Here is a 72,089-nt window from a genome sequence, read left to right on the forward strand (position 1 = left end):
TGTAGCCCAAGCGCGTGCCTCCCCGCGAAGCAGGTTTATTACATAAGCTACTTTGCTAGCGTCAGTCGCGTACATCACGGGACGCTGTGCGAAGACGAGCGAACACTGCATCAAAAAATCCGCGCACGTCTCCACACAGCCTCCGTACGGTTCTGGAGGGCTTATGTAAGCTTCTGGGGACGGAGGAAGGGACCGTTGAACGACCAGTGGAACGTCGCTATCACGCGCAGGGTCCTTGGGAGGGAGAGCCGCAGCGGCGCCCGGAGGGCGCGCTTCCACTTGTGCGGCGAGAGCCTCCACCCTGCGGTTTAGGAGAACGTGCTGCTCGGTCATTAAATCGATCCGAGTGGTGAAAGTGGTGAGGATCCGCTGCAACTCACCGATTACCCCTCCCGAAGACGCCGACGCGCCCTGTTCTTCCATTGGCCGTTCAACAGCCGGTTGACGCCCCTCGGGATCCATGACGCTGGCCGAGATATCCTGTTGTGAAAGTGTAGGTACACGGACCCACAACAGGGGGCGTAATGAACGGACAATGGAGAAAGGTGAATAACAAGTTCTACTGTTGTGAAACGAGCACAACTAATACAACAATCAATAATTTGGGGTTTAGGTCGAAATCCGCTGGTGTCGTGTGGGCAGGCTCGAAGGTAGGAGACGTCCGTCCCAGTCGAACCGGAACCACCCAGATCTCCTCTGCCACCGAACCCTGGGAGTACTGGAACCGCCAAGTCCCGAATTCCCAGGTGGCCACTGCCTCCGCTCGTCGGATCCGGTACTGCTGGCGGGAGAGAGCAACAAACACACAGGTGTGGATGCGACAGCACCCAGTAAACGGAGAGGGGAGAAGCCGCCTCCACCTCTTGTCACTATACAGCAGGAAGGTGAGTACTTATCCAAGTAATTAGCTTACAGTAGTCAGCTGTCCTGAAAAGGTTTAACAAGTTTTATCTGGTTATGCAGAATATGTGTGCAGAGAACGTTACCTCAATCTTAAGGCGATATCCCGTCCTGATGATATACCTCCGTGCTGAGTGGAGTCAGCTGTGTCCAGTAATGGGTGACAGCTGTCGTAAGGCGGCAGCGCCCTCTGGTGCCTGGAGCCCGCACTCCAGGCAGGGCGCCCTCTGGTGGTGGTGGGCCAGCAGTACCTCCTCTTCAGCGGCCCACACAACACCTCTCCTGTGGAACCAGCTCCCAATTCAGATCAGGGAGACAGACACCCTCTCTACTTTTAAGATTAGGCTTAAAACTTTCCTTTTTGCTAAAGCTTATAGTTAGGGCTGGATCAGGTGACCCTGAACCATCCCTTAGTTATGCTGCTATAGACGTAGACTGCTGGGGGGTTTCCATGATGCACTGTTTCTTTCTCTTTTTGCTCTGTATGCACCACTCTGCATTTAATCATTAGTGATTGATCTCTGCTCCCCTCCACAGCATGTCTTTTTCCTGGTTCTCTCCCTCAGCCCCAACCAGTCCCAGCAGAAGACTGCCCCTCCCTGAGCCTGGTTCTGCTGGAGGTTTCTTCCTGTTAAAAGGGAGTTTTTCCTTCCCACTGTAGCCAAGTGCTTGCTCACAGGGGGTCGTTTTGACCGTTGGGGTATTACATAATTATTGTATGGCCTTGCCTTACAATATAAAGCGCCTTGGGGCAACTGTTTGTTGTGATTTGGCGCTATATAAAAAAAATTGATTGATTGATATGTCACATGTCATAGAATTCAGTGGATGTCAACATTATTTGACCTTTACTTTAGAGACCAAGCATTCAACACAGTCAAAACTATTCCATTTATTAATCCAAGTAGCTCAATCAACAATTTGCACCATTTTTTACTAAAATTGGAACAACTTAACTTTTGACCCCTGTACAAACTGAAATTGACCTTTGTCATCATTCTTAAGGTTTTTACCCCATAACTCCAAAACATTCAGTCATAGATAGTCCAAACTATACCTTCTTGGAATCTTTATGATCAGACAAATAATGTGGTGTAGTTTTCAATATGATTGGAGCATTTCTATATTTTAACCCCTGTGTGATTCTTCAATTGACCCCTATGTGGCCATCTATTGAAAATTCAAGTGGCCCATCGTTTTTTTTTTTTTCAAAAGAGCAATGTCTAAGGAGAATTTGGCTGGATTTGGTGCTTGTATCACCATGTGAAGTATTGTTTCAGTTATTTGCTGCACTAAGAGGAGATACCACGATGGAGCTATTCTATTCTATTCTATTCTATTCTATTCTATTCTATGTTTTCTTTAATGGCACTGATTTCCAGTACTGTTAGTCTGAATTCCTGAATGGACTCTAAAATACAGTATTTAACAATTAAAGGTTGACACAATGTGACAGTCACTAACATGCCAATTAGCAGAGAAGTTGATATTTTCTGATTCATGCTTCAGAAAACATCACAGAGACACCTGGAGTTCATCTGTGAGCAGGAAAACTTGCAAAGCTGTAGATGGATTCATATATGTTTTGGGACTGGATACTACTGTAGTTACTACACAGCAAAATCATCAGTGTTAACACTGACAGTACATATGGTCCCACTCAGCGTCAGAATAGGACCATATGTACACTGTCAGTGTTCATTTAACACTGGTCATTTTTACTGTGTAGTTTAAAATTAATTTGCTAACAAATGAGTGATAGCTACCCTTTCACATTTTAACTCAGCACAAATCTGTGTTCACAAGGAAAATACAAGTGTTCTATGACTAAATAGGCAAACCTTTCGTGACTCAGACTGCATGTATACACAAAATACATTGACAATGACATGAGATTGTAATATTTCTGTGTCTATGGCATAAAAATGGCCTATAAGGTATGTCATCAATCTGTTATTACACAGTATCACAACCAAGGGATTTTACTTGATTGTTAGACAATGGGAGAGCTGATACCCCACAAATAAAAAAATCGCTCTTCAGTATCTGTGTTTATGCTGCCTGTGAGCTTGCTGACGTCCATGTACCAACATCTAGAACTCCAGGCTCAATAAGAAGACATGTTGGAAAAAATAATGTAAGACAAATATGTAATATGTAAGACAATCAACTATATCTAAAGTCTGAGTCTTTTAGTGAAGCTTAGGGCTAGCGGCTGGTGATTACCTTATTATTTTTTCTTCTGTTTTTATTCTTGCTAAATGCTGAATGCTTGCTAAATGTATTTGTTGTCCTTCTGCCACCTGATTCTGTTTTTTTCTCTCTGTTTAAGGTGTGGCTCCATCCAGAGAAGGGTGTGGTGTCTTCTTCTGCAGGCCTACTGTCCTGTGCACCGGCATGGACTCCCAAAATTTCCTGTATAATTTCCTGTATTGTCTATTGTGTCGGTAGTATGGCCCAAGCAGAGAGTCACCCCTTTGAGTCTGGTCTGCTTGAGGTTTCTTCCTCAAATCATCAGAGGGAGTTTTTCCTTACCATTGTCACCTGTGTGCTTGCTCTAGGGGTTGGTAAGGTTCGACCTTACGTGTGTGAATCGCCTTGAGGCAACTTTGTTGTGATTTGGCGCTGTATAAATGAAAATAAATTGAAACAAAAGAAAAAACAAATAGTATGTAAGATGCAAGTACCAGTATATTTTTAACATTTCCCCTTCATGCATTTTACTTTTTGTTGAAATAGAAACAAAAATCACACGTTGTAACAATTTTGCTAATTTTAGATATGCAGACATCCGGGTATTTTGATTGCTTCCTGCCCCATTTGGTAATGGCAGACGTCTCCCCATGTTGACGCATGGCGGAGATCCGAGTCAGCACTGGAGTAGTTCTATATATCTAATTTTGTGGTTAAGACATAACACGTACAGCATCCAGAATATCATCAAAATTCAATCAGTTCTTACTTGTATAACAGCCAACATTTCTAACCATTTTTACAGCTTTTCAATTAATCTTGCTAACAATCAAGTTGAGGCAAAAACAGCTTTAGGAATTCTTTGAATCTGAATTAAAAGAGATTATTTTTTTCTTTTCACAGTCTTTGCTTGGCAAGCACCAACCACCACCATCTAAGATCTATGAGTGCACCATCTTCCCTCGTCAGGACTTGGCAGCGATCCCTCAGTTTGAAAACAAATATGGCTTGCTCAATGAGGCCAAACACAAAATTAGAGCCCCTATCATCTTATGCATGACCGTTACTTGAGCACTTGCTCTTCTCTCTTCTGTCTCTCGCCTGGGATCGAGTGTGCAGACATGGTCAGTGCTCGTGGTCTTTTGGTTCTTTTCTGCTAGAAATCAGCAAGGCATTTTACCCGCCCATGTCTTCTGCAAATATGCTTGTCTATGTTTCATGTCTATTTTTTCGATGTGTAGATGAGGCACTCTGGAAAATTATCTTATGGAGGAGGCCATATGGCATATGGAGTACTTTTGAATTATTTTGAAATTGGCATTCCATCATCTGGAGCTTAATCTGTCACATTTCTGGGGTGAATATTAGACCTGAAGATCTCGGTCTATGGAGCCTACAGGCTGAGCAAACAGGCCATTTTACTAGCTTTTAATGTACTGGAACCCTTTAGCTGTCAGAAAGTGTTTTCCCAGTTCAATTCTGAGGCAAATGTCACAAACATTACACCAACGCAGTAAGTATATTCCCCGTAGGACTGTAGTGATACAAGCAGCAGAGGCCTTGGTAGAGAGACCTTTAAAACTGTCAAACAATCTATGTTACTTTACCTGCACCTGCTCTGAATTTTCATCATGCATGTGATAAGATTATTCCCTCTGAGAATTCCAAACATGTCCAGCACGTGGCAGTGTTCAGCATGTTGCAGAGTGGTCAAGTGCATATTATTTAAGCATTACAAATGAACTTTTTGGATTGAGCTGGTGTATCAAGGTTAACCTGTGTCTAATAAGTTTAACCTTATTATATGCTGTTTAAATTTTGTGAGTTACAAGATGACAGCATTGATTGTTTTTGAGTTACTGTGTTAACAGACTGTTGAGGATGACTTATTTGTGAATTTCCATGCTGCAGGACTATTAAAGTATCATCGTATCTTACCTTCATTCACTCAGTGCATTTTATAGGGAACACAAGGCCTAGGAATAAAACAAAACACCCGTTGTTCAGACCTTAACAAAAAAGCTGTATTTAAACATGAATACAGACATTTTCATTTTTAGCTGAGGCCATCAAATATGGCCATCGAGTATTGCGAAGACTTTGCATCCGTCCACCCATCAGTCAGTCTGTCTGTGCTCAGCATAAGTCCAGTCCTGTCACTGCCAGTCTTCAAATTCACAGGGAACATTCTTGGAACACAGACCTTGGATAAGTTTAAAGATGGCTAACCTTGACCTATTTTAAGAGGTTAAAAAGTCACGTTCTGTTTCATTCTGTTCCATTTTTTGTGGGGGCGGGGTGGGGGGGTGACAGCCAATCAAGAGTAGAGCGGCACTGTGACATCAGTGGCTGGTCTATAGCTACAAACTCTGTTTGTGTGTAAATATAGCCTCTTTGTCATGTAACAGCTAGCGAGAAATAAAGGCTTCTAAAACTGAAAATGCTGTTTTTGGAACCTATTAACACCTCTGAAGTGATTTACAAGACATTTTGCAGAAGTTAGCATCGTGATGTCACAGGCTGGTCTAGCGAGCTGCAAAACTGTTTCATTTGTGTGTAAATATAACCTTTTTGTCATATATTATGTAAAAACTAGCGAGAAGTAAACACTTCTAAAACTGAAAACGCTGTTTTTGTAACCTGATAACACCTCTCAAATGATTTACAAGACATTTCGTGGATGTCAGCATGCACGCTAACTTTTGCTAACTCAAAGCTAACTTCCACTCTTGTCAAAAGCTCATGTACACGCACGCCCTCCTGCAGACAATGTTAAAACGTAAATATTGTTTATGATTGATTGATAGAAGGCCTTTATTGAACATGTACAAACTGTACATAAAACAGTAGGGTCTTAATAATTAATTTAACAACTACAAATTATAAAGAAAACTATGCTCATACGGCGAGGGTATTTTAGGATTGTGTTATATTTTAAATGTGAAGAACATATTATTGTAATAAACAGCAGCTTACTTTGCAAAGTCGTTACAGTTGTTAAGAATGCTATACAGTTATAAAATAGTTTCGAGTTCGTACCATTTAAATAATGAAAAACAGCAGCACATATAATTAAGAGAAATACATCATACAGAGTTTATTAAACATTCATTCCTTCATTTTCTGCCGCTTATCTGGGTTCAAGTCATGGTCTCAGTAGACCAAGCAGCTCTACCCACGCCTCCCTATCCTCAGCCGAATTCTCTAACTCTAGCTGGGGGATCCCAAGCTGTTCCCAAGCCAGCTGGTTTAAATATATTTCACCTAAAGATAAGTAATGATATAAAGCATTATGGAATAAATCTGCCCAATTACAGAAAGTTATTTAAAGCTATGATATGTAGGATTCATGTGCGTTTATGAGCAAAAATGGAGAATAGCATTCATAAACATCTGTTCATTGGTGTACAACCCCAGTGGACTGTAGATGATGGAATCCCTTAAATCCTTGCAATTGAACATTGAGAAACATTGTTGGACTATTTTTTCATGCAGTTGTTCACAAAGTGGTGATCCTCACGCCATCTTTACTTGGGGATTCTCCTTTTACCCAATCATGTCACTCACCTGTTTCCAATTACCCTGTTCACCTGTGGAATGTTCCAGACAGGTGTTTTATGAGCATTCATCAACCTTCCCAGTCTTTTGTTGCCACTGTCCCAGCTTTTTTGAAACATGTTGCAAGCATCCATTTCAAAATGAGCAAATATTTGCACAAAAACAATAAAGTTTATCAGTTTGAACATTAAATATCTTGTCTTTGTGGTGTATTCAACTGAATATAGGTTGTATGGGGTTGTATAATTACCTGCAACAACAAAGCATTATGCTTTTATAAGCTTCAAAATATAACACAATTCGGTACTTTAACATTTCCTATAATCCCCCTGGCGGCCCTCTGCCCTTCCCTGTAGAGGTGGGTAATACCAGGAATTTTGGTATTGATCCGATACCAAGAAAATACAGGCCCAGTATCGCCGATATTGATACCGATACCAATACTTTTTCATATTTAAGCTTCATAGATCCAAAGGATCCAAAAGACCTAGGATAGAATTTCGCTAAACATTGTACGTGACAACAAAATACTTTATTTATCACAATAAACATTTTTGTTTAAAAAATATCACTCAACACAACTGAAAACAAAATCTCCTGAGGTAGAGGGCTGACTTGAGGAGAGTGCTGAGTGGGCAGGCCAGGCTGAGTCTACCTGCATGGCTGTTGGCAGGCACCGCTGAGCCACGTGATGGTGCAACAACAAAAGACCAGAGGGGGGAGGGTGCGCTGCTCCGTGTTGTGTGACACAGCACAGTGCTGCTCTTACAGACAGAGAGTAGACTTTGATGAATCTGCGTGCGCAGCAGTCAGTGTGTGCGGGAGAGGAAAAAAAGCTTGAGTATTGATGTTTTTACACGAAGATCATTCAATATCAATACCAGCATTGGTATCGATATTATCGATATTAGGATTGATCCGCCCACCTCTAGAATAGAGTATTTAATGGGCCACTACTGGACGAGTGGACGTTTCCACGCGCATGACGTGTGAGTGAGGCCTTCTTTTTGCTGTGGACCTTTTTTTTTTTTTGGATATCTTTACACTGGGGTAAGTGGAATGTTATTTTTTTCTTCAACTTTTGCTTTGTGTTTTCAGTGATACGGAGCCCTGTAAGTGTCATCACAAAATGTTTTGCATGTGGAGAGAATGTGCACACGTTTTATTATTGTTGCATGGAGATCAACATTGGCTTTGGTTTAGTTGTGTTTTAGTTTTTCAATTTTCAGTTTATTTTTATTTATACAGCGCCAAATCACAACAAAGTTGCCTCATGGTGTTTTACACAAATTAAGGTTTAATCTTACTAATCTAAACCTGGACTGATTTGATTGTCAAATCAGAATCAAATTTATTGCCAAGTAAGTTCTCACATACAAGTAATTTGGTCTGGTGTCATTGGTGCATAATGAAAAAAAAAATACTTCTGTAAGAAGTAAATCTGCTCTTTTAAAGATGAAAGCCTGGATGAAAAACTTTCTGAATCAGTTTTTCATACTTTACTGTTTCTGTCTCTCCCTCAGAGTAGAGGTGGGCAGATTGATCATAATATCGATACCAACGCTGGTATTGATATCGAACAATCCTCATGTAAAAAGATTGATGCTCAAGCATTTTTTTTTCTCTCCCACACGCACTGAGTGCTGTGCACGCAGATTCATCAAAGTCTACTCTCTGTCTGTAAGAGCAGCACTGCGCTGTGTCACACAACACGGAGCAGCGCACCCTTGTATTGTGGTTTGTCAGCCCTCTACCTCAGGAGATTTTGTTTTAAGTTGTGTTTAGTGATATTTATTTAAACAAAAATGTTGATTGTGATAATAAAGTATTTTGTTGTCACTTACAATGTTTGGCGAAATTCTATCCTAGGTCTTTTGGATCCTTTGGCTCTATGAAGCTTAAATATGAAAAGTATCGGTATTGATATTGGCGATACTGGGCCTGTATTTACTTGGCATCGGATCAATACCAAAATTCCCGGTATCGCCCACCTCTACCTCAGAGAGAGAGAGAGAGAGAGAGGAGGAGTCTCTGTCAGTGAACGAGAGACTCCTTATTGAGTCTCATACTATCTTTCCGGCTTATTTGAGCAAATTTGGGAAACATGAAGGCTTTCATCTGTAAAATAAAGCCTTAATGTGTCACTAGCTACGCACGAAGAAGGAGCTTTTTTTATTGGAAGACTTTGACAGAGTTTTTGTTCTTTCATTGAGAGATGCTGTGCTCTGCTCGGCTCGGCTGCAGGCAGCACAAACAGCCTAGCTGGATGTTTACTGGGATACCAAACCAAAAGGGGCACAGCTCAATCTTGGGGGTTTAAACCCCCTAACCCCCTCCCTAGATCCACCAGTGATACTTCATGACGTTTGTTTACATTGTGCCCTGAACTGGAAATCTGCTGAAACTGACCTCTCACGTGAGTCATGAACTGTGAGACAGCGCAAGATTCACAACTGCAAAACACTGAATGCTAAAATACCCTTGACCATTTGGGCTTGTAATCAAAGAAAGAGTGTGTGGAAAGAATGTGACCTTTTGACCCCTTAGATAGCCATCTTTGCACTTGTCCAAGGTCTGTGTTCCAAGAATGCTGCATATGAATTTGAAGACCCTGGCAATACCGGTAATAGGACTGGACGTATGCTGAGCACAAACAGATGGACGGATGGTTGCAAAGTCTTTGCAATACCCGATGCCCATATTTTGGCCTCGGGTAAATATAACGCAATGCAATACCCTCGGCCGTATGAGCATAAATATACGAAACATAATGTGACCTTTTGACCTCTTTAAATAGGTCAAGGTTAGCCATCTTTGATCTTCTCCAAGGTCTGTGTCCCCGGAATGCTCCCTGTTAATTTCAAGACCCTGGCAGCAACAGAACTGGACTTACGCTCAGCACAGATGGATGCAAAGCCTTTGTAATACCCAATGGCCATGTTTTGGCATGGGGTTAATGAGCAGTCCTATCTACATGGGTGCAGGCCCCCTCATGGAGGTCACTATGTTGCGCTGCCATGTTGACACAGTAGCCCAAAAGGGACATACTCCTGTGACACTCACATTTTGCAGCATGTCAAGAAGACTCAAGAAATGAGTGGTTGCACCTCTATACGCTGTAGACCAGTTGGTTAATTCATTATCAGTAGAATCAGCTCTTCTGAATAAATTGAAGGCAAAAATAATTTTAATATATGTAACAATCATATAAGTGTGGTAATACTCCAAACTTTTTTTCAGTGTGGTAAATCAAATAGTAAGTTAATTAGTTTAAAAAGATATCTGACAGATGATAGATGGTAGATAGATCTGCTTCATGTGCAAACCGGGGTGCCACCAGGGATTTTGGGCCCCATGAAAGGAAATCTTACTCTTCACCCATATTATTTTGTCAGTATTATAATTGTATTAGGGGCCTCTCTGGGCCCTTGTCACTCATGGGCCCCTAGAATCCTTCTCCTTATTCTCCCCTTTTTGGCACCCCTGTGTGCAAATGTGATATGTGGAACAGTTTGCTATTGTATAATCATAAGAATTATCTGTGCAGGTTTTGCACTGAAAATGTACATTCACTTGTGCTAAATTGTAATAATTGTGTATTCGCTGTCCATTCTAGTCTCACCGCAAATTCCACGCACCGCGCCATGGACACATGGGGTTCCTGCCCCGAAAACGTAGCAAGAAGCATCGAGGGAAAGTGCGCACGTGGCCAAAAGATGACCCGACCCAACCTGTCCATCTCACTGCCTTCTTGGGCTACAAAGCCGGCATGACCCACACCCTGCGAGAGGTGCACCGCACTGGCCTCAGTATGTTGTGTTGGATAAAGCGCTACTGCTACGCAGCAGAGTAACGCTTATACTGTATGATTTCACTATGCTCCAATTGTCATGTTTTTGTAGTTTTTTTCTGCACTGTGTAAGGTATAATATCTGATATGATTACTGTTAAAATGCTTCACAGGAATCTAGCTTTACTAAACATTGATAAATGTCAAAGTTCCATGTTTCCTCTACAGAGCAATCAAAGCGAGAGGAGGTGGAGGCGGTCACCATCATAGAAACCCCTCCAGTCATCGTGATGGGCATTGTGGGATACATTAACACAGTCCGCGGCCTGCGTCCCTTCAAGTCCATCTTCGCCGAACATCTCAGCGATGAGTGCCGGCGCAGATTTTACAAAAACTGGTCTGGGACTGTGATTATTCATTTTGTCCTTGTTTGTCCACGTGTCATGCCATTTCACCCTGCTGTCTTACTGACAGAGTGACTTTGCCCTCCTGCTATTTCCAGGCACAAGAGTAAGAAGAAAGCCTTCACCAAGTACAGTAAGAAGTGGCAGGATGATGCAGGAAAGAAGCAGCTGGATAAAGATTTTTCCCAGATGAAGAAATATTGTTCGGTTATTAGAGTTATTGTTCACTCGCAGGTAGGCCAACACAAAAATATTGTCTTATAACCTTTGAACTTACTCTGTAACTTGCAAATCTACATTCTACAGGAGCCAAAAGGTTGCATACTACAGGCTTAGAATCTCTTTCTTTCAACATAATTATCACTGAATTTCATTGCAGTTGTTAAAAACATTTCACCTACAATTATATTCCAAATAAAATGTCAGTAGATGAGTGGCTTTAGAATGGTCAGACCTACAACACAACATGATGAAACACTTGTTAAAAATAACATGGCACTTCACGATCTCTTACATGCAAAATACTGTGGTCAATGTTAAAGTTCAATGTCAGTCAACCAATGCGCCAAAATCTGTGTTTCAGTGCCAGTTTGAGGTCTGCTTTCATACTTCAATACTTGGGGCATTACTGCAGCAATCATCTAACAGTGTCATCTAAAGATCCGGTATTGAATGATTTCAATTTGTGGCCGAAAAAGCAGCTTAAAATGCAGTCTTGTATAAAGTACCTCAAAGTGATACTTGAGTGAAAGTACAAGTATCTTACCATAAAATTACTTTGGTAAAAGTAAAAGTGTCCTTTAAAAATATTACTTGAGTAAAAGTCTTAAAGTATCTTGACATTTCCTGTACTTAAGTATCAAAAGTAAATTTCTCATATAAAATGTACTTTAATATAAAATGTACTCCGTTGGAAGTCTCACAGGACAAGTTGGAACATGCCCAGCTGTTAAACAATTTCTCGGATACTCACTCGACTGAAAGCCATCGAAAACCGCCTGAATCTTACGAATGGTTATCAACACGGAGGTGTTTTTCTGTGGCGCCGTGCGATGAGCGGCTGCGTGCCGACGCGTAAATCCGTCCACACGTCTTTCATTACAAAATCTCCTTTAACAGTGGAATGTCCGGATAAACTGCTGATCCCGACCTCTTCTGAAACTTTTCTGCTCTCTCACGACGTCCTGGATCAACAGAGGCTTAAATTTGGAAGTTTTCAGCTCGAAACAGTCTGACGACGGCGGCTCGGGGCGCGGCGAGCCGTCCTGCGCCGTGGGCTGTGTTGTGTGGGCTGCTGAAGAGGAGATACTGCTGGCCCACCACCACCAGATGGCGCCCTGCTTGGAGTGCAGGCTCCAAGCACGAGAGGGCATCGGAGCCGCTGGGAGTGACAGCTGTCACTTATCAGCACCAGCTGTCACTCATCACCATCACTACAAAGGCCGGACTAGAACTCCCCCTCCTCGCCGAGAAATCAGCTACCGAACAAGGTAACCTTCTCTGCTGTGATTATTATTGTAACTTAACAGTGGTCTGTGTGCAGCCGTGTTCCTGCGAGGTCTATTAAAGGCTGGATTGGCGGACAGTGAGAGGACGACGGTCTTCGTCTCTCACTCCATCCAGGAAGGAGACCAACAGGAGCTGCACGGGTGATATTGTATCTGGAGGTGGAGGTTCTCCCTCCCGGAGGAACTACTCAGGGAACAATTACTGGGTGTGTCTTCACACACCCACCATTAACTGTTTCTGTTTCTGCCAGCAGTACCTGGTCTGACAGCTGGAGACGGTGGCCACCTGGGACCCAGGACTTGGCGGCTCCGGTGTTCTTCAGATCCGTTGGCAGTGGAAGCCGTGTGGGATCCGGCTCTTCCCTGGACAGACGTCTTCTATCCTCGAGCCTGCCCACACGTCACCTTGTGTATGATTGACTGTACTCCTCAACTGCAATTGTCTGTATTCCGTTGTGCAATTCACAACATTAAATTGTTACTTTTTGGCTCATCCATTGTCCGTTCATTACCGCCCCCTGTTGTGGGTCCGTGTCACTACACCTTCCCAACAGGATTTGTCGGCCAGCGTCATGGATCCCGAGGGGCGTCAACCATCGCTTGAACAGCCAATGGAAGAGCGAGGTGAACAGGCGTCAGCAGGAGGCGTGTTAGGTGAGCTGCAGCAAATCTTAACCACTTTCACTGCTTGGTTGGACTTAGTCACTGAGCAGAATGTTATTCTCAATCGGAGGATGGAGGCTCTCACCGCCCGGGTGGAAGCGCAAGCTCAGGGCGCTGCTGCAGCACCTCCTCCTGCTGACCGGAGGCCTGAATCAGACATTCCGCTGTTCGTTCAACGACTCCCCCCACCATCCCCTGAAGCTTACATAAGCCCTCCGGAGCTGTACGGAGGCTGTGTTGAGATGTGCGCGGACTTCTTAATGCAGTGCTCGCTCGTCTTTTCACAGCGTCCCGTCATGTACGAGTCAGATGCCTGCCGGGTGGCTTACGTAATAAATTTGCTTCGAGGAGAGGCATGCGCCTGGGCTACGGCGCTCTGGGAGCAGAATTCACGGCTCCTAACGACGTATACTGGGTTTGTGAGGGAGTTCAAACAGGTTTTTTATCACCCCCATAGAGGCGAATCTGCTTCTAACTTGCTGCTGTCAATCAGACAGGGGCGTCGGAGCACAGCGGAGTACGCAGTCGACTTCTGCATCGCGGCAGCGAGGTCTGGCTGGAACAACATTGCGCTCCGCGCTGCCTTCGTAAATGGACTGTCTCCGGTCCTGAAGGAGCATTTACTGGCTAAGGACGAACCGCGGGATTTCGATGGGCTTGTTGATCTGGTTATACGATTAGATAACCGATTAGAGGAACACCGTCGGGAGCAGGGCGGGGAGCGTGGCCGGGCATGAGCCGTCCCTCTTCCTTCCGGGTCCGAAAGGGTGCCGCCTTCCCCACGCTCCACAGCCCGTGACTCCTGTGTGGCAACAGTTCCCCCTGCTGATGAAGCTATGGACACGAGCAGGGCCAAAGTTAAATCAAATAACAGACAACGGAGGCTGGCCCGCAGGGAGTGTTTTTTCTGTGGCTCGAGTGAGCACCTACAGAGGAACTGCCCCAAGCGGTTAAACGACAATGCCCGCCCTTAGAAACTGGGCTAAGGGTGGGCCATAACACGCACACGGGGAAACCCCACAAATCCGCACGCATCCCAGTTACGATCTTGAGTGGGGATCTGACCCTTCACGCCCCAGCACTGGTAGACACGGGGTCGGAAGGGAATCTGCTGGACAGCAGATGGGCAAGGGAAGTCGGGCTCCCTCTAGTGGCTCTACCTTCACCATTGAAGGTACGGGCACTAGATGGCACCCTTCTTCCATTAATCACACACCAGACACAACCAGTGACATTGGTGGTGTCTGGTAATCACAGGGAGGAGATTGTGTTTTATGTAACACCTTCTACCTCCCGTGTGATTTTGGGTTATCCTTGGATGATAAAGCACAATCCCCGGATTGATTGGCCGTCTGGGGTTGTGGCTCAGTGGAGCGAAACCTGCCACCGGGAGTGTCTCGGATCCTCAGTTCCGCCTGGTGTGACAGCTAGTGAGGAGGTTAAAGTCCCCCCCAATCTGACGGCGGTGCCATGTGAGTACCACGATCTTGCTGACGTTTTCAGCAAAGATCTGGCGCTCACCCTTCCCCCGCACCGTCCGTATGATTGTTCCATTGATTTGATACCAGGCGCTGAGTACCCGTCCAGCAGGCTGTACAACCTCTCACGTCCGGAACGCGAATCAATGGAGACCTACATCCGGGACTCGTTAGCTGCCGGGCTGATCTGGAACTCCACCTCCCCGATGGGTGCTGGTTTCTTTTTTGTGGGCAAGAAAGACGGCGGACTCCGTCCATGCATTGATTACAGGGGGCTGAACGAGATCACGGTTCGCAACCGATACCCTCTGCCCCTGTTAGATTCAGTGTTCACGCCCCTGCATGGAGCCCAAATTTTCACAAAAATGGATCTTAGGAATGCGTACCACCTGGTTCGGATCCGGAAGGGAGACAAATGGAAGACGGCATTTAACACCCCGTTAGGTCATTTTGAGTACCTGGTCATGCCGTTCGGCCTCACTAACGCCCCTGCAACGTTCCAAGCTTTGGTAAATGATGTCTTGCGGGACTTCCTGCATCGGTTTGTCTTCGTATATCTAGACGATATACTCATCTTTTCCCCGTATCCTGAGACACATGTTACACATGTACGTCAGATCCTGCAGCGGTTGTTGGAGAACCGGCTGTTTGTGAAGGGCGAGAAGTGCGAGTTCCACCGTACTTCTTTGTCCTTCCTGGGGTTTATTATCTCCTCCAACTCCGTCGCCCCTGATCCGGCCAAGGCTGCAGCGGTGAGAGATTGGCCCCAACCAACAAACCGTAGGAAACTACAGCAGTTCCTCGGTTTTGCTAATTTTTACCGGAGGTTCATCAAAGGCTACAGTCAGGTAGTTAGCCCCCTGACAGCCCTGACCTCCACAAAAGTCCCCTTCACCTGGTCAGATCAGTGCGAAGCCGCGTTTAGGGAGTTGAAACGCCGGTTTTCGACTGCGCCGGTTCTGGTGCAGCCCGATCCAAAACGCCAGTTTATAGTCGAAGTGGATGCCTCTGACTCAGGGATAGGAGCTGTGCTATCCCAGAGCGGGGAGTCCGACAAGGTTCTCCACCCATGTGCCTACTTTTCCCGCAGGTTGACCCCGGCTGAAAGGAACTATGACGTCGGCAATCGGGAACTTCTTGCGTTGAAGGAGGCTCTGGAGGAGTGGAGACACCTGTTGGAGGGAGCTTCATCCTGGACCCGGCCCTCCTGGCCGACTTCTACACCCGTCACCCGGACAAGCCTGGTCGGGCGCCAGGAGGCGCCCGTTGAGGGGGGGGTCCTGTTGTGTGGGCCGCTAAAGAGGAGGTACTGCTGGCCCACCACCACCAGATGGCGCCCTGCTTGGAGTGCAGGCTCCAAGCACGAGAGGGCGTGGGAGCCGCTGGGAGTGACAGCTGTCACTTATCAGCACCAGCTGTCACTCATCACCATCACTACAAAGGCCGGACTGCAACTCCACCTCCTCGCCGAGAAATCAGCTACCGAACAAGGTAACCTTCTCTGCTGTGATTATTATTGTAACTTAACAGTGGTCTGTGTGCAGCCGTGTTCCTGCGAGGTCTATTAAAGGCTGGATTGGCGGACAGTGAGAGGACGACGGTCTTCGTCTCTCACTCCATCCAGGAAGGAGACCAACAGGAGCTGCACGGGTGATATTGTATCTGGAGGTGGAGGTTCTCCCTCTCGGAGGAACTACTCAGGGAACAATTACTGGGTGTGTCTTCACACACCCACCATTAACTGTTTCTGTTTCTGCCAGCAGTACCTGGTCTGACAGCTGGAGACGGTGGCCACCTGGGACCCAGGACTTGGCGGCTCCGGTGTTCTTCAGATCTGTTGGCAGTGGAAGCCGTGTGGGATCTGGCTCTTCTCTGGACAGACGTCTTCTATCCTCGAGCCTGCCCACACGTCACCTTGTGTATGATTGACTGTACTCCTCAACTGCAATTGTCTGTATTCCGTTGTGCAATTCACAACATTAAATTGTTACTTTTTGGCTCATCCATTGTCCGTTCATTACCGCCCCCTGTTGTGGGTCCGTGTCACTACACCTTCCCAACAGGCTGTCCTTAAAGCGATAGTAACACTCCTTAATCTGTCATCAGCCATTAAAATTTTCACCGAAAACCGTCTGAATTTCTCGAATGGTGTCCACTTGGATGTGCCTTACAGTTTCTGAAAAAATTTTGATCAAGCAAAGCGCCAGTCTCTCAGGAAGTTCTCAGACAAAGGAATTCCGATGGGAGGGGTGGACCAGTGCTCACTCAAAGCCTGCCCACAGGCGAATGACGCAACCGACAGGCGTGAAAAAACTCACGCATGCACATGAGGGTTCAAGCTTGTCTGATGTTACTGCAGCGCTACTCCACGAAAATTTCAGTTTTGTCAGTACTTAAGTTTTCCCCTTAAGTGTGTTAACTCCGATCGTGCACTGGACCCACTGGACAGTGGGAGCCGATCTGTGTGTATCTGTGTGTGCATCAGGGTGTGTGCATTTGAAGTCCAGAGCGCGGATGGTTTTCACCCTCTACAGTCTTCCTCTGCCTCAGTGGGGGTGCAGATTCAACCTGTCATCTTTTAGTTTTTTGTCTTTTAAACTACTTTCCTGTCAAACATGACACTTCATGCTGCAGGGGTGAATGTTGCTCTTCCGAGGCGTACCCCTGCGTACCGGTTGTAGAGGACTGTATATCTCTTCCCGCTGCTTTCATCTCTGCAAAGAGGTATTGCCCAATCAAATTTCTTCTGCTTTTATATTGTAGTAACAAGTAACGAAGATGGTTAAGGGAAATGTACTGGAGTAAAAGTATACATTTTATTGAGGAAATGTAGTGGAGTAAAAGTGAAAGTCGCCAGAAATGTAAATAACGAAGTAAAGTACAGATACGTCAAAATTCTACTTAAGTACAGTAACAAAGTATTCCTACTTCGTTACATTACAGCACTGTTAAAATGTACTTGAAAACAAGAGGATTGGCAGTTGCGGTGCCAGTTCAAAAACTGAGAGTACTGGGATGTGTAGAGTTAAGGTCCTTTATAACCAAGCTGCTCCCGGTGTGTAATTGAGCACCTTGCGTAGACATCATTGTGTGCGTGTGTGTGAAGGTGAGGCATATATGTATAGTAAGAGGCTTTGAACATCTGCTTCCAAGAATTACACTGTATTTGTTTTCTTTCTGATGCTTCATTCTGGTTTTTTCTTTTCTCTGTGTTTGAGGTGCGGCTCCATCCAGAGATGGGTGTGGTATCTGTTCCAGAAACCATCCTGTGTACCGGCAACATTTCCTGTATGTTCGTTTTGTGAATTGTTTTGTAATTTGTGTCTGTAGCATGGCCCAAGCAGAGGGTCACCCTTTGAGTCTGGTCTGCTTGAGGTTTCTTCCTCACAGGGACTTGTTCCTTACCACTGTTGCTCTGGGGGTTGGTAAGGTTAGACCTTACTTCTGTGAAACGCCCAATCACAACCTTGCTGTGATTTGGCACTACATAAATGAAAATAAATTGAAATTGCAATTGCTTCAGATGGAAACTTGCTGCTGTAATGCCGTCCATTTAACAAGTTTGTGACTCCTGCCCAGCAATCTTTCTCCTTCCATTAGTACAACCATTTGCATTACAAACCACATCCCCCACCCCTATGTGTTCCCATTTGACTCAAAATCCATGGGTCATGCATGCAAAAGATCATGAGGTCATGAGGTGACACTGACCTTTGACCTGAACCACAATACACTGTCTGCAGTGATGCATTCAACATCCTGAGCTGGCTTTTTTTTTTAAATGAAAGATTACATACAGAGAAACTAGAGCGCAAGTACCTCCACCAACAGAGTAGTTTTGATGTCACACTATGAAATAAATGTTGGAACTTTATAAACGAAATAAACTGTAACTTTAAAATAGTAAAATTCAAGTCTGCTCATACATTTCTGAAAGAGTTCTGGCATGAAGCCAAAAATGTCTTGCAAGTGGTTCCACTTAAAAATTCCAACTAAGCATTGACCAAAATGACACTTCAGAATGGTGAAATTCAAGTGGGATCTAAATTGATTATGCATTTGTTATGTTTTGTGTGACCTTGACCTTGAAATTTGAACTGTGACCATGAAAAGTGAACTCACTGTATTGTAGGACCCAGTACACCACTTCCATGCATAAGACTTAAATACAGGATATTAATTTTTCAGGTCAACTTTGACCTTGACTGAACATTTGAAGGTCAAGGTTGAAGGCCAAGGTCAGTCAGAAAGTGTCTTCCTATGAGCCAAATTGGAAGTTTCTACGGCGAGTACTTCCGAAGTTATAGCTGATTATGCAATTTTTACTTTTTCCATGACCTTGACCTTGAAACTTGAGCTATGACCTTGAAAAATGAACTCACTCTTTTCTAGGATTATCTGAACTGTATGTCCAAATTTTATGACGTTAGATGCAGAACTGTGCCCACGAGAACTAACCAACAAACAAACGCAGGCGATCACATAACCTCCGTCCAACTTTGTTGATGTGCAGTGGAAAGACGTGGATGTGCAGTGGAAAAGATGACTAGAATTAAGCGACATTTTAAATATACTTTTCTTCCTTTATTATTTCACATCAGTCACATTCCTCTATTTATCTGCAGTGATGGATAGTTCAGTGTTCTCCGTCCATCTTCACATTTACACATACAAAACCCTGATCACGTGCAATGGAGACAGAATAATCCACATCACCAGTCTGGCTTTCTGATGAGCTGAATGACTGTGGTACGCTGCCCACTCTGAAGGTGTCGTATCAAATAGCAGTTTAAAAATAACCCTCTTGAGTTTTGCCAAAGGGAAACCTTTACGCTGGCAGCAAACATTTAAGTAACAAGTACTTAAGTGAGGATAAATATTTCAATTTCAATTTATTTTCATTTATATAGTGCCAAATCACAACAAAAGAGCAAGCACACAGGTGACAGTGGTAAGGAAAAACTTCCTCTGATGATTTGTGGAAGAAACCTCAAGCAGACCAGACTCAAAGGGGCGACCCTCTGCTTGAGCCATGCTACTGACACAATAGACAATACAGGAAATTATACAGGAAATTTTGCGAGTCCATGCTGGTGTCTAGGACGGGAGGCCTGCAGAGGAAAATACCTTTCCTTCATGCAGTTGTTAAGGTATTTGGATAGCAATTGTGCTTGCTGGTTGAGTAGCGCTCCTTGCTAATTCTTCTAATTAGCATGTATCTATGTTAAAAAAGTAATAGCCTAATTGCATACAATCCATGCATTCTTATGTGCTTTCACAGGGGAATGTCATTTATGTACTAGATCATTTAAATTTGGAACTGTAATGCTCAGATAGTTGTGTATGACGGGGCCTGTCCTGTTTTCAGAAGGCCTGGTAGTCAGAAAATGTGTCTTTTAGGGAAAATGTGTCTTTTGGCTTCATTTTTGCCACTGAACATTGTGCAACAATTTACAGTATGTAATGTAGCTGTTGTCCTATTTGTAGACTTATGTGCAGTTCCTCTGCTTGCAATGTTGGGATATGTACATGTTCATATGCATACTAGTCATTCGGGCTGGTGTTTATTTTATTTTGAATTATATTTTAAATAAAGCTGAAAACATTTTCTACTTTTTGTTCAGAGGTTTCTCTACTGAAACCTAACTGATTTTCTAACTACCAGGCCTTCTGAGCATAAGGTGGACACCGCATAAGACTACCTCCGCATTGACAGTCATCACATCATCAAATTTCCTGTTCTCTTTTCAATATACTGTGCAGAAAAAATGTACTAATCCCAAATGTGGCTGTGTTGTGGCAATCCCTCGGTGGCGAGGAAGATCGTCTCTTGATGGATTCCTGGAAAGGATAGAAAATCTACATCCACGGTTGCTCTAGAAATGTCTGTGCGTGAGTTTGGTTAAGATGTGACTGACGTTGCACGCCAACAAACACATGGTCCTTGACAAATCCTTAGCCTGGTCCGATGGCTAGAAAATCCCAGATGATCGGGTCTGAGGACCTGCTGCAGCCTTCATCCACCTTCACAGCCGTTGGCTTACATGCCATTACCTCGTCGACTTGAGCCGCCAATAAGGATTTCTTGTTTCACCAGAGTCCCGTTAGCCGTCTCGTGTTGGGGTTTCCTGTTGGGCCTTCATGGCTACCATAGTGGCCATGGAGTACACCAGGTCCACACCGTATTACACCCCAACAGGCAATCCCCTACTTGATCTACTCTCCAGGTGTCATGAGGCAGAAAAGGGGTTGGATTTTGGCACCCCAAATGTGACTGAAGTATAATACTCATAAAGGACATATAGCGAACAAGTCATGTCTAGTCTGGGTACAGTGCTACGCTGCATCCACCAGACTACGTAAGTGCTTTGGGTCCTGGATGGCAGCCAATGAGACAGACAATCAGTCCATCCCCATATCTCTGAGATAAGCATTTATCTTGCTGCAGCCAGGTGGAACGTGGCCATCCCCTTAGCCTTCTCCAGAAAAACAAAGAAATCAAATATTGAATGGCCCTTTGATAAGAACAACTTGCCTGCCTTTGGCCTATCTATTTGAAGTGAGCTTGAATCACGCTGTATATAAGAGCCCAAAATGATCAGTACTATTACTAATAATAACTATTATTACCTCCGCCAAGGGGGTTATGTTTTCGGTCACGTTTGTTTGTTTGTCTGTTTGTCAGCAGGATAACTCAAAACGTTTTGAACGGATTTTGATGAAATTTTGTGGAGTGGTTGGAAATGACAAGAGGAACAAGTGATTAAATTTTAGTGGTGATCCGGATCACGATCCGGATCCAGGAATTTTTTAAAGGATTCTTCACCATTGCGGGATAGGGGGAATTTTGACTTTCTAGTTTCTAACTCCACAAAAACAAGGCAGAAAGGCTTGAAAAAAATTAGGGTGTAACATAGTCAAATGTTCTATCAAACAACAAAGTTTGGTGATGATCGGATCCGGATTCCGGATCTGGTGATCCAGAATATGCAAAAATATAGGGAAAATAGAAAATGTGTCAGTGTGAGATGACAAATGAAGCTAGAGATGCACAACTAACACCAAATTGTAGCTGAATCTGTACTGATTCAGTAAGGTGTCATCAGATTTGATGTAGCTTCAAATGTTATGGAGCTAGATCCAGAAGAAAACCACCATTACCGGAAAATCGTTTTTATACAATACCTTTTGAACTAATAAAGACATAAAAGTGATTCCACGTTCTAGTGGTATGTTTTCATGGTCAAGGATGTCAAATACGAGTATAAAGGAAAGAACAGTGTATGTATTATAGTTTTGGTTGTAACACTGAATTGTTGAATAGCTCACTGTGCCAAGAAGGGAATCTCTTTAGGGTCAGTCACCCTATGGCCTTGTTTAGAGAAGTGTTTCATAAATGTTAAAAAATTAATATATTTGCAGTTTAGTTGAATAATAAATTGAATTTTGTCTCTTATTTGTTTTTGTCTATAAGTACATGCAATATCAATATCAGTGCTCAGATGACAGTAACTTCTGGGAAAGGTGCAAGTTGCAATAAACTGTGATGCCAAGCACTAAGGATACATGCTATCCAGTCCGAGCAGATAAAACTTTTTTTTACTACTGAACAAACATGGTTAGACTTTTTTAGGTTCAATGATTCCACGGCGTGTAGATGTTATGATGTCAGTGACCCCATGGGCTTGGCGGAGGTTTGCACTCTCTGAGTGCTTCTAGTACTTTAGGATCAAATCAAGACATTTTCAGGTTTTTCAAAGCAGGTGAACTAACAAAAAGTTTTTCCAAGACATTTGATTTGATTTCATTTATTGAATCCTGGCTTCTTTGTCCCTCATTTAGATGCGCTTGCTGCCTATAATGCAGAAAAAGGCTCATATCATGGAAATACAACTAAATGGGGGCAGCATTTCGGATAAGGTGGACTGGGCAAAAGAGCGGCTGGAGCAGGCTGTGCCTGTTTCTGCTGTCTTCTACCAAAATGAGATGATTGACATCATTGGTGTCACCAAAGGTCATGGCTTCAAAGGTATAACATGTGCTCCATACATTTTGTTTGATTCTAAGTCAGTCTCACCCATACGTTATGTCAGTGTGAGAGCGTGTATGGTCTCATGTGAAGTCTTTGTTCTTCATATTTCTAGGTGTGACAAGCCGCTGGAACACAAAGAAGCTCCCAAGAAAGACTCACAAAGGCCTCCGGAAGGTGGCCTGTATTGGAGCATGGCATCCTGCCCGTGTGGGCTTCACCATAGCTCGCGCTGGTCAGAAGGGCTACCATCACCGTACTGAGCGCAACAAAAAGGTTAACCTCATCATTCATGTATCTGTTTGTTGGCTTTTTAGTAAAATTACTCAAGATCTAATGAGCCAATGAACATGGTACCAACACTAGGTATGTCCTGGAACAAGAATCATTAAAACTTTAAAGCGTAAAAAGGAAACATTAAAAAAAGAAAGAAAAAGGAATGCAAAATATACCATGTGGCCAACAGAGACACTATCTTTCAGAAGCCTTTACAGGGCTCGGCAGGACTTAATGGAAAGACAAATAGACCAACAAGAAGACAGCTTGATGATATCAGCTACTGAACAATAATAGTCCAAAATCATGGTTTCTAGAATTACCAATGACCAGTTTACAGTGCCCCAGGTGCAATCACATAATTTTGTTTAGAGCCATACATTCCCATTAAAAAATTCCATGTTATGGACTAGTTCTCTGAACAAGTTATACCAGACTCAGAATTACTCTTACTCCAGTAAGATTAATTTAATAAGCGCCAAATCACAACAGAGTCGCCTCAAGGCGCTTCACACAAAACAATCTAGAAAACAAAACAAAATGAATTAAAAGATAAAAAAAAACAAAATAAAAGAGTAAAAAAAGCAGCATAGTAACACAATATGTCAATATGCTAGCCATACGAAAGACAAAACAAGTACGTCTTTAGTCTGGACTTAAAAGTCTCCACAGAATCTGACTGCTTTATCGACGCAGGGAGATCATTCCACAAAACAGGGGCATGATAAGAACAAGCTCTATTACCCGCAGACTTTTTATTCACCCTAGGGGCACAAAGTAATCTTGCATCCTGCAAACGCAAAGCCTGGCCAGTACGTAGGCTTTAATTAGATCAGCTAGGTAGGGAGGTGCCAGTCTATGAACAATTTTATAGGCTAGTACAGTAATAGAACCTTAAACTCTGACCTCACAGACACAGGAAGCCAGTGAAGAGATGCCAAAATGGGAGTAATGTGATCAAACTTTCTGCTTCATGTCAAAAGTCTGGCAGCACCATTTCAAACCAATTGGAGACCCCTAGTGCTGGACTGCGGTAACCCAGAAAATAGAACATTGAAATAATCCAATCTAGAAGAGACAAATGCATGAATCAGGGTCTCAGCAACAGCGATAGACAGTATGGGACAAATCTTTGCTATATTTCGCAGATGGAGGAAAGCAGTCCTCATAATATCTCTAATGTGGAGGTCAAAGGACAACATAGGATTAAAAATTAACCCAAGGTTCCTCACTTTGTCCGTATGATGTATGACACATGAACCTAGGCTAAGCACTAGCTGGTCAAATTGATGCCGATGTCTCGCTGGACCAAGAACCATCATTTCAGTCTTATCAGAGTTTAAAAGTAGGAAGTTACAAGACATCCAGCTTCTCACTGATGCAAGACAATCTTCTAAAGAATGAAATGAATGGATGGATGGATGGATGGATGAAATTACCAGCAGTTATTGGCATGAACAATTAAGTACCATCACCATAGCAATGAAAGTCAATCCAAAAACGCCGTAGTATATGCCCAAGGGGTGCTATATAAAGAGAGAAAAGCAGCGGGCCTAAGACGGATCCCTGTGGAACCCCAAATTTCATGTCACTAAGGTTGGATGTAGTGTAATTGTACAAAACACAGTGAGAATGACTGGACAGGTATGATGTCAACCACACAAGGGCACTTCCAGTTATCCCAAAATGATTCTCCAGCCTATCAAATTAAATTTGATGATCCACGTTATCAAATGCAGCACTGAGATCTAACAGCACCAGAACTGCAGTGGTGTCCAAGTCCATTGCAAGCAGAAGGTCATTCACCGCTTAAGTGAAAGCTGTCTCTGTGGAATGATATTTTCTAAAGGCACACTGCAGTGGTTCAGAAAGATTATTCTCAGTAAGGTGGTCCACGAGCTTCCATGAAACCACTCTTTCCAGAATTTTAGAGCAAAATGATAGATTTTATATCAGCCTGTAATTTTTCAAAACACTAGGATCAAGATTAGATTTCTTAAATAATGGTTTAATCACTGCAGATTTGAAACATTTAGGAACGGATCCAGAAGTTAATGAGAAATTAACAATTTCCAGCACAGTCGGCCCAAGAATGGGCCACAGGTCCTTAAACAGTTTTGTTGGTATAGGATCAAATAAGCAGGTTGTGCTTTTTGTAGATGTTATGGGTTTCATCAGCACGTCTAGTGTGATACTATCAAATTCTGTAAATGTAGGTAACACCTCAGTGGTAGCACCCACCTCAATAGCAGGGTGTAGTGGCTGGATTAAAGCATACTGGGATATGCTCAACCCAATGTCTTCTGTTTTCTTCTCGAAGTAATCCAAGAAGTCCTGTGCTGAAAAGGGAGAGCGACTTACAGGTGGTTGTCCATGAATAAGTATTGCCACTGTGTTGAGCAAGAACTTTGAGTTATGCTTGTTTTTACTGATCAAATCAGAGTAAAAGACCCGCTTTGTAGCCAGTAGTGCATGCTTATAGTCTAAGATAGCATCACGCCATGCAAGGTGGAATACTTCTAATTTGGAGCTACACCATTTCCGTTCTAAACCTTGAGCCTTCTACCTGCGGTCACACAAGTAACCATTAAACCAAGGCGACTGTGCCTTGCGAAGGTGTGGTTTTAATAGAGGTGGTGCAATCTTGTCAAGTGTAGTTTTGAGCACTGAATTTAAACTATCCACAAGACTGTCGACTGGGCATTCTCCAAATGTGAAGCTAAGATACCAGGCAATCTAGCTTCGAGTTCAATCATATTTGAGGAGTTAATGCGTCGCCGCAGTAATAAACAAGGTTGTTGTTCCACGAAACACGGCAGCAAAACTGTAAACCTAATAAGTGAGTGGTCAGAGACCACCAATGCGAGATGCATGATGTCAATATTCGTGACAGCAATACCACATGCGAGAACCAAATCCAGGGTATTTCCATTAATGTGCGTCGAGTCCTGAATGCATTGCTGGAATCCTAATACATCCACAATTTCCATAAATGATTTGCAGAGGGGATCAGAAGCCTTATTTATATGAATGTTAAAGTCACCAATAATCAAAATGTTATCTGCACTAGTTGACAAGTTAGATATGAACACACCAAATTCATCTAAGAATTTAGAGTATGGGCCGGTGGGCCTATATACAGTGACAAAATAACATGACTGATTTCCATTTGTCTGGCCCTGGCAATACACATCATAGGCAGAGCGAAAAATCAGATGCTCAAACAAATTATATTTTGACCCCCAACAGTTAGTAAGGTGAATCTAAATTTATAAAAAAAATCAACACCCCCGCTTTGCTTCACATCACGAGGGACATGACCAAATGTGTATGCAGGTAGGCAGGCCTCATTTAAGGGAAGGACAGCTGTCATTTTAAGCCAACTTTCGCATAACTCAATCATATCTAAGTGATGATCCATAATTAGATCATTAATCAACGATTTTGAGGACAGTGATCTGATGTTAATGAGACCCAAACTAAGGACCTCAGTGGGGTTGACAGTTGGACTGTTCGGATTTAGGGGTGGTTCCAAACAGTGGTGGGCACAGATAACCAAAAAATTAACTTCGATAACAGATAATCAGATAACTGAAAAGTTATCTTTGATAAAGATAAAACAATAAACCACCCAAAAATGTATCGGAAGTCACAGATAACCGATAAATTCCAGTATTGTCTCTGGTACACTTGCAACTACTAACAAACTGATTTTGAGTTTTAACACCACGATCGCTTCTGGTAGCATCAAAAGTGAAAACAGACCCAAACAATGAGTCAGCACTTCTGTCTTTGAACATCTTGCCAATTCTGTTATTTGTACAAAGTTACAATATAACATATATCTTTTAATGTTGAATAATGCATTAATTCTGAAGTTTTGTAACAAACACAGACAGCTCACAAAGGATTCTGGGTAAAATGTGCCTCCTCTAACAGTGATTGGTTGAGTCATTCATTATGTAAACCAACACGTTAATGTTACGTGTGTCGTGTGTTGGTGTTTACAGATAAGTGTGCTTTTGTAAAATATTCTATTTTTTTTATTTGCGTAAACAGGCATTTTCAAAAAAAAAAAAAAAAGCCAGGTTGTAACTAGATAACCGTCTGATATAACCGGTGTCAAAAATAAATAGAACACTGCCATGATCTACTGGTGCCAGACGTTCAGTACTTCAGCTGGGTTTACACTGTGCGAGTTTTGGCCCTTTTCCAGCTGATTTTTCATTCGTGCGAGAATTTTTTGGATCGCACTGAGTTTCAGGTTAATCGCGCGTCCTGCATTGTTTAGTATACATGGAGTAACGAGCTGGGTTTAACATCTCACGACCACCTCCTGATCGGCGATCGTATGGTCAGCAAAAAGCTTCTGTTTACGTTTTGCTTCTGGAAACATGAGTCCGACGTATGGTTTTTGAACATACAATGTGTGTGAGAACATAAATCGTGTGCTCTGAACTTTTACACCATGCGGTTCTGTCCTACAGTTTGAGCTGGAACCGAGTACAGTGATTGAAAATACCAGCCCAGCTTCAGTTTGAATACCGCCATGAACACTGCTGGCCAGTAGATGGCAGTAGAGACCGTAAAAACTTGCCAAAACAAAATTCCAGATAATCCATGTCTGCTACATTCAAGATGCGTGGAATTTATTAAACGCAAACACAATAATGTCGTCTATAAACCCATAGAATATATTCACGAGAGTTTTAGGCACTAGAGTTTAATGCTGTTGTCCGTGGAGCCTGATCAGAGTGTCTGAAATGCATTTCTCATGTCGTGAACGTACTGAGATTACCCTATCATACCCATAATGCACTGGGCACAGCATGTCCACACTAAAACCTTAATTAGTGCATTACTTTAAAACTAAAACATATATCTGATTTTTTCACTTCATAAAACTTCAGACGTGACATTAATTTAAATAACTTGTCCGAAATTAGTTTCGTTAAAATTTGAACCATAAGTTAAAAATGTATGCCTCTGGATGACTTGGGTGATATTGCCCGTGTCAGTATGGGGTTAAAAGAAATTAGGTTTTTTTTTGTGACCGGTACTCCTCTGCCTGCAGAGGATAGAGTGGTTTCTTCTTGAAGCACCTCTCCTCTGTTTGTAGAGGGTAAAACTAAACATCCGCTACAAAACATTTAACAGGTAGGTGCTCACCTAATTTTAAATTTTACAAATGTTTGTAGCTGTTCAGCTTTGTTTACCACGTTATCAGTCTAAAAATTATTGGACAGAAATTTATCGCAACATAATTAGTCTGATAATGGTTTTTAAAGTTATCTAAAAAGATAATCCGATAATGAAAACATTATCTTAGATAATTATCGGTTATCGGATTATCAGAACTGTGTCCACCACTGGTTCCAGAGTAACATATATAAGGTGCCTGGAAGTAGGTTTAGGTTTGAGACATTCCATGCGGATTGTAGTAAGCAGACACAAAATATTTAATATTGCTGGAACAGCCAATGGGCCATCCTCAATTTCAATATCATCCAATGTAGTAATGGTATTAAGTTTGCAAAACATATCCCAACTAACCCAACTTGATAAATTTCCTTCCCTGAAAATCCACTATCACCACAGTGGGTTTTCAACACTAAATTCCCCGCTAAGCTTGTGGATTCCACATCCACATTTGTCATAAGCCTTGTAGGGTCTCAAATCCGCTGCTCCGTGGCCTGCTGTAAAATCCTGATGTTACCCTCCCTGTACAGCTCTGCCTATGCTCGCAGACAGGATGACAGCTCCTTCCCAAGTAGGGTGAAGGCCGGCCGGCATCAGTAAGCCACGGAGGCCCCAGAACGAAGGCCAGTTAGCAATAAAACTAAAGCCTTGCTGTCTACAAAACTGTGCCATCCACCTATTTAATGAAGTCAGCCTGCTAAACGCCTCATCATTACCCCACGGGGGGAGGGGCCAGAGACTACTAATTGAGGCCGACACATCTTTCTGGCAAGGTCACAAGTCATCTCTATAGCCATTTTTGTGACTTCTGAGTGCTTCATCCTGACATCATTGGTGCAGATGTGAATAACCATGTGACTGTCATGTCATGTTTCATAGTCTGTTTACCCTTCTGCAGCATCAGCACCCTGAGGTAGGAGGCAATGTCAGGAACTCTAGCCCCAGGAATACATTTAACATCAGCCGACGCCTGTAACCTGACTTTGTGGGTGATAGAATCCCCTATCACTAAAGTCTGGCGTTTCAGCCTGGAGATAGGAATGGAAGTTCACAGTTCACAGAGGTGAGAGTAATCTGGGTGCCATAACCAGGCGCCGAGCCACACGTGACTTTCGCCAAGCCCCGTGTGACTTCCTCCGTCCAAAAATCGTCCTCCATAACAGGCATTTCTAGGGTGATGCCAATGGGCATGCCAGCCGGCCCAACACCAAACTTGTCTGGAATGCTCGTAACATCTTTCTCTACTGAGCTAATAAGCTGTTCTAGCTCACGGACATGGCTCTAAAAGAGCCACCCTTCCTGCCAGCATCCAATCCTAAAATTGACACGAGTAAAAATAATAAAATAAAATAAAAATTAAAATAATAAGCTAAAATTCATAACAAAAGTCAACCTAAAAGTCAAAAGCTAACCACTAGCGAAAGCTAACCGCTGGCGTGTAAATTAGTTCTGTCAGTCTGGTTAGTCAGTCATAACCTTTCCCACCTAAGTAATGTTTTTTGTAAACTACACTGAAGAAGATCCTGGGCCTCCACTTTGTTCTGCATGTAGTACTGATATTTAATTCAGAGGTTTTGTTATCCACTAAGGACTTCAGAGTGACCATTTTAAATAGATAAAGGTAATAACAGAAATCAGCTTTTTGAGATGGGCAGTGCGGTGGCTAAGTGGTTAGCACTGTTGCCTCACAGCAGTAAGGTGATGGGATTGATTCCCACCTGTGGCCTTTCTGTGTGGAGTTTGCATGTTCTCCCCGTGTTTGCGTGGGTTCCCCCCCGGGCTTCCTTCCACATCCAAACACATGCAGGTTAGGTGAATTAGAAACTTTAAAAGTCTGCGTGCAGGTGTGAATGTGTTTGTTTGTCTATATGTGGCCTTGTGACAGACTGGCGTCCTGTGCAGGGTGTACCCCGCCTCATGCCCTATGACTGCTGGGATAGGCTCCACCCCTGTGACCCTCAATTGGTGTAAGTGGTTGAAGATGAGTGAGTGAGCTTTTTGAGATTCATAAGTAGCAGTAATGCAGAATCAACTCTGCACCCTACTGTTCTCTTAACAATAAATGGGAAGCTTCTGAACTGAAAACTCCATCAAACATGCTTTGACTGAAAAATTCTAAGCATTTCAAAAGTGATAATAGTGATATCCCCCAGTGTTGTCTCCATTTTTAAGGTTGCTGTTTCCTGACTTTTGTTTTCAGATCTATCGTATCGGTAAGGGTGTCCACATCCAGGATGGAAAAGTGGTTCGGAACAATGCCTCCACCAGCTACGACATCAGCCAGAAGACCATCACTCCCATGGTACACTTGTTCTATTAGAACAAAATGGGAACACACAAAGCCCATATCTGTAACATATAAACAGCATCTACATAACAAAGAACTTTATTTTGTTTGAAACTGTCTGGGACTAGAATACGTTCAAGGTAAGAACGTTACAACAGCGCTGAGAGGATAGCAGCTCCATGTAAACTCCCTTGTAAATACAAGTGGCCAAAATTTCTTCTTTACAAGGTAGTGGGGTGGGGGAGGACCTACTTGTTGGGAAAGTGGTAGGAGTTCTGACATGTGGATGGAATTCAAAATAGAGCCACCGTTCCATCGCACAGAACGTCGAAATGGTTCTGGCAAATGATTAGGATGCATCCTAGTTGCCTACCTCTGGAGGATTTCAAGGCACACAGAAACAAGAAGAAACCACAAAGCAGACACAGAGTACTCTGTCGGCCTTATACATCCTATCAGGCTTGGGAATGTATTGGGATCACCCAGGAGGACCTTGTGGTTGTGGTTGGGCAACCTTTCTGACCTTGCTCCCACTGTGACCCTGCACTTGATAAGCTGTTGAAAACTGATGGATCTAGAAAGGACCAGAATTTGTTCCAGTGAGACATTAAAACAGAGTGTATAAATAAATATAAATAAGGCAGCAAACATGCAATAATGTTGTCCCCATGCAAAATTCAAGGATTGGTTGCTCTTGGTGAGCAAATGAGCTGAGATTCCTCGCTGTGTAATTCAATGTGAACTGAGGACTTATGTGTAACAGTGACACCACATTCCTCCAGAATTTTCCTGTCATTGCTTGTTTCATCATTTTGTCCCTGCAGGGCGGCTTCCCCCACTATGGTGAAGTAAATAATGACTTTGTCATGGTGAAAGGCTGTGTGGTCGGCAGTAAGAAGCGTGTCCTTACCCTCAGAAAAGTACTGCATGATTGTTTTTCTACATGAACATTTCAGCACATAGCTGCAGTAAAAGTACTACATAAACCTTTGTGTGTTTCTCTGTACAGTCTTTGCTTGTGCACACGTCTCGCAAGTCCTTGGAGACCATTGAGCTCAAATTCATAGACACCACTTCCAAATTTGGTCACGGCCACTTCCAGACCGCTCAGGAGAAAAGAGCGTTCATGGTAAGTGTGAGAATCTGGAAGGGGACAATGTCGATATGATTTATAATAACAGCGACGACCATCAAGTGCACATTTCCACCACATAACTGAACTTTCTGTTTTCTGACAAATGTTGAACTCTTTGACACTATGTTAATATTTGACCTTTTGTTTCCTCGCAGGGGCCAATGAAGAAAGATGCTGTGAAGACTCTGTGAGAGCCTCTTCCAGAAGAAGCCTGAGAGACTCGATTACTCCCACACAGGAATAAACCTGAATTCTAAACACACAGATTCAGTGTTTTATGTCAATTACACAAACACAAACTGAGTGACGTGTTACACAAACACAACTTGGTTGAGAGAGCAAAAAAAAAAATCCAGATGTGATGGATTACAATATAACTTAGACACATTTGTACAGGGTCACAGTCTAAGGAACATCCCTGCTTGCCAAACGTGCATCTTCTGAGTGCTGTTCTAGTTTATTCATGCTTGCATCAACACATTCCTTTCTTGAAGATCTGTGCTAGAATAATGTGCGTTTTCTTACCTCAGGTCTTTTCACTACAGCGATCAGGAAAGCTGAAGCACCAGTTCTGAAGTCATTGTCATGAACGGTGATTAAATTGTGTTATTCTGTAAAACACAACATCTCACATGTGCATCCAGGAGGCATCCATGCAGTACTGATAATAAATACCAAGATGGTGCCCTGCAGCAGCAGCAGCAGCTTCATGATTCGGTGCTGCAAATGTAAATAGTTTTGCATGAAGGATTCACGTCCGCTGCCCCTCGGGGGCGCTATTCCGACAGGTAATCTTGGGACTCCACAGAAGACTGATGAGATGATGACTGGGCAGAGGAGTAGTGAGATGCTGGAGGGTTTTCCAGGCCTGAGGTCATCAGCGGAAGATACAGATCATCCATATTAGGCATGACAAACACTTTCTGTTGGCCAAAAAAAAACAAACAAACAAACAGGAAAGAACAAAAAGCAGAGAGGCATCAAAGAAATTACTGTAATGCTTCTAACTAATGTCAGCAGTTTACTAGGCAAGAATGGAAGAGCGAAACTCCTGTGTTTCATACTAATTTTTCAGAACATTCTTTCAGTATTTGATTGCTGCAGTAACATTCCCATAAGGTAATGCTAATCTGTCTGAGTTGCATCTGCATTCCATCTTGTATGTGAAAGTGACTGCTAGCACATAGCACATAGCGGCATATTTCCCAAATGTACCTAGACTGCTTTACTTCAAATACAGGGGCTGAAGGCTATCTCAGCAGGCATGGTGCAAGAGGCAGGGTGCAATCCACCTAACCTGCATGCAGTGATACCGATAACACGTTACTCTAATCTGTCTTCTTTTTTCAGTAACTACAACCCCTGGCAATAATTATGGAATCACCGGCCTCGGAGGATGTTCATTCAGTTGTTTAATTTTGTAGAAATAAAGCAGATCACAGACATGACACAAAACTAAAGTCATTTCAAATGGCAACTTTCCGGCTTTAAGAAACACTATAAGAAATCAGGAAAAATAATTGTGGCAGTCAGTAATGGTTACTTTTTTAGACAAAGCAGAGGGAAAAAATATGGAATCACTCAATTCTGAGGAAAAAAATTATGGAATCACCCTGTAAATTTTCATCCCCAAAACTAACAGCTGCATCAAATCAGATCTGCTCATTAGTCTGCATCTAAAAAGGAGTGATCACACCTTGGAGAGCTGTTGCACCACGTGGACTGACATGAATCATGGCTCCAACACGAGAGATGTCAATTGAAACAAAGGAGAGGATTATCAAACTCTTAAAAGAGGGTAAATCATCACGCAGTGTTGCAAAAGAAGTTGGTTGTTCACAGTCAGCTGTGTCTAAACTCTGGACCAAATACAAACAACATGGGAAGGTTGTTAAAGGCAAACATACTGGTAGACCAAGGAAGACATCAAAGCGTCAAGACAGAAAACTTAAAGCAATATGTCTCAAAAATCGAAAATGCACAACAAAACAAATGAGGAACGAATGGGAGGAAACTGGAGTCAACGTCTGTGACCGAACTGTAAGAAACCGCCTAAAGGAAATGGGATTTATATACAGAAAAGCTAAACGAAAGCCAGCATTAACACCTAAACAGAAAAAACAAGGTTACAATGGGCTAAGGAAAAGCAATCGTGGACTGTGGATGACTGGATGAAAGTCATATTCAGTGATGAATTTCGAATCTGCATTGGGCAAGGTGATGATGCTGGAACTTTTGTTTGGTGCCGTTCCAATGAGATTTATAAAGATGACTGCCTGAAGAGAACATGTAAATTTCCACAGTCATTGATGATATGGGGCTGCATGTCAGGTAAAGGCACTGGGGAGATGGCTGTCATTACATCATCAATAAATGCACAAGTTTACGTTGATATTTTGGACACTTTTCTTATCCCATCAATTGAAAGGATGTTTGGGGATGATGAAATTATTTTTCAAGATGATAATGCATCTTGCCATAGAGCAAAAACTGTGAATACATTCCTTGCAAAAAGACACATAGGGTCAATATCATGGCCTGCAAATAGTCCGGACCTTAATCCAATTGAAAATCTTTGGTGGAAGTTGAAGAAAATGGTCCATGACAAGGCTTCAACCTGCAAAGCTGATCTGACAACAGCAATCAGAGAAAGTTGGAGCCAGATTGATGAAGAGTACTGTTTGTCACTCATTAAGTCCATGCCTCAGAGACTGCAAGCTGTTATAAAAGCCAGAGGTGGAGCAACAAAATACTAGTGATGTGTTGGAGCGTTCTTTTGTTTTTCATGATTCCATCATTTTTTCCTCAGAATTGAGTGATTCCATATTTTTTTCCCTCTGCTTGGTCTAAAAAAGTAACCGTTACTGACTGCCACAATTTTTTTTCCTGATTTCTTATAGTGTTTCTTAAAGCCAGAAAGTTGCCATTTGAAATGACTTTAGTTTTGTGTCATGTCTGTGATCTGCTTTTTTCTACAAAATTAAACAACTGAATGAACATCCTCCGAGGCCGGTGATTCCATAATTTTTGCCAGGGGTTGTAGTTAACTAACGCGTTAATCTTTCCAAATCAGTAATCAGATTAAAATTACTTCTCCAAGTCACTGTGCGTTACTATATTTTTTGTATTGTGGGTCGATTGCAGAATTAAAACCGTGCTCAGAAGAGGGAGTGACAAGCACCTCACACCGGTGTCAGGAGCACGGGGTTCGGTTGAACTGTCCACTTTGCCCACTTTCAGCGAGCTGTGAGCTTTTTCTCCGCTGTGCTCCGAACTGAAAAACAGTATTGTCTCAAAGCGCTCAGAGATATGACTTTACAAAGATATGTTTAAGCTTTTTTCCCCCCCTTTATTTAAAACTCTGTGCTACTCTGTGTCGCCTCGCTAAAAACAGCTGATCCGCAACAAGTTATCAACAAATATTAACTCTTTTTTGTTCCACCCAAATGCACCTAATGTCTCTTTCTGAGGACGACGTGACGTAAAAAAAAGCTGATAATGCTCTGGGGGTTGGTAAGGTTAGACCTTACCTGTGTGAAGCACTTTGAGGCAACTCTGTTGTGATTTGGCGCTATATAAATGAAAATAAATTGAAATTGAATTGAAATTGATAAAACTTTCCTGTCTGTCAATCTGGTCATGTTTTCTGCATATACATTATCCATTCTTCTGATCAGACAACACGGGTATGGGTGGGGGCTCCCCACAACAGCCCTAGATTAAAGGTCCACTACTATTACTACTTCTAATTATTTCAACAACTAAAATGTTTAGAAAGACTTTAAATATTAGAAAAATGTTTGAACAAACTTAATAGTTACATTTATAAACCATGCTGGATAAAAATTGGAAGTTTTACTGTTACAGTGCTGTCAACAGTTAAATATGAGGTCAAGAAAGAGGTCTTTATTTCATTTTTTATACAATAAGTATTTATGTTCATTGAAGTCAAGAAAGGGTGACTATAAAGAGGTTCGGCAGCTACTGAAAGTAACTAATAAAGTAACTGGTAATGTAACTTAGTCACTTTTAAAACTGACTAAACAGTAAAGTAACTAAGTTACTTTTTCAAGGAGTAATTGGGTTACTTTTTCAAAGTAACTGTGGCAACACTGCCTGCATGTCTTTGGACGTGCCAGAACCTGCCTGGAGGGAACCCACACAAATACAAGGAGAAGATGCAAACTCCACTCAGAAAACTCACGGGGGGGGAATGATCCCAAGACCTTCTAGCTGTGAGACAGCAGTGCTAACCACAAAGCCATCGTGCTGTCCTCTTGCCTTACAATTTACTCAAAAATACATTGATCAGTTTTTAGAACAGTTCATGTTTTGGATGGGAAGGAGTTTTATAAAATTACATGAAAAGAAAAGTAGGTTTGTATTTCATATATACTGTCAAATAGTATTGGTCAGCTGTGGATAAGCATTGATTGACTTTTGTGTGTCAGTGTCGTGGTTTTTGCTGCATTAAAGAAAGTTGTATAAGATGGAGTCGTGTACCCACCTGGAACTCGCACTGTAACTTTCTCTCGATCCACTCAGTGACGTGGGTGAAGGTGACCTCTCTCTCCCCCAGCATGGGGCGCACATGAAGGTCTAACCTGGGAGGCACCCAGAAACTGTACCTGAGAGTGAAGTATATGAGTAAAAAATAAGTCAAGAAGCTCATATGACAACTGCAGTATTCACTTAATACACAGAATAAAATGGCAAAAAGAAGGATTCTCATCACACCATATTCTGTCAGTAGGGGGAGGTGGGATGTTGACAGCTAGTGTTCCCGAGAGCTCCAGAACCTCAATGCTGAGCATGAGAGGCATGTTTGACACCTCTGCAAACTTCTTCCTGACGTATTCGTTTTCTGTGGCTTTCTGGAAGCACTTGGACTTAGCTATCTTGTCCACAAATCTCAGAATCTTCCTACTTGCACTGCCACCAGCATGCCTGGAGGTGAAGGAGGGCATGGACACAAACACGGCATGAATGAGAAAATACTCAAAAATACTGGAAGTGTGCTAACTTTTAAAATTATCCTCACAAAACATGAACTTTTAGTTTTTGTAATTTCATGGTGTCTCAATTTGATATAGATCGATTGCAATATGGATTCAGGGGTCCGGTTTTCACAAACTCAAGTTTTTCAAAAATGAGAGTATTGCTCAGATAATAACTGAATGTTCAGCATGTATCATGCAGATTGTTGCATAATCAGGAATAAATCCATCACATCTGGCAAAAACTGCTTACACAAGACCATTGTTTTAATTTGACTCAAAACATTCAAGCATGTTCCACTTAACGTCATGCCCCATTATGGATTTCTATTATCTAGTAAAGACTACTGTACTTACGACCAGTGATGCTGGTAACGCGTTATTTAGTAACGCGTTACCGGCATCACTGGTCGTTATTTAGTAACGCGTTACTCTAATCTGACCACTTACTTTAGTAACGAGAAATCTAACGCGTTAATCTTTCCAAATCAGTAATCAGATTAAAGTTACTTCTCCATGTCACTGTGCGTTACTATTATTTTTGCATTGTGGGTCGGTAGCAGCATTAAACTTGGTCCGTGGGCAGGAGGTCGGGGTTCGACTGAACTGCCCACTTTAAGCGAGCTGTGAGCTTTTCATCCGCGGTTTTCTGCAACAGCTACGACTTGTCCTCACCTCTTAAAGCACAGTGACAACAGCACACCTGCACTGAGCTTTACAAAGACATTTTTATGCTTTTTTTCTCCTTTATTTAGAATTCTGAGCTGAGCCGTTCCGTATCTGCTCGTTAAAAACAGCTGATCCTCTGCGACGTGTCAACAACTAACACTATTTTCCACTCAAATGCACCTAAACTCTCTTTCTGAGGACCACATGATGTGAAAACGCAATAAAACTTTCTGACCTGTAAATCTGGCCATGTTTTCTGCATAAATAAATGTTATCCATTCTTTGTGCTCAAACGCCAAAGCAGGGGCGAATCCAGATGGAATGGGGGCGTGGGGCAAGGATGTGCCCCCTCACAACACCCCTAGATTAAAGGTCCAGTTTTGAAGCCTTTTTTTTTTACTACAACTACTAATACTACTTAAAATAATAATAATTTCGACAAGTAAAATGTTTAGAGAGAATTTAAATGTTAGAAAAATGTTAGAATGAATTTAATAGTTACATTTATAAACAATGTAGGTTAGAAATGGCAAGTTTTACTGTTACAGTGCTGTCAACAGTTTAATATGAGGTCAAGAAAGAGGTCTTTATTTTACTTTTTATAAAACAAGTATTTATTTTCATTGAAGCCAAGAAAGGGTGACTATAAAGTGAATTTTGGCAAAACAGGTATTGTCATGTTGAGGTTGCAGAGGGTTGTTGTCGGCAGCTGGGGAAAGTAACTAAAAAAGTCACTAGTAATCTAACTTAGTTACTTTTCCAATTGAGTAATCAGTAAAGTAACTAAGTTACTTTTTCAAGGAGTAATCAGTAATCAGTAATTGGATTACTTTTTCAAAGTAACTGTGGCAACACTGCTTACGACTGATGGATGTTTGTCTTGTAAATAATGGGCATGTTAACATTCAATCTCCAAAATGACAGTTATGCACCCATTCTGGGTGGCTTTTTTTTTGTCTGTGCACATGATAATGCAAATTAGATTACAGAATCTGTGCCAAGATTTACAGATCCAAGTTTAAACCTCTCCCTTGGCAGTAATAACAAGAGCAATCAGAGATTTCTGACGTCCGCCAATTCAGATCTGGATCACCTCCAAAATTCAGTGGAGTCTTAAGTGCCTTAATGTCTATCTGTGGTGCAATTTTGGTAAGAATCCGTGAAGCAGTTTTGACGTAATCCTTCAAAGCGTATATAAAGTTAATCTTGATCCAGAATCCAGATCTGGATTACCTCCAAAATTTAATGGGTTCCTCTATGCCTTAATATCTATCTATGGTGAAAATTTCGTCAAAATCTGTGCAGTAGTTTTGACGTAATCCTGCTAACAGACAGACAAATAAATAAACGCTGATGATTTTATTACATCCTTGGCGGACGTAATATAAGTAATAATGTTTGCACTTCATTAACATGGTGGAGGTACAGTACGTTTGTACTCTCAGTGTACCTTTTAGTTTCACATCTACTGTCAAATGAGACAAATCCACAGTTGGTAATCTTTCACACTTTGTAGCATTCAACATTTAAAACAAATGTCAACATTAAACTAGAAGCACTCAGAGTGCAAACCTCCGCCAAGGCCATGGGGTCACTGATGCCATAACATCTACACGCTGTGGAATCATTGAACCTAAAAAGTCTAACAATGATGTTTGCTCAGTAGTAAAAAAGTTTCATCTGCTGTGACTGGATAGCATGTATCCTTAGCGCTTGGCATCACAGTTTATTGCAAGTTGCACCTTTCCCAGAAGCTACTGTCATCTGAGCACTGATATTGATATTGCATGTGCTTATAGACAAAACAAATAAGAGACAAAATTCAATTTATTATTCAACTAAACTGCAAATATATGAATTTTTTAACATTTATGAAACACTTCTCTAAACAAGGCCATAGGGTCACTGACCCTAAAGAGATTCCCTCCTTGGCACAGTGATTTATTTATTTTTGTCTCTTTCTCTAAAATTGTATATAATAATCATTAGATTATTAATATATAAACAAAAATAAATGTAAGAAATATTACAATTTGAAAACAAATTCACCCGAACATGATGACAGCTGCAACTGCTTAATGCTAACTTTTAACACTGAAAATGCCATAGACATGCTAACGCATTAGCATCGGGATCCGGATCGTAATCACTTGTTCCTCTTGTCATTTCCAACCACTCCACAAAATTTCATCAAAATCCGTTCAAAACCTTTTGAGTTATCCTGCTGGCAAACAGATAGACAAACAAACAAATGCGACCGAAAACTTAACCTCCTTGGCGGAGGTAATAAAATGAACTCAACCTTAGTCAGAGTTTTGTTGTAAGAAATCTCCATGCACCCTCTGTCATAGTGTTTTGAAGGAATTGCTAATATTTCATAGTGCCAACTAACTAGTGGCTAGTAAACAAATTAATTCACCAGTATGGGATTGGTGCATGGCATTGGCTAGTACTTTGACTATAGGTCACTGAATTGTTATCAGGAATGAAAAAGTTGGATAACTGCATGCCTATAAGTGACATACAGACTGCTTTAGCACTGACAGTCACTAGTTGTTTAAACACTTGAAGGCCATAATTATTGGATTTGCAATATAGTAGATTTCTGGAATATAATGTGCTAATGAATGAATTAATCTACCCATCAGTTGCCACCACTGTCTTATCTCCCAGAGATCCCTGTGGCTCAGAGGCAGGGATTTCCTCTTCATCAGATGACCCAGCACTTGATGACTCTTCATCGCTGTCAGCCAGTATACACAGTTTAGAGCTGAAAAAGACATCAATTGTACCTCTTACTGCAATCTACTCATCTTGTGTCTTTTGAACTTGAATTTGAGATGGGCCTCACCCTATTTGTTGGGTCTCTGGAGAACCATGATGGGAGTCATCCTTTCTATCCTTACCCAGTTTACAAAGGTTCATCTTAGTCTCTAGGGTCATCTGAAGACAGCCTGTGTACATTACCTCCAGCTCCAGCCACAGGCCTTAGAGGAGGAAGACAGAGGCATTCATTTTCTCTAAATTAAAGGAACTGGACTGAAATTGCATACATTTTGTGTAATCCTCACTCAAAAAATGGCTCATTGGATGAACTCAGTTCAATTATGTGCAGGATTTCCATCTAATAAATATATGTAGCCCCAACTCAATAAAAGCACATTCATGCAAGACAATGCAATTTAATTTAGTTGGGACTACATATATTTATTAGATGGAAATCCAATCCAATGAGTCAGTTTTTTGAGTGTATCACACAAACAAATGACTCATTGGAAGAACTCAATTATTAAAAAGTTCAATTATGGGCATGATTTGGATCTAATAAATATATGTAGTCTCAACTAAATTAAATTATCTTGCATGGATGTGATTTATTTGAGTTGGGGCTACATATATTCATAAGCTGGAAATCCTGCTCGTAATTGAATTGAGTTCATCCAATGTATCAGTTTTTTTGAGTGCTACTGAAATCTCCGAAAACATTACTTGTCATTCAGCGACCAGAGTGGTCTGGCTTCACACTTAGGAGGCCAAGCATCAACTACAGCCTATTACTGAGGATCACACAGAATTTTCAGGATGTCCCACAGAGCAGCCCAATTATCCAATCCAACTGATTTGCAAAAACAAACAAAGCTGCAAAGAAGCAATGTACAATATTCATACTTGCATTAAATAAGTACTTGTAGAACTGGTATGCAGTTGACAGTCGATCTCTTGGACATGAAGCCACATTACTTTGGTCACTGAGCAGCAAGTAGCTGGGACTGAATCCTGTTGACGATCAACCTGTCAAGTACCTTGTTTGTCACAGACAGTAATGTAATAGTCCTGTAGTCATTGCAATCAAGCCTTTTCTTTTGCAGAGAGAGACATTTTTATCCCAAACAGAAGCAAAGATTGCTTGCAGCAGCAGGAAAACATCATCTTCACCAATAGGACAGATGTCAGCCCCAATACCACAGGTTTCTTAAGCTTTCTCTACCCTCAGCTTTTTCAACATCTTTCCAATCTCATTGACATTTGGTGGTTTGCACCTGACTAGCAGACTGGCCAGAAGACCCGTGGCACCAGAAATGTGCAGCATCCTGTCAGGAAGGCCACAGGAAAGTAAAGCAGAGTCATCTGACACGACTGTGCCATCACATGCCATGACCACAGATGATGTGTCACCTCACAGATTCCTCTACGTGCCTCCTCATTTGCCATCAGTGCCACCACAGCCTGCTTTTTCAGCCCCTTAAATACTCTGGAACTTCTTTCTCATGGGCAGCGCCGGGGGACAGGGGGTTGGTGTCTAGGGCTAGCCTGACAACCGGCCCTGAATTTGTCCAAATACTGGCCTCTCTCTCCTAGCCTGAGATTGGTTGGCAACTGAGACGCTGAGATCAGCCCATGCGTCAGCCTCAAGGCCTTGTCTACACTGAAACTGAACTTCTGCTATACAATCTTTTTTCTTTGTCATTTTCAAAAAATGTTCCATTCAATAAATATCTCCGTTGTCACAGATCCAGTGAAACCGCATGAAAATGCTGTAGAACACATGCCAGACCTGTATGTAGCGCTGTAACACTTCTACAAAAAATGGGGAAGAAGACATGGAGCTAACAACAAAAGCTAAAACTTTAGATGCTGGTGTCGCCGACCGAACGGTCCCCCCTAAAAATCGGTCCCCCCTGTTGACGCGGTTCACGGATTAACACTTCGTTTCTGCTTAAAACTGCACACCAGTCATCTTCTGTCTCAGCGACAGATATCTGAAGGTTTTGTACAACAATCATTTCCACATAAATTCAGCATTACTTCATCATAAAAGGCGGTGGAACAGTAGGCTAGGTTTGTGTGTATGATTTTGGTCATTCTGTATGTCATTAGTGACTGTCGTAGATCAGAATGTGGCTATGTGTACACATGCCCGTGAATGTGGCAGAGGTGTAGCAGAGAGCCATCATGACACAGGAGCCCATAGCACCCTCATAAAAATTCCAAGCTCCCCCATAGCACCTGCAGAAAAAAAAATCTCTGGAGCCACCACTGTTCTTTTTTGAGTTAGCAGGCTAAGACAGTATCTGATTTGGCAAAGTGCTGTCACACATAGTGTAGGTAGAAGATATCTCTGGCCCATTATTGGTGGTTAAACGTATCCCAGATAAGAGGATTACTAAAAGCTTAGTCATGAAACAACACAAGGCTTTAAGGTTGTGCATGAGACACACTGTAATGTCCCAAATGAGACTATAGACTGCCTACGGGTTTACACAGATGTACTGTACCTCTTTGGTCCAGTGTGGGTTTAGAAGTACTGAGAACCTGTGGTAGACAGGTGCCCATGTCCAGGTCAGCCAAAGTCAGCTCATTCATGAAGTATGGCAACTGTGATGAGACAAATAAAACCTTGAAATAGTAAATATGCTGCTCAAAAATCACACAAGAGATGCCATGAAAAATCTCACCTTGATCTTTGAGAGTTTTTTTTGGATCTTGCGTGCCACCTGCTCAGTCCAGTATTTTTCTCGAAGAAAGTCCCAGAAGATCCTGCCCACCAGCGAGTTTACCCAAGTGGTCTGGCCTTCTGTGACATTTCCCCCTGCCCCACAACTGACCTCAGGCTCAACTTCAGCTTGACCTCCAGAGCCATTGTCTTCATTATGTATCTACACAGAGCAGTGATGTATTTTAGAGTATATGGCAAATATCGACACACAATAAATCACTGAACTTCATATACAGCTGGTTTCAAAATAATAGCAGTGTGTTTAAAAAAGTGAGTTGAGCTCAAAATCCTTAAAATAGCTTTTATTTCCATACGCTCAAATGCTTAGGGAATGCACATTGTACTCCAAATCAAAACAAGAAGAAAGATTTATCAAATTTGTTATTACTTCAAAGAAAGTGAAGAAAAAGAATATTAGGCTGTTCAAAAAATAGCAATGTCTGCATTTTTCTTTACAAACTCAAACATTTACATTTGCTTGATGACTTCCTGTGAATCACTGAACTAATATTTAGTTGTATAACCACTGTTTCTATGAACTGCTTCACATCTGCTTTGCATAAAGTCAACCAACATCTGGTACCTGAGAACGGTATTCTAGGCTAGAACGATTGCACTACATTCCACAATTCCTCTGCATTTCTTGGTTTTGCCTCAGAAACAGCATTTTTGATGTCACTCCACAAGTCTTCTATTGGATTAAGGTTTTGGGATTGGGCTGGCCACTCCATAATGTTTAATCTTGTTGGTCTAGAACCAAGATGCTGCTCACTTGCTGGTGTGTTTGGAGTTATTGTCTTGTCGAAACACCTATTTCAAGGGCATTTCCTCTTTGGCATAAGACAACATGTCCTCTTGAAGTATTCTGATGTATTCAAAGTGATCCATGATCATTGGTATGTGATAAATCGGCCCGATACCATAGTATGAGGAACATCCCCACATCATGATGTTTGCTCCACCATGCTTCACTGTCTTCACAGTGTACTGTGGCTTGAATTCAATTTTTGGGGGTCATCTTAAACTGTCCACAGCCCTTACACCCAAAAAGAACAATCTTGCTTTAATCAGTACACAAAATGTTGCTCTATTTCTCTTTAGGCCAGTCAGTATGTTGTTTGGCAAATTATAACCTCCTTAACACATGTCGCTTTTTCAACAATGGGACTTTGTGGGGGCTTCTTGCCCATAGCTTGACTTCACATAGGCGTCTTCTAAATGACCTTAGACCTTCTTTGATCAGCCTGGAGCTGAATATTGGCTGAGTCTTTGCCATTCTGTCTATTCTTCAAACCATTTAAATGTCGGTTTCCCATTTTATTCTACATCTTTCTGGTTTTGGTTGCCATTTGAGATCATTTTACCTGAGCAGCTTCATTTTTTGCACTTCTTTATGTTTTCCCCTCTTTTCTCCTCTCTCAAAGTACATTTTTCTTCTGAACAATATCATTTTACTCAGATTTTCAGAGAGAAATTCACAACAACCAGCACGTACTTTTGATGTCTTCGTCTTTAAAATCCGCTCCCTCCCAACTCTTCTGTAAATAAATGGTAAATGGACTGCATTTATATAGCGCTTTTCCATCTGCATCAGATGCTCAAAGTGCTTTACAATTATGCCTCACATTCACCCCGATGTCAGGGTGCTGCCATACAAGACGCTCACTACACACCGGGAACAATAGGAGATTAAAGACCTTGCCCAAGGGCCCTTAGTGATTTTCCAGTCAGGTGGGGATTTGAACCCATGATCTTCTGGACTCAAGCCCAACACCTTAACCACTAGACATATCATTCATCACAGAACCTACTATGGACAAACTGTATCTGCATGAATTACTGACCAATTCCCATTTAAGTCAAAATGGGAGCCTTGCTACTGTCAAGACATGAAGTTTGTAAAGTGTGTAAAAAAAAAGATTATAATTTTGCCTGGGCTAAAGAGGACTGAGCCACCTGTAAGGGTGTAATTGTTGTGTGTTGGGGGGTTTGGCTGGATATTTTTGTGTTGTTTTCTTTGCTCTCCAGGTGGTATGCAAACTGGTTTTTGTCTGTGGAGAAGGTGCTGGCAGAAGAGTCCTTCACCCTCATCAGCATTATTAGCTGCACATGTGGAGGATGTTCACGTGCAGGCCTAATGACTCGCAGCACCTGTGGATGATGCTCACGTGCAAACTTAAAGACTTTCAGCTGAAGCAGATAATGAGATGGCGTTCCCGGCAGCATTGCCGGGAACTCGACCTTGTGACGTTCGTTTGTGAGACGCTGAGGACATCGCCAGGGTTTGACACATCGTGCCTGTGAAGGAGGACGGGTGAGGGACACATGCTGTCAGCACACATCAGAGGTGATTATTGTCTGAATGATCGTTAATAGTAATTTGGCATTCTGTTATGCAGGATATTTGAACATTGATGAGAATTGTGCAGTTTGCTTCTCACTGCCGTGGCGTACGGACTGATGATCCTCCACCTGTTGTGAGAAGCTGCTCATTTACATAAAGCTTAAATTCAGACCTGAATGTGTTGCTGATAGTGTGTGCCTCTGAAGGATATTTGCTGTAGCTCTGTTGACTTACCTCACCTTTTCCATCCTTCACAGAGTCAGTTTGTCGTGTCCACCTGGGGGGTGTTTGGCAGTGAATCTGAGTCCAGAAGCGCTGAGGCTTCGATCCTTTTGGGCGCTGGAGAGCGTGCCGTCCTTCACTCCGCCAGACAAACCAAATATTTATGTTGTACACTAATTATTGCACTGGAGGGGAAATAAAATGGTTTTGTTTGTGGAACCGCTTTCTGGTTATTTAGCGCTGGGTTCGGTCAGAGGTTGGTCCGCTCCTCAACCTGCGTCTGCACATAACAGTAATATAGGTCACAGAAAGAAAAATGCAGACACTGCTATTTTTTTGAACAGCTTAATATTCCCTTTTCTTGACTTTCTGTAAAGTAATAATGAATTTGATTAATTTCTCTTCATGTTTTGATTTGGAATATAATGTGCCAGTGTTCACAAAGCATTTGTGTGGAAATAAAAACTATTATAAGGATTTTGAACTTTAATCACTTTTTTTAAACTCACTGCTATTATTCTGAACACAACTATACATTTACATGAGCATTTTCAGAAGGTGTGACCTGGAAACAAGTTCCAACATTAACATTTTTATGATATCTGTATGAATCATTTGCCAGCCCGAGAAGACTAATAGTTGACGGGACTCATGCTGATTCTGAACCTGCCTTCTCTAAATTTGAAAACATCTGTAATTTGGGAACAATTCCGAAGCCCAGATTATCACAGCAGTCAGGTGTGCTGCAGATGTACCGTGGCAATCCTGAGATAGTTGAGCTGACCCTCAGAGAGAGGGTAAGAAGCGCTGGCAGGCAGAAGGAACTCAGTGTAGAGCTGCTGTTCTGACAATACAATGAGCCAGTTGATATGGTTTGGGTATTTTACTAGAAGGGCCACCAGATGCTCCTAGATGTGCTCTGGGCACGTCCAATTTGGAGGAGACTGGGTACATCTAATTAGGAAGAGACCCTAGTAAAGATCCAGAACATGTTAACCCATCTAGAGACTGGGTATGTTGTGCGATCTTCTGGCGCTAACTGGAAACTGTAGTTGCGGAGAGCAACTATGTGTAGCCAAGCAACATAGCTTTTTTGGCTCCAGGTGGGATTCATACACCAGACTCCTTCCTCACGAGGTCATCGCTCTACCAGGTCAGGAGAATTCCCACAAACCAAGCCAGTGGGAACACATTTCAATCTGGACTTCACCATGCTGCATACTAACAGACCCCGATACCACCATGACCATGGATAAGCAGTGGAAAACAGATGTACTAAACTCTCTGAAAGTATATGGACTTCAATGATAAAATTTTGGACGATGACCTTAAGTTGTACAAGCAAAACCTGGTGCTGAATCCAAAGGACTAAAAAAGTGTTTGTTTCACAAATAAATTGGCGCTTTTGTTTGACCTTCTTGTGGGTTGAGGGGCTTCCTTTGTCACTGTGGCAGGGGCTGGCTGTTGGATTGGAACTCTCAGATCCAATAAGGTGAGTCATGTAGGCACTGTAGTCCAATAGTGTTCTTGTTTTTGTTGTCCCTGGCAAGTCGTGCAGCTCGTCTGTAATTTCTTTACAAGTGTCTCCAGCACAGAGAGTATCTGGAAAATAGAGAAAAAACAGACATCAACATTTATTAATGACAATAAAAAAGGGGAATAGAGTGAAACATCTGCTTACCTGTGTTCTCCTCACTGCTCTGACTGCTTTTGGATCCACTTCTGGAAGCAGCCGCAAAGCGCTGAAACCACTCCTCCTTCTCCCGTCCCGTGCGGCCAAACAAATACAGGGTGACAGGGGGCTGATGGTCAAGGTTGGTGTGTCTCAGTGTCCTGTCCTCCTCTTTCTCCCCCTGTTCTTCGATCAGAGTATCCTCCCATGTCTCCCCCTCGGCCAGACTGATGCAGATGGGATATTTCCTGTTCCACATCCTTTTATGGGCAAGACCAGGAGGAAACAGAGTCACCTGAGACAAAAACCAACAGAAAGTCACTACACTCTCTGGTGCCACTAGAGGGTGTTGCATAAGTCAAAAACTGTTGCTTTGACTGTTTTCTTAAACATGTTCCCTCCGTGTTTGTGTGGGTTCCCACTGGATGCTCCGGCTTCTTCCCACATCCAAAGACATGCAGGTTATGTGGACTGGAAACTGACCGTAGGTGTGCGTGCTGGTGTGAATGTGTTTGTATGTCAATACGTGGCCCTACCATGGACTGGTGTTCTGTCCAGGATGTACCCTGCCTCATGTCCCATGACTGTTGCGATAGGCTTCACACTCCCCCCATGACCCTTACTTGGAGCAAGGAGGTAGAGAAAATGGATGGATGGATGGATGATTTCTTAAAATTTTTTCACACTTGGCAGCAGGTCACTGTGGCTCAGTACTTAGCTGGATTGGGTTCCATCCAGACTTTGTTTCAAGAATTAAAAAAAAGGTTTAATCAGCAATGAGAGATAAGGTACCATGGCCTCTGTTTTCCGGTACATGCGTACCGGAATTCTTTAAAAAAAAAAAAAATTCTTTAAAAATCCTACATTATTTTCTGGATTTTTTTTTTCTCATTTTGTCTCTCATAGTTGAAGTGTACCTATGATGAAAATTTCAGACCTCTCTCATCTTTCTAAGTAGGAAAACTTGGACAATCAGGTGGCTAACTAAATACTTTTTGCCCCACTGTATCTCTAGTAATAGGTTTCTGGCTGACATGAAGATGTTCCATATGGTAGGTTGGTGTCATGCTGCCGTTTTCCACCACAATTGGATCTTGAGCTCGAGCTAGTTTAGAAGGTTTCATAAATAACTGTTTAAGGCCATAAACACTTCAATCATCAGTGGCTGTTAGACTGGGTCAGAAAAGCCTCTGGACAGATATAATGTACAAGAGAGGCACATATTTCAAATTGTTAGAGTCAGATTGCTCTATATTTTGTCAGGTGCACACTTCCGTTTTTATCCCTCATGCTCAATGGGATGGAGGGCTACAGTCATCACGTGTGATGTCCATCTGTGTGTGTGTCTGTCCATCCATCTGTCTGTCCCTTAAACTTTTCATTTCCAGAGGATAACACATATTGAAATTCAGACCTGTTACAAAATTGTCTGCCATGGATAATAACCAAAGAACCACTGGAAGAATTGGCCTGTAACTTTCATGGTTGGTCTTCGGTGGACAGAGGACACCTATTGACAACCAGGGCCATTGTTTCACGACCAAGATGGCTACTGATGGCCACTTTGATTTTCGGTCATTTTGAACTCCGTCACGGCTCATCGCCACTTTTGCTATGGACGTTCAGGTTAGGTACCTAGTAAGTTTTTTTAAACTTCCCTTTTTGCTCAGGATAGCCACAGCAGATCCGACATGGATCTGCATGTTGATCTGGTACATTTTATGCCAGATGCCCCTCCAGATGCAACTCCACACATTACATGAAGAATGGGCACAGGTGGTCTTGAAAAGGGAACCTTCTGATTTCAAAACAAGTGTACTAACTGTTTGGCAACCATGCTGCTGTAAGGTTAGGTGTCACTATTTTTACCGGAGATTTTCAGGTTATGCAATACATACATTTATTGATTTTCATCCCGTTACATTAGTATGACCATCACAGCTGCCATCTAGGATTTGCAATTTTATGCAGCCATCTCTTTGGATTTCGAATTTCAATTCCAGATTGTAACTAAAGAACCACTTGTTTTTTTCCCTTCTCTCAGTTGCACAGTTCAAACCTTAAAAAATAAACAAAAACAAACAAACAAACAAACAAAAAACAATATGTTATAAAGTTTATATTGTGGTTTCAGTCATTGGCACCATTTCAACACATGGGTTTTTTAAGCTTTCTAATTCAGACTCGCCACACCAACTAAAGGAGGAGCTGAGGGGTACTGCTGGCATCAGCAAGGCTGTTTTTTGATGTGGAATGCGAGTGGTTTCAAAATGTTTTAACAATTCAACACGCTGTGTGATGAAGTATGTACTGGCCTTTGCCATTGGGCGATAGAGCTGTTTTCAACATTTTGGCTTTTAATTTGTGTAAATTGATCTGGCTGTAAGCAATTGTTCTTAATAAAGGGTACGGGCCACCTTGAGGGACCACATAGCCATTGCTCAGAGATATTTACGTCCGCCAAGGACGTCATAAAATCATTAGCGTTTATTTATTTGTCTTTCTGTTTGTCTGACTGTTAGCAGGATTACATCAAAACTACTGCACGGATTTTGAAGAAATTTTCAATACAAATACATATTAGGCCATGGAAGAACCCATTAAATTTAGGAGGTGATCTGGAACCGGATCCAGATTCTGGAACAAGTTTCCCTTTATATAGGCTTGGAAGGGTTTCACCAAATTAGCACCACAGATAGATATTACACTCTAAAAACAGATTGGTTCAAATGTGTCCAACCAATTGGTTGGACACATTTCAACCAATCTTTGGTTGTTTGAACCACTCTGTTTTTAGAGTGTAGGGCATGGAAGACTGAATTTTGGAGGTGATCTGGATCCGGATTGGTGGATGTCAGAAATCTCTGATTGCTCTTGTTATTACTTGTTCTTCCAAATAGGTGCATTAGAATTTTTTTGAGTACAGAAACAGGTCTGGATCAATGCCTGGCAGGTTTTAAAAAACCTATTATCAAGCACTGTGTATATCCACTGTATTATCCTAGTGGATGCTACTCTAACATGTCTAGAACAGTCACTGGGTTAAGTTCGTCCACATCATCATCATCATCGTCATCATCGCTTCAGTCTCAGTCCTTCTGGTCTTTCACCTGCGTGTTGACAAACAGAGTGCAGAGAGGTGCGAGTGAACAGTTCAGGTAAGAGGTCACCACGGCTCTCTCTTTCCCTTTTCTCTGATGAGCACCTGCGGGAAAATGCTTACTATTGCACCAACCTTACAGTTAGCCAGTTGGTAGGTGCGTGAACTCAAAAACACGGGTTCCTGAGGTGTCTCGCTGAAAGTTGCCCACCGGGGGATGTTGGCACGTGGGTATGCCAGGTGCAGTCGGCTGCCCTCCAGGGTGGCGTAGACGGAATGAGTGATTGACGGATGGAATGCTTCAGAGTCATAGCTGTGCACCTCATTCATCCAGCCCTGGAAAACCATTATGAACATGTTATTTCAACAGTATCAAATTACTGCAATTACTGCACTGTAGCAACATCATCTATCAAAGATTTCATTTCTGAACAAGAAATTTCATAATTTTACATTGGAATCATACTATATTGACAGCCGTGTTGTTAGCAGCATTGACAGCACTATTAGCAGGGCTTTTTAATCCTTAGTGACAGGCGCAAACAGCAGTGCAGCTTTGCAGGAGAGGAAACATGAGACACAGCAGAAACCATCCATCTCATTTAGCAATGTGGATGAATCTCTCAAAAGCCCTACAAGCTGCTGTTGGTGACGCCTCTAAACATCCCATCACAAGAACACACCCAACTTCTTTTAAAAAGCTATTTGCAAATTAACCTTTTTATATAAAGACTGCAGTGTTTCACAATATCTTTTTTAAATCTGAAATACTTTAGCAATAATCTCTTGAGGTTTATCATGCCAAAGAGAAGCTTAGAGTTAGAGGCAGCATGTTTATGTATGAAAATGGTCATTTTTATTTTAGAATTGCTGCTTTGCATTGAAAGATGGTTCCAAATCAGTTCTTTGCCTCAGACTTACTGCTACACAGGTTCAGAATATTTGGCACATAACTCAAAAACAATGAAAGGTATCGGAGGGCTGATGTATGCCCCGTGCACTCTGCACACAATGTTATAAATGTACGACTGTAATAGTGTTTTTGACGAAATATGACTTTTTCATATGACTTCTGTGTGACTTCATTATCAAGTCATTCTTACCAATCAATCACAAATATTTTGTTGATCAATATATACTTTAGATCATCCATCTAGACTTCTTGGTTCTTGATATATTGTTAAAATATATCAAGAACCAAGAAGTTATTCAGGACTTTTGGGGTCCATTGGACCCCATGGCAATTGCAAATGTCTTCTCTGACCGTGAAATTTGACCAAACTGCTTCAAAGTCTCATGTTGCATCTAGGCTTCTGGATTGTTGAGATGTGCAAGAACTAAACTTTTTAAATTCAAGTCACCACTAGATAGCTGCCCAAGGAATATTCCCACCCAGTTTGATCCATCTAGGCTTCTGGATTGTTGAGATGTCCAAAAACGAAACTACTCAAATTCAAATCACTGCTAGATAGCTAACAAAGGAATATTCCCACCAAGTTTGCGCCATGTTGGCTTTTTGACTGTTGAGTTTTTTTGTTTGTTTGTTTGTTTGTTTTGTTTTGAGTATTAAAACAGGTCTCGATCAGTTCTAAGTCTGTGGAAGAGGATTTGACCAGGTTATTGGTGACAAGCAGACATGCTGATGAAGCCGATAGATCACCTGGGGAGGACGGGGAGTGAGGCAGGAGGCAAAGTGCCTGAGCTCTGTTCTCAACTTAAGTCTAGGCCAATACCCTGGACAAGCTCATGCCTGCTTGCCACGGCTGGAAGTTTGTCTTTGGAAAAGGCCACAATGGGACCATCATCATGGCTGTCCAGGCTGAAAATCATCTTGCTTTCCTCCATGCTTGCCAGTGCCCACAGTGAGCTATAACAATATGGTCAACCAAATGACTCCATCGATACATGAAGCATGATGCTAGATGTGAAAGTCTCAGCTTCTTGTTTGTTGAGTTTTACCGAAAAGTTATCTTGTCCTTCGATAGACAGACACACGCCAGTGAAAACAACGCCCTGCTACTGCTGCTTTGCTGACGCACAGGGTAATTCATTCTATAATGTGGTGTATCTCCAAATTCAAAGGGACATATAATGAGGATAAACTGGTTAAAAATTGGTGAACCCGTACACCAGGTCAATGCCTATAGCAACTTTGGTTTTTGTTTTTAATATGCAATATATCACAGACTTGTCTGCTAGATGCTGAACACTGCCATCTCCTGGACATGTCTTGCCCTATTGCAGGGAATAATCATATCTCATGCATGATGGAAATTAGTACCAGGTGTGGCTGAAGAGACATGTAGCTTGAAATGAGCTTATCTGTTAGGTCCTTTCACTTCCAAAGCCGGTAAGTCTGATGGTACTGAGGCCGTTGCTGCTTGATTGACTCTTTCAATATAAATTACATGCTATAGGTAAAGCATTTTACCTCTTGGATTTCTGCATCCTTGAACTTTCGGTCCAGTCGATCCATGCGCAATGCTCTGGGCTTACAGGAGTGAGAGCTGTGGTTACTCCTGGCAGTGGAGTGTCGCGGTTCAAACATGAACACAACTACAAGACCCAGAATGAACCCACATGCAACCCCCACAGACAGTCCTGTCACGTAGGAGGGTAAAGGCAGCACAAAGAGCCCATATGCGAGGATACCCACAGGTAAAAGACAATGAAAAGGCAATGATGCACCTGGTACTCTACTTCGAGACTGGGTGTAAGTTCTATGATGTGTCTCATGGGAGCCATTCTGGAGATGCACCACCTGAAGTATATCTCCATAAGTATGAATCCCATAAAGGTCATTTCTGCTGCAGGTGTGGCATTCTGGACAGGCAGGTGAATGTATCAAGCAGCCCTTCTGGAGCTTTTTCAGGGGCATGTCTGCTGTGCTGCTATGCCCGCCATCAGTTGTCCTCCAGCACCTAAGATGAGTACCTTCTGCCACATCTTCAGTACTCTTTGGAATACAACTCCCTTCTCTTCCCCAGCTTCCTTGTGAGGTTGGTGAGTCCCCTGCACCAGAAGACTTTCCCGGTTTGGAGCTGCCAGGGCTTTCTTCTCCTATGATCTTGCTCAGCATGCTCAGTGGCTCTTGCATGGCCTCAGAGAACTTTCTCCGAGTGTCCTCAAGCTCAGCAATCAGCGAGCTGCCCCGGGGCTCAGGGGGCGATGTGCTGCCTGGAGAAGGAAGTGAAGCCCAGCCATAACTCTCAGTCAGTTCTACTTCTTCAGGCCTGGTCTCTGGGATCTTTGGTTGAGTAAACTGCTTCCACGCATGCAGACAGAGTTTGGAGTCTGACTTGGAGAGGTTGACCTCTGGCTCAACACGACGGGAGATCTCTGTGCTCAGGGATTTTACAAGGCTGAGAAGAGGTTTGCCTCTTAGAGAGCTGCCCTCTCTGGGTTCTAGATCTGTGGAAGAGGATTTGACCAGGTTGTTGGTGACAAGCAGACACGCTGATGAAGTTGATAGATCAGCTAGAGACCCTGGGGAGGATGGGGAGTGAGGCAGGAGGCAACGCTCTGAACTGTGGTCTTGACTTATGTCTAGGCCAATACCCTGGACAAGCTCATGCCTGCTTTCCATGACTGGAAGTTTGTCTTTGGAAAAGGCCACAACAGGACCATCATCGTGGCTGTCCAGGCTGAAAATCAATTTGCTCTCCTCCATGCTGGCCAGCACCCTCAGTGAGCTATTACAATATGGTCAACCAAATGATGCAGTACTTCATCGATACATGAAGCACGATGCTAGATGTGGAAGTCAGCATACATCCAGACATCCAGACATCTTCAGGGAGCCAAATGTCCATCACACTGAACCCTGAAAACATAGTGCAGGACAGGAACATATTAAACAGGTTCAGTATTCATTAAGTGGTTTGATTAGTTTTATAATGATGCCGTGGGCCCTGGGAAATTATAATTGCACTTTTTTAAAATTCTATAATTTATACATTTATAAATTTGTAAACTTTAACTCAGAACACAGGGTTTCCCTTTTTTGCTGTTGTTTCTCTCCTTATCCATATTGTTGGCTGAGTCCTATTGGCCTAGAATATTAATGCAGCACAAGTAGCACCAGCCTATAATGAGCTATTCTTCAGATCTAATTAAGATAAAAGTGCTGATCTTTCAGTGCAGCCGCTCCAAATATCACTGCATCACCCTAATGTTTATGAGTTTAATGGTACAAATATTTCATGAGGTGAGAGCTGGAACGTACCATTTAATGAGGCAAAGCCGAGTTGAATCGTTTGTTCCAGCTTTCATCGAATTAAATATTCGTTCCATTGAAAGAATGTAAAAACATTCATTATTTGTTTTATATAATGGCTAAAATAGATCCTTGTCATTTGATGTTTTATTAATTTATAAATAACAGAAAAGGGACTTACATTTTGGTGTTCCATTGCTGCTAAAGACCCCCCCCCCCCCCCCCCCCCCAAAGACTTTATGTAGTTCTTCAGTCCAGTGAAAAATCACATCAGCTTTTCATCCCAGCAGCTCTTCATGCCTCCAGATGGCTTACGGCGGAGTGGATTTTTTGTTTGTTTGTGTGTTAGAAGAACTAGCACCATCAGTTAGCTCTATCAAATCGTCTTCCGTCAGCAACACAAACTCCGCCATACTTGTTTTAAAGCTAAGGTGCAATCCCACTTGTGCACACACACAAGCTGACGGTGCTTGTGTGCGCATGTACTTCCAAATAAAAAAAGACTGTGTACTTCCTCAGTGCAATGAAAAAAATCATGTCAGAAATTAGTGCAGCTTTTCATTCTAATTTCCTCCTAACAGCTCTTCATGCCTCCAGACGGCTTACAGCACAGTGGATTTGTTTTGTGTGGGTGTTCGTGTGCACGCATGTGTGTGTGTGTGCACTGAGTGCAATGGTACCAAACATATGGAACCAAAGTTGCACAATAAATGGAACCAAATTGCACTCGAAATGCAACCCAACACAAATGGGATGAATAATTCATGTCACATGGCATACAAAGCACCAATCAAATGACAGGGATCTACTCACCCGTTATATAATATGCAATATTATTATATAGCTGTGACACTACGCATGCTCTGATTGGCTGATTTTCAGTCTGATATTTTCCCATATCAGACTGACCGGTTACCGTGACAATCAGTCCGGTATGCGTATCACATTTGTTACAAACCAGAGTGCAAAAAACACGAGAAAAACCAAGTCAGACGTGAACATACTCCATAAATATCTAAATAGCAAAGGAAAAAACACACAGACTGAAAACTTACCAGCTAACGGCCGGACCATCTGTTGGCAAGTTCTTCATGGAAGTGAACAGGTCTGACTACGAGCCGTTAGCAGCTTTCATATTCGGGCAATACAGTAAATTTGCATGTATATATTAATAAACAAATTATTAACCTTGCTTGCTCAGTTAATAATCCTTTATTATTATCACATTTAATTTAAATGTCAAGATTTGTTTTCACTTTAATTAAACAAACAACATCTAAAAATTTGTAATGAAGCTTGAAACTTTTTCATCACCATCATCAAATCTACAATATTAAGCCCAGTCACTTTCTATAGTTAAGTTTTTCAAGGATGGACATATTTCAGTGTGAATTAGACAATTTGTGTCATAATTGGGAGAAACTTTCATAATGTAAACACAGTGGCAATGCATAATAATGGAGGGAAAGTGTGGATTTTTTTTTTTTATGTTCCATTTGGCAGTAATATGATTCCATACAATCTCTATGTATAATTCTAATATTTTAATATTTAGTCCGTTACAGGACGACTTACAGCAAACGCAGCAGTGATGGAATGAATATAGCTCTCACCTGAGTCCGTTTGCTCCTGGTGTCAGCGGCTGTTAGAGGTGCAGAAAGAAAGTAGCATGGCTGCAGTCATCACTGTGGATGCTGCAGAACGCTGCGCACAGGGATGCGCACAAACACTGACCGCAGCCAGCAAACACCCCGTCAACTTTTACTCACTTCAAGTCCTCCCTCCACACAAAAATCTTACAAACTCAAGGGTCGCAAACGAGACGTCTGAGCAGTCTCCCAGCTGTGACATGGCTTCTTCCCTCTGTGTTTGTTCGGTAATCTGATTACACAGACTAAACGAGACTTTAATCCAGATTATATTTCAGAGACGACTCCTCCTCTCTGCGCTTCTCCTCTTTGACATCACAGAGTGATGGACACGAGCTGCAAACATCAAGAGGGTCACAGTGACGCAGTCATCTGTTCTGGAATCCTGTTTCTGCCAAAAAAAAGAAAAAAAAAAAGAAAAGAAATATCGCCTATTTCATTTTAAAAGTGTTTCTCATGTACACTGTAAAAAAAAAAAAAAAAAAATCCCTTGTTTTTGCACAAAAATTCTGGCAAGCTGTGATTACCAGGAGAATTTGTAAAAAATTACATCTTTTTATTAAATATTTATTAGATATTAAATTTAAATTACACTTCAATTTATTAAATAACTATTTATAAATATATATTACCTATTTATTAAATATCACCTATTTCATTTTAAAAGTGTTTCTCATGCATGTACACTGTAAAAAAAAATTCCCTTGTTTTTAACAGAAAAATTCTGGCAGATGTGGTTACCAGGAGAAAATGTATTTCCTACTTCAAAGAAAACATCTCTGCAAAATGGTCACATTACATTTTATATCCGCAAAATGTAGTTTAAATCAAATCAAATCAAATCAATTTTATTTATATAGCGCCAAAATACAACAAACAGTTGCCCCAAGGCGCTTTATATTGTAAGGCAAGGCCATACAATAATTACGGAAAAACCCCAACGGCCAAAACGACCCCCTGTGAGCAAGCACTTGGCGACAGTGAGAAGGAAAAACTCCCTTTTAACAGGAAGAAACCTCCAGCAGAACCAGGCTCAGGGAGGGGCAGTCTTCTGCTGGGACTGGTTGGGGCTGAGGGAGAGAACCAGGAAAAAAACATGCTGTGGAAGAGAGCAAAGATCAATCACTAATGATTAAATGCAGAGTGGTGCATACAGAGCAAAAAGAGAAAGAAACACTCAGTGCATCATGGGAACCCCCCGGCAGTCTAAGTCTATAGCAGCATAACTAAGGGATGGTTCAGGGTCACCTGATCCAGCCCTAACTATAAGCTTTAGCAAAAAGGAAAGTTTTAAGCCTAATCTTAAAAGTAGAGAGGGTGTCTGTCTCCCTGATCTGAATTGGGAGCTGGTTCCACAGGAGAGGAGCCTGAAAGCTGACGGCTCTGCCTCCCATTCTACTCTTACAAACCCTAGGAACTACAAGTAAGCCTGCAGTCTGAGAGCGAAGCGCTCTATTGGGGTGATATGGTACTATGAGGTCCCTAAGATAAGATGGGACCTGATTATTCAAAACCTTATAAGTAAGAAGAAGAATTTTAAATTCTATTCTAGAATTAACAGGAAGCCAATGAAGAGAGGCCAATATGGGTGAGATATGCTCTCTCCTTCTAGTCCCCGTCAGTACTCTAGCTGCAGCATTTTGAATTAACTGAAGGCTTTTCAGGGAACTTTTAGGACAACCTGATAATAATGAATTACAATAGTCCAGCCTAGAGGAAATAAATGCATGAATTAGTTTTTCAGCATCACTCTGAGACAAGACCTTTCTAATTTTAGAGATATTGCGCAAATGCAAAAAAGCAGTCCTACATATTTGTTTAATATGCACATTGAATGACATATCCTGATCAAAAATGACTCCAAGATTTCTCACAGTATTACTAGAGGTCAGGGTAATGTCATCCAGAGTAAGGATCTGGTTAGACACCATGTTTCTAAGATTTGTGGGGCCAAGTACAATAACTTCAGTTTTATCTGAGTTTAAAAGCAGGAAATTAGAGGTCATCCATGTCTTTATGTCTGTAAGACAATCCTGCAGTTTAGCTAATTGGTGTGTGTCCTCTGGCTTCATGGATAGATAAAGCTGGGTATCATCTGCGTAACAATGAAAATTTAAGCAATGCTGTCTAATAATACTGCCTAAGGGAAACATGTATAAAGTGAATAAAATTGTTCCTAGCACAGAACCTTGTGGAACTCCATAATTAACCTTAGTCTGTGAAGAAGATTCCCCATTTACATGAACAAATTGTAATCTATTAGATAAATATGATTCAAACCACCGCATCGCAGTGCCTTTAATACCTATGGCATGTTCTAATCTCTGTAATAAAATTTTTATGGTTAACAGTATCAAAAGCAGCACTGAGGTCTAACAGAACAAGCACAGAGATGAGTCCACTGTCTGAGGCCATAAGAAGATCATTTGTAACCTTCACTAATGCTGTTTCTGTACTATGATGAATTCTAAAACCTGACTGAAACTCTTCAAATAGACCATTCCTCTGCAGATGATCAGTTAGCTGTTTTACAACTACCCTTTCAAGAATTTTTGAGAGAAAAGGAAGGTTGGAGATTGGCCTATAATTAGCTAAGATAGCTGGGTCAAGTGATGGCTTTTTAAGTAATGGTTTAATTACTGCCACCTTAAAAGCCTGTGGTACATAGCCAACTAATGGCTTGGTTGTTCTTATTTTCTTCAATTAGTGATGAGTAGTAAGATGTCCTAGCTTTACGGAGGGCTTTTTTATAGAGCAACAGACTCTTTTTCCAGGCTAAGTGAAGATCTTCTAAATTAGTGAGACGCCATTTCCTCTCCAACTTACGGGTTATCTGCTTTAAGCTGCGAGTTTGTGAGTTATACCACGGAGTCAGGCACTTCTGATTTAAGGCTCTCTTTTTCAGAGGAGCTACAGCATCCAAAGTTGTCTTCAATGTGGATGTAAAACTATTGACGAGATACTCTATCTCACTCACAGAGTTTAGGTAGCTACTCTGCACTGTGTTGGTATATGGCATTAGAGAACATAAAGAAGGAATCATATCCTTAAACCTAGTTACAGCGCTTTCTGAAAGACTTCTAGTGTAATGAAACTTATTCCCCACTGCTGGGTAGTCCATCAGAGTAAATGTAAATGTTATTAAGAAATGATCAGACAGAAGGGAGTTTTCAGGGAATATTGTTAAGTCTTCAATTTCCATACCATAAGTCAGAACAAGATCTAAGATATGATTAAAGTGGTGGGTGGACTCATTTACATTTTGAGCAAAGCCAATTGAGTCTAATAATAGATTAAATGCAGTGTTGAGGCTGTCATTCTCAGCATCTGTGTGGATGTTAAAATCGCCCACTATAATTATCTTATCTGAGCTAAGCACTAAATCAGACAAAAGGTCTGAAAATTCACAGAGAAACTCACAGTAACGACCAGGTGGACGATAGATAATAACAAATAAAACTGGTTTTTGGGACTTCCAATTTGGATGGACAAGACTAAGAGTCAAGCTTTCAAATGAATTAAAGCTCTGTCTGGGTTTTGGATTATTTAATAAGCTGGAGTGGAAGATTGCTGCTAATCCTCTCCCTCGGCCCGTGCTACGAGCATTCTGACAGTTAGTGTGACTCGGGGGTGTTGACTCATTTAAACTAACATATTCATCCTGCTGTAACCAGGTTTCTGTAAGGCAGAATAAATCAATATGTTGATCAATTATTATATCATTTACTAACAGGGACTTAGAAGAGAGAGACCTAATGTTTAATAGACCACATTTAACTGTTTTAGTCTGTGGTGCAGTTGAAGGTGCTATATAATTTTTTCTTTTTGAATTTTTATGCTTAAATAGATTTTTGCTGGTTATTGGTGGTCTGGGAGCAGGCACCGTCTCTACGGGGATGGGGTAATGAGGGGATGGCAGGGTGAGAGAAGCTGCAGAGAGGTGTGTAAGACTACAACTCTGCTTCCTGGTCCCAACCCTGGATAGTCACGGTTTGGAGGATTTAAGAAAATTGGCCAGATTTCTAGACATGACAGCTGCTCCATCCAAAGTGGGATGGATGCCGTCTCTCCTAACAAGACCAGGTTTTCCCCAGAAGCTTTGCCAATTATCTATGAAGCCCATGAAGTTTAAACAGAACAGACACATCACCTCTTTTTTCAAACCTTTAATTATCAGTATTTTACTGAATTTGTGAAAATTCTCATCTGTAAAATCTAACTGTATTGTAGTTTTTGGTATTACAGTTTTTCTGTGCTTAAACTCCAGTCATTTGCAAATTCTACAGTGGTATGTGATTATTTTAACATATTTGTCCTGTTAAATTTACAGTTCAGTTTTGTTCCACATTTTACATATTATTGCTGTAAATAAAACATTACCCCATTGTTTTTCTTTTTACAATTTCTTTATGGTGTGATGTCACAGGATTTCACTCTTAATTTCACAAACCCTTTTACAGTGTAGTAAGTAATTAACCAAAAACTAATTCAAATCTTAATTATGAGACACTAAATTTTAAAATATATTTAAATTTAACATCTTAGGTTTGGGAAATCAAAGAATCTGAAACTCTTTTCAAGTTATAACCCATTTTACAATTTTAATATTAATACATAAATAAATTTAATATTAATATTAAATTTCACATTTCCACAGTAGGATGTCTTGCTTTATGCTATCCATTCACTGGTGAATTATTTCATTAATTATTTTTAAGTGTGGTTATGAGAATATGATATGATTTTTTAAAGTTTTTTTTTAATGACATTTTAAATTCTTTGTAACTTAATGTTTCTGATATATTCTCATTTTATGGGTTTTTTCCTCTATATTTATACATTATTCAATTATGTTGCATGCCGGTGCGAAAGTGTAAAAACTAAACATTGCACTGAAGTTGTGACAACATACCATGTAAATTTGTAGACTCCTGTAAACGTTGCAGCAATGCTACATGAAAAGTTGTCGCCACACATTGCAGCAACATTTGAGGTTGCTGTTGAAATATGCCCTTAACCTTGTTAGTATGATGTCATTAAGTGATGTTGCAACATGATTCTCACAGTAATGCTGTTACAACGTTGTAGAAAGACTAAATAGAACCAGTATTTTAATGGAAAATATGTAGTAGGTTTGGGTTTTAATATGCCGAACTGAAGCAGGGGCCCCTCAAATGTTTTACCATGGCTCCACCTTGGCTCAGTCAGGTTAAAAGGTTTGGAACTGCATGAACATGTATATGGTTTGTCATCTTCAACATTGTAGCAGTGTTGCTGGGAGTCTACAGAATGGCAATGAGGCAACGTTAAATCTCAACCAAAATAAAACATTGCATTTATGTAAAGACACCCTCTCTACTTTTAAGATTAGGCTTAAAACTTTCCTTTTTGCTAAAGCTTATAGTTAGGGCTGGATCAGGTGACCCTGAACCATCCCTTAGTTATGCTGCTATAGATGTAGACTGCTGGGGGGTTCCCATGATGCATTGTTTCTTTCTCTTTTTGCTCTGTATGCACCACTCTGCATTTAATCATTAGTGATTGATCTCTGCTCCCCTCCACAGCATGTCTTTTTCCTGGTTCTCTCCCTCAGCCCCAACCAGCCCCAGCAGAAGACTGCCCCTCCCTGAGCCTGGTTCTGCTGGAGGTTTCTTCCTGTTAAAAGGGAGTTTTCCTTCCCACTGTAGCCAAGTGCTTGCTCACAGGGGGTCGTTTTGACCGTTGGGGTTTTACATAATTATTGTATGGCCTGCCTTACAATATAAAGCGCCTTGGGGCAACTGTTTGTTGTGATTTGGCGCTATATAAAAAAATTGATTGATTGATTGATTAAAGAATTTGCTGGGAAGTAAACGACCCCTGCCACATTTCTCCATGTAATGTGGAGTTGCATCAGGAAGGGCATCCGGTGCAAATCTTGTGCCAAATCAACATGCAGCTCCACCTTGGATCTGCTGCTGTGGCCCAGAGTGATAAACAAGGGAACAGCCCATGGGACTTATTTGCTGGGAAGTAACTTCAAATCCACTCATATGTTGAGATGAAAGATGCTTTGGCTACTTTAATATGAAATCCTTCCATGGAGTTGTAACAGTGTTAATTGCTGCTTAAGTCAGAAAATAATTTTATATCTCTGATTTAGTACAGCCTGTGCAGAAAAAGTTTCTCTCTCTCATAGACCCCATTCACTGAGTATCTCACTGGCCATCTTCTTCTTATCATTTCTTCACGGCTAATCTACACACATTCCTCTCCAGCAAACAGAGCAAACTACCTTCACAGACATCATTAAACACAAGCATGAATATCAGCAGTGTGTCCTAGCATCCTATTTTGATTTTCACAGTGTTTGACCCAGCTGACCAAGTTACTATGGGGGACAAGCTGAAAATTTGCAGAATACCCATTAAACTGCTGGTCATCATAGATAACCTACAGCCAAGTACTTCATTCCCATAAATGTTGGTATTCCTCAAGGATGCATTCTGGCTCCTAAGCATTGCTTGCATGGACTGGGGGTTGATTAGATTTGTTGAGTCCAGGAATTTAGGTGTATTTGTCAACAATGAAAGGTTCACTGACTTTGCAGATGATGTTATCTTTGTGGACTCAATATATACCCTAATTACAGCACTAGTGTTTGAATTTGTGATGGTCCTGGCTCAAGACTAAGATCTGGGCTTTCAATGGCTCATCCATCAATAATATGATGAACAATGTCAAATTTTATAAGATTTACTTAGGGCGAGGGTCCCAGTGATTCATGTCTCTGGGACTTTGCCCTTCAAGATCAAGAGACAGCTGGAAAGAGCTGCTTGGCAGCACCAAAACCTTTGCAGAGTGATGAGGTTTAAACAATGATCTAAAGCAACAACTACATGTCTTTGGTACTTCTTCTGCCCAGAGAATACTTAGGTACTGCTAGAATGTCTGTCAAATGAGTGTTTAGGAAGACTCAACTGTGGTATATTATTTTCAATGTGAGGTACACCAGTACCTCACATTGAAAGTGTGCCACTATGTCCAGGTGGCACACTTCCTTCAACCTGATCCACCACACGTGTCTCAGTGCTGTGCACCTCAGAAAGTTGAAAAAGGTCAAGTGGAAACCCACTTATCACCAGGCTGTGGCAGATAGATAGCTGCTTGTTGTCTGCCTGTGTGGCTACCAATACAGATCCAGGTTGGATGGATAATGTGGTGGATGTGCTGGCGCAGTGCGTCCATACTTGCTCCGAAGACCTGACCTGTTTCGAGATGGCTGAAAGACCAAAGGAATGAAGCCACACAATAAATGTAGCTTTTTTCAGAAACTGATTTAATGTTTAGAACAAAAGGAAACATAAATAAATAAAAGCATGCTGTCATGATCCCTGTCTGTGTGCCCTTATCCTCTGCCACCCCATTGTGACTGTTCCTTGTGTTATTATTTGGAGTTCCCTGTGGGTTTTCACGTGTCTTTGTCCTCTGCTTCCCTCGTGTCCATCCTGGGTTTAGTTTTACCATTTATTGCAGTTTTGTTCTCTTATATGTGTGTAAATTATTTCCCCTGTGCCCACTCAACTACTTGTTTGCTTTGCCTTTAGATATTTTTTTACTCCGTGTCTTTAGTGCACTTCCTGTCTTACTTTGATGGTCAGTTTCCTTGTGTGTTTTGTTAACTTTCTCCTGTTTCTCTCCAGGTGTTGTCAACTAGTGTTTACCCTCACGTGTGCCCCCTTTGTCTGATGCTTTCTTCTTTCATTCTTTCTGCTTACTTCTAGTGCTTCCCAGTGATCCTCTTCTTGTTGCCGACCCTTAATGTGTCTGCCAACAAAGTTGGAAGAGGTTATGTTTATGCCCCTGTTTGTTTATGAACAGCCTCGAGCCCACAATCTTTCATATATCATTATGAAATTTTTACTGAAGATTCATATCCTAGATTTACAGAATTTGATAGTATCTCACTAGGTGTGCTGATGAAACTTGCAACATCTACTAAAAACGCAACCTATTTATTTCATCCTATACCAACTAGAGACATTCATCACAAAATGCCCCGCGCGCAATATTATTTTCCATGCAAAGTGCAGTAATATGTACTTGTTGTCTTTCTGCCGCCTGATTCTATTTTTTTCTCTCTCTGTTTGAGGTGCAGCTCCACCCAGAGATGGGAGTGGGTGTCTTTTTCTGCAAGCCTCCTGTCCTGGACACCAACATGGACTCCCAAATTTTCCTGTATGTTTGTATTGTCAACTGTGTCGGTAGCTTGGCCCAAGCAGGCCACCCTTTTGAGTCTGGTCTGCTTGAGGTTTCTTCCTCAGATCATCAGAGGGAGTTTCTCCTGTGTGCTTGCTCTAGGGGTTGGTAAGGTTCAACCTTACTTGTGTGAAGTAATGAGGCAGCTTTGTTGTGATATTGTACTATATAAATGAAATAAATTGAATCCTGATAGGCAAGAACTGATTCAAGGTCATACAGTGAGGAAAATAAGTATTTGAACACCCTGTGATTTTGTTCTCCCACTTAAAAATCATGGAGGGGTCTGAAATTTTCATCTTAGGTGCATGTCCACTGTGAGAGACATAATCTAAAAAAAAAAAAAAAAATCCAGAAATCACAATGTATGATTTTTTAATAGTTTATTTGTATGTTACTGCTGCAAATAAGTATTTGAACACCGGTGAAAATCAATGTTAAAATTTGGTACAGTACCCTTTGTTTGCAATTACAGAGGTCAAACGTTTCCTGTAGTTTTTCACCAGGTTTGCACACACTGCAGCAGGGATTTTGGTCCACTCCTCCATACAGATCTTCTCCAAATCTTTCACATTTGGAGTTTCAGCTCCCTCCAAAGATTTTCTATTGAGTTCAGGTCTGGAGACTGGTCAGGCCACTCCAGGACCTTGAAATGCTTCTTACGGAGCCCCTCCTTAGTTGTCCTGGCTGTGTGTTTGGGGTCATTGTCATGCTGGAAGACCCAGCCATGACCCATCTTCAATGCTCTTACTGAGGGAAGGTGGTTGTTTGGCAAAATCTCACAATACATGACCCCATCCATCCTCCCTTCAATACGGTGCAGTCGTCCTGTCCCCTTTGCAGAAGAGCACCCCCAGAGTATGATGTTTCCACCCCCATGCTTCACAGTTGGGATGGTTTTATTGGGGTTGTTCTCATCCTCTAAACATGGTAAGTGGAGCTGATTCTAAAAAGCTCTATTCTGGTCTCATCTGACCACATGACCTTCTCTCATGCCTCCTCTGGATCATCCAGATGGTCACTGGTGAACTTCAAATGGGCCTGGACATGTGCTGGCTTGAGCAGGGGGACCTTGCTGCCCTGCAGGATTTTAAACCATGACAGCATCATGTGTTACTAATGTAATCTTTGTGACTGTGGTCCCAGCTCTCTTCAGGTCATTGACCAGGTCCTCCTGTGTAGTTCTGAGCTTTCTCAGAATCATCCTTACCCCACAAAGTGAGATCTTGCATGGAATCCCAGTCCGAGGGGGAATGACAGTCATCTTGTGTTTCTTCCACTTTCTAATAAATAATCATAACAGTTGTCTTCTACCAAGCTGCTTGCCTGTTGTCCTGTAGTCCATCCCAGCCTTGTGCAGGTCTACAGTTTTGTCCCTGGTGTCCTTAGACAGCTCTTTGGTCTTGGCTATGGCAGACAGGTTGGAGTGTGATTGATTGAGTGTGTGAACAGGTGTCTTTTATACAGGTAACAAGTTCAACAGATGCAATTAATACAGGTAAAGAGTGCAGAATAAGAGGGCTTCTTAAAGAAAAATTAACAGGTCTGTGTGAGCCAGAATTCTTGCTGATTGGCAGGTGTTCAAATACTTATTTGCAGCAGTAACATACAAATAAATTATTAAAAAAAATCATACATTGTGATTTCCGGATTTTATTTTTAGATTATGTCTCTCACAGTGGACATGCACCTAAGACCCCTCCATGATTTCTAAGTGGGAGAACTTGCAAAATTGCAGGGTGTTCAAATACTTATTTTCCTCACTGTAGGTCAAGCCAGGAAAAATCTTGGAAAATCAGAAAAATTCCTATCCTCTGTCAAAAAAAAAAAAGATCAAATTTCTTTCATATCTGAAGGTGTTCTGTAGGATGGAAGTTTGATCCGGATCTGATCCAGATTAAAGATTTTGTGGCCATTTAAATTTAACATTGAAAACCACATTTAATGCATATTTTACATTATATCTAAATATCTAGGTGCAGATGTGATAGGTTAGAAGGATAGCACGCCTTTAAACACTATGCTCAGGACAGCGCCAATAAATAATGATAACTCATAAGGTGATGTCATATTAAAAATAGTTAAAAATAGGAAAGTTCTTAAAATGTTAAAAAGGTTTGTAATAAATATACATTTACATAAAAGCCTTCAGAACAATATAAATACAGTTAAGAGTTGGTTAAAAGTATGTAAAGTATGTTATTCTTTATTTTTTCTAAATGTTTTGTAATTCTATTCAAAGGAATTGTGACCGCATTCTCGGAAATCGTCTAGTAATCCTGGGGGATCCTTTATTTTTACAACTTGTAATGTCTTCCCACACCACTGGAGTGATTTCGCGGGGTTTCTCCTCATTGCAATAAACCTCTGCGTGGGAGAAACAACCCGAAATAACTCTCGTGATCATTTCTCTCATATTTTCAGAGGTACTGCAGCATATTACCCCATATCCTGGGTACAACATTTGGAGGCACCGCTGGGATTGCTGCTTAGATGTCCGATGTCCACAGCCTGTACGTCGTAGTCTGAGCCTGCTAAATCCCCCACATCACCCAGGCAGCCTACAGTGAGGAAGGTGTTGCGGTTAAGGAGAGCTGGCAGCTGTGCTCCAGTCCACGCATCCTGAGGCCGACCAGGGATCACCAGGAGCTGCACGGATCCCACAGCTTGGTCTCCCCTGTACCTGCAAAAGTTCCTCCTGTCTACTGCCAAAATGTCACTGCTGGAACAGCAACAAGAACAAATCGTGCATGGAGTGCACACTTTGCCTAAAGAACAGTTAGTGTCCATCTGTGAGTTTCTTGGTATAGCAGGGAAAATAAAGGCTGACACAAAAACACGCCTGTCCCTGCTGACGCACATCCAGATGCATATTGAAAGAGAAGAAATGAAAGAATTGGAGGATGAAGGGATGTCTGAACTATTGTCACTGAAGAATAAGATTGCTGAAATAATAAGTGTTGAAAATGACTTACCTGGAGAAAATGTAAATGAAAGAGGAGACTCAGGGCGAACAGACCAGCCAACTACTACTCCACGGGTAGCAGAGACAGTTAATACAGTGAGAAGCGCAGTGGCTAATATTCAGTCCCAAACAAGTAACCGCCCTGTGAGTAGTGTGCCCAGTCAACAGCAACCAGGCGCCTATTGGCACAAAGATTTCAAAATATCAGGCCAAATAGGAGAGCCAGGCCAGAAGGATAAACTGACATTTTCCAGTCTTGCCCATCAGATCGAAAATGGACTGAGCAGAGGTTACTCAGAGTTTGACATTGTAGATGCTGTCATCAGGGCTATCTTGCCAGGTCTACAACTACGCAGCTACCTGGAGGGGAAGGCCCAGCTCACTTTGCCCACTCTACGCCGCATTCTTCGCTCTCATTTCCAGGAGAAGAGTGCCACTGAACTCTACAAACAACTCGCTTCAGAGGTACAGAACCCCAAAGAGACTGCCCAGAATTTCCTGATGAGGGTCCTCGATTTAAAGCAGAAAGTCTTATTTGCATCACAGGAGTCAGAGTCAGGTCTTAAGTATGACCCAGCACTAGTGCAGCGTATGTGCTTGCACACCATACTAACAGGCCTTCAGAGTGACAGTGTCAGGATAGACATGCAGCCACTGCTCTTAGACAATGATACTCCCGATGAGCTCCTGCTAGAAAGATTAAACATAGCTTGTGCTAATGAAGCAGAGAGGAAGCACAAGAAAGGGTGTTTAGCCTCACAGTCAGCCACTAGTGTGAGCGCAGTTCAGTCAGTAGATGCCGGGCCTGTCAAAAATTTAGTAAAGGAAGTTAAAGCTAAAATCCCTCCTGAACTAGTCACAGAACTAGCAGATCTAAAGACAGACGTAGCCTCCCTGAAAGGTCTCAGTGCAGAGATAGCGCAAATTAAAGAGACACTACAACAGCCAGTGTCTAGTGCTCAGTTGTACGTTCAGCCGCCAGTTATGCAGTACGACCGGGACCCACAGCAGTTTCACTTCTATCAGGGCCCCCGCCAAAAACCACCACCCTCTCAGTATTCACCACAGCACTACCAAGGTCACCCAGCTCGTCCAGAAAGGAGGTGCCATGCCTGCCAGCAGTCCGTAACTAATGAGCGCTGCACCCACTGCTTCTTCTGTGGGAGTGAGGAACACTTCCAAGCTGGATGCAAAAACAGAGGCACAAAATCACCTCGAGAGAGACATTTAAACGGGCAACGGTTACCACTGAGGGACGAGTGTTAACCATCGCTGACAGCAACAGGTCCCAACAATGTGCCCACTGCAAACAAGAAGATCCAGACATGAACTTGAGACGGTGTTCAGCGTGTAAAAAGACATTCTATTGTCTAAAGCATGTCAGAAGCAAAACTGGATTGAACATAAGAGACAATACAACAAGTTAAAGATAAACAATGAAAATGAGATGGTCCACATCCCACTGCCACCAGTCCAGGTGAACACCCCTCACAAGGTCACATCTCTGGTGGGCAGACAGTGTTTGGTCGAGTGTCTCCTGGATGGCCACAGACTTCAGGCCTTGTGGGACTCAGGCTCACAAGTGTCAATCATTGACGAGAGATGGAAAGAGGACTACTTGCCACACCTAAAGCTGAGAGATGTTGCCGAGATGATGGACTCCACTGAACTGAGCCTCACTGCAGCCAATGGGACCAACATGCCATACCTCGGGTGGATTGAGACTACATTCCAACTTGATTCTGGGGCAGAACCACCTGAGGAAATGATCATTCCCATGTTGGTAATGAAAGGTTGTTACCTGTCGCACCCCATTATAGGTTACAATGTCATTGAATGCATCTTGAAAAGGACTGAAAGAGCTAAAGCATTCAGTACAGTGAGAAAAGCATTCCCCAGCCTCAAAAGGAACAAGGTGAAAGCTTTCATTCAGGCTGTCAGTGCGAATACAGTAGATGAGTTTCAAGTGAAAACAAAAAAAGACTGTATTACTGTTCCTAAACAAAGGCATATCCAAGTGGAATGCCGTGTAGCAGCACAGCCATTTAAACAAGACATGACTATGTTATTTGAGCCAGATTTAAACCCTCAGTGGCCAGACAATCTCGAGTTCTTCGACACTCTGGTCAGAGTTAAAAAGGGCACTTTACCTGTCATAACTGTGGATGTCTCTAACCCCACTGACCACGACATTGTTCTGGTAGGTCGTACCTTAGTTGGAACGGTACAGACTATAACGGCTGTTTTACCTGCCCAGATGTTTGAAAAAGCCACTGTAGCTACAATTAATCCCACCAGCACACAGCCCTCATCTCGCTCTAATGAGAAGTGGGATCCTCCTGTAGATCTTGGCCACCTCAGTGAAGAACAGAGGGTCATAGTTAAGCAGATGCTCAGAGAAGAATGTGACTCTTTTTCTATAACAGACAATGACATAGGCTGCATTGAAAACTTGCAAATGACTATTTCACTCAAGGACAATGAGCCTGTCAAACGCACATATCTGTCAGTACCACGCCCTCTCTATCAGGAGATGAAAAGTTACCTGCATGACCTAATCGCACAAGGCTGGGTCAGGAAGTCAAACTCCTCATACTCCTCACCAGTCGTATGCGTTAGAAAGAAGGATGGCACTTTGAGACTGTGTATAGATTATAGAGACTTGAATAGAAAAACCCATCCAGATCGCCAAGTCCCGAATTCCCAGGTGACCACCGTCTCCGGCTGTTGGATCTGGTACTGCTGGCGAGAACAAAGACAGTCAAGTGTGGGTGTGTGTACACCCAGTAACAACAACGGTGGGAATGCCACCTCCACCTCTCACTCAATATGTGATGAGTAGCACAGTGATTCCTCAGGGGAAAAGAGTGCCGTCCTGCACTCACTCAGCTTCCACAGATAGAGGAACCGGTACTCCTGCAAACACTTGGTCAGCTCAGAAAGATGTTAGGCCTTCTATCATACTACAGGCAATACATAAAGGACTTTTCCAGAAAAGCAAACTGTCTATATGAACTGTTAAAAGCAGACAAGGACAACGAAAATTTGACCACGAGAGTCACAAAGCAAAAGAAGACGAGTCCCGTTGTGCCCTCATCCACACAAATAATGTGGACTGACAAACACCAAAGTGCACTCGAGGAACTAATTGACTGCCTGATGAACCCACCAGTGCTCGGCTTTCCAGATTTCACCCAGCCATTTATTGTACACACTGACGCCTCACACGAGGGACTCGGTGCAGTGCTGTACCAAAGACAAAATGATAAGCTGCGAGTTATTGCTTATGGCTCGCGCACATTAACAGCAGCTGAGAAAAACTACCACTTTCATGCAGGCAAGCTCGAGTTTTTAGCTTTAAAGTGGGCGATCACAGACAAATTTCGAGACTACTTATATTATGCCCCGTCATTCACTGTGTTTAGTGATAACAACCCATTAACTTATATTTTGTCCACTGCCAAACTGAATGCAACAACATCAAGATGGGTCGCAGAGCTCGCTGACTTTCATTTCACTATTAAGTACAAACCAGGAAAAGAAAATGGTGATGCTGATGCTTTGTCGAGAATGCCCCTTGATGTAGAGACTCTAATGAAAGACTGTTCTGAGGAACTCCCTCCTGACTCTATTGCAGCTGCTATCCAGGCCATAGAGGCACAAAAGGAGACCCCTGCCACATGGTCTATGTTGGCCACAGCTTTGTCAGTCACAGCACAAGGTGTGTCAGCCGAAGCATCACTCACACCCATCCCAAAAGAACAGCTAAGCCAAGCACAAAAGACTGATCCTGTTATTGGCCCTGTATTACAGAGCAAAATGTCAGACTCAAAGCCACTGACCAGAGAGCTAAGAACTTGCAGTCCAAAAACAAAATGCTTATTCAGAGAATGGGACAAGCTAGTGCTAGATAGTGATGGCATTTTGTACAGAACCACTTCTGTCCGCAAACAGCTGGTACTGCCAGAACACTTTAAGAAAACAGTGCTTGACGAACTGCACAATAAAATGGGCCATCAAGGTGTCGACCGCACCGTGTCTTTAGTACGTGACCGCTTCTTTTGGCCTTACATGCAGACAGACATCGAACATTATGTGACCCGTGTGTGTTCCTGTGTCAAACAGAAAAAACCCAGTCGCGATTCAAGAGCCCCTTTGACCAACATTGTAACAACACAGCCTTTTGAACTTGTGTGTATAGACTTTCTTCATCTTGACAAATGCAAAGGTGGTTTTGAATATATTTTAGTGATTGTTGATCACTTCACACGCTTTGCACAAGCCTATGCCACTACTTCAAAGTCAGGGAAAACTGCTGCAAACCTCATCTTCAATGACTACGCCCTGAAGTTTGGTTTTCCTTGTCGCATTCACCATGACCAAGGCGGTGAATTTGAAAATCAGTTATTCACTCAACTTAAGAAACTCAGTGGCATGGCCGGCTCAAGAACAACACCCTATCACCCAATGGGGAATGGTCAAGTCGAACGCATGAACAGGACGTTGTTACAAATGCTTAAGACACTCACTGAAACAGAAAAGTCAAACTGGAAGGACTCTATCAACAAGCTGGTGTACTCCTACAACTGTACTCGTTGTGATGTGACTGCTTACTCTCCATTTTATCTACTGTTCGGGCGCTCACCCAGATTGCCAGTAGATATGCTCTTTGGACTATATTCAGACCCTGGTTTTAGTAACCACAAAGACTATGTTGAAAAATGGAGAAAGGGCATGGATGAAGCATATACCATTGCAAATGAGAATGCCAAGAAAACAGCTGACAAGAGCAAAAGACATTATGACACGAAAGTAAGGAGTTCTGTGTTACAGCCTGGCGAGAGAGTCTTGGTCAAAAACCTGACTCCAAGGGGAGGCCCAGGGAAACTCAGAGACTATTGGGAGGACACTATTCATACGGTAGACAGACAAATGGGGCCTGACCTCCCAATCTATGAAGTGAGACCAGAGAGAGGCAAAGGACGCTCTAGGGTGCTACACAGAAACCTACTCATGTCATGTGACCACTTACCTTTTGAACCAGCCCCAGAAAAAGACAACCCTGTAAAACAGAAGAGGAGAGACAAAACTGCCCCAGAT

The 72,089-nt window shown here is 42.1% G+C and overlaps 2 protein-coding genes and 1 long non-coding RNA gene across 4 annotated transcripts; 1 reads left to right on the forward strand and 2 right to left on the reverse strand.

Annotated features, from left to right (window-relative positions):
• Positions 1-4,148: 4,148 nt before the first annotated feature.
• On the forward strand, positions 4,149-31,680 carry LOC117527651 (60S ribosomal protein L3-like). Of its 2 annotated transcripts, XM_034190089.1 has the most exons (10): positions 4,149-4,217; positions 10,268-10,460; positions 10,670-10,838; positions 10,944-11,079; positions 22,337-22,523; positions 22,639-22,799; positions 30,199-30,300; positions 31,110-31,205; positions 31,295-31,414; positions 31,576-31,680. In XM_034190089.1, exons 1-10 carry the CDS (start codon positions 4,215-4,217, stop codon positions 31,609-31,611), a joined length of 1,203 nt encoding a protein of 400 aa, XP_034045980.1. In that variant the 5' UTR covers positions 4,149-4,214; the 3' UTR covers positions 31,612-31,680. The 2 variants fall into 2 exon arrangements, with proteins under 2 accessions (XP_034045980.1, XP_034045979.1); XM_034190088.1 differs by lacking the exon at positions 31,576-31,680 and having other exon boundaries at positions 31,295-31,547.
• Positions 31,681-31,807: 127 nt separating this feature from the next.
• LOC117527650 (testis-expressed protein 2-like) lies at positions 31,808-53,662 on the reverse strand. The gene is made up of 11 exons (XM_034190087.1): positions 52,353-53,662; positions 50,057-50,257; positions 46,831-47,116; positions 46,564-46,751; positions 42,543-42,743; positions 42,363-42,462; positions 39,938-40,073; positions 39,728-39,856; positions 36,158-36,367; positions 35,928-36,048; positions 31,808-32,343 (listed from the first exon to the last, which is right to left on the reverse strand). The coding sequence occupies exons 1-11, from the start codon at positions 53,589-53,591 to the stop codon at positions 32,197-32,199; spliced, it is 2,958 nt and encodes a 985-aa protein (XP_034045978.1). The 5' UTR covers positions 53,592-53,662; the 3' UTR covers positions 31,808-32,196.
• Positions 40,101-41,351, reverse strand: LOC117527652. The gene is made up of 2 exons (XR_004565580.1): positions 41,308-41,351; positions 40,101-40,210 (listed from the first exon to the last, which is right to left on the reverse strand). It is a non-coding gene; the product is annotated as an uncharacterized LOC117527652 (long non-coding RNA).
• Positions 53,663-72,089: the final 18,427 nt, after the last annotated feature.

The sequence above is a fragment of the Thalassophryne amazonica genome, chromosome 16, assembly GCF_902500255.1.
Source record: "Thalassophryne amazonica chromosome 16, fThaAma1.1, whole genome shotgun sequence".
NCBI lineage: Eukaryota > Metazoa > Chordata > Actinopteri > Batrachoidiformes > Batrachoididae > Thalassophryne > Thalassophryne amazonica.

Bases quoted from the DNA above. Each gene is read 5' to 3' on its own strand.
- LOC117527651 (XM_034190088.1), top strand. The intron at 22,524-22,638 runs GTATAACATGTG...TCATATTTCTAG, and splicing joins CAAAGGTCATGGCTTCAAAG to GTGTGACAAGCCGCTGGAAC. The intron at 30,301-31,109 runs GTACACTTGTTC...TTGTCCCTGCAG, and splicing joins AGAAGACCATCACTCCCATG to GGCGGCTTCCCCCACTATGG.
- LOC117527650 (XM_034190087.1), bottom strand. From the start codon at position 53,591: ATGGAGGAGAGCAAATTGATTTTCAGCCTGGACAGCCACGATGATGGT. The intron at 46,752-46,830 runs GTAAGCAGATGT...TCTATTTTCCAG, and splicing joins GAGCAGTGAGGAGAACACAG to ATACTCTCTGTGCTGGAGAC. The intron at 39,857-39,937 runs GTGAGGCCCATC...TGTCTTTTTCAG, and splicing joins CCAGAGACCCAACAAATAGG to CTCTAAACTGTGTATACTGG.